A 60,948-nucleotide genomic window follows, 5' to 3' on the forward strand; every position below is an offset into this window, starting at 1 on the left:
ATAATCCTTATGCTCCTCACCAACATCAAAAGTTGACTGAAATAAAAACACATACATTGTATATTGAATGAAAACACATGCATATACATACATTGCATGAAAATGTAACACATATACGTACATTGCATGAAAACACATATATGTACATCAGTACATTACATGAAAACACAAAAACTGAAAAATAAACTTATTGTTATTTCATTCCACATACGTTTCTTCACGGTATTCCATACATCACTCCATTTGTTTAATGTTAGCTTCACATTCTGCCTAACAATAACACCAATGTAGCTTACCAATGTGTTGTCACCCTTTGAGTTTAATGGTTGACCTTTAGAGTTCCATTGAAATTCTATCTTCACATCCTTACTTCTTGATCGAATGACATTCTTCATGGAAGTCATTCCACATGGAGGTCATTTTTTAGCAACAATTTGCTTGTCTTGTGGAGTCGGTGTAGCTTTGTCACCATTGTGAGAACCATGATCGCCACTTTGGGAAGTCATTCACGAAGGTTTTTGAGGTTTATGAGAGTATGAGAGTATGAGAGTTTATGAGAGTACGAGGGTTTGCTGAGAGTATGAGGATTTCTTTTCGATTAAGTTTGAGAGCGTAAAGGGAACGTTCATTTTTAGTGTTGTTGTATTGACATCTTCAATATCGCATATTGAGGATTGCATTGTTGTTGTATTAACAATTCAACGGCGCATATTAACAGTAGCGATGTTGTATTGACATCTTCAACAATGCATATTAAGGATTGTGTTGTTGTTGTTGTGTATCCAGCTATTTACTACTCATTTTCATGAACACATCAACAATACATATTAACAGTAGCGCTATTGTATTAACATCTCTTCAAAGCGCATATTAAAGATTGCACTACTGTTGTGTATCTAGCTATTTACTATTCATTTTCATGAACACATCAACAATGCTGCCTAGATGTAGCGTTGTTGAATAGAATCTAATTGACAGCGCAATCGTAAATATGTGTTGTTATACTGAACTCATTTTTCAAATTAACAGCATATTTATAATTATGTGTTGTTATATACCAACGGACGTTGGTTCAAGTGGTACATGCTTAATTCCCCTTAAGCAAGAACCTGGGTTCGAGTCTTGTGGATGGAAAAAATGTCCGTTGGGAGAGTTAGCCCCACTTACCTGTGGATGTTCCTTATCGGTCTAGTGCGAGGATACCTGTGGGAAACAAAAAAAAATTAACATTTTATATAACATGAAAATATATACAACATAATTTACGTTAATTAACATGAAGTTGTCATGAATTAAATTATTATATAATTGTGTTTATTAATACGAAACTAGCAAAATATTAAACATTACGTTTTGTTAATTTGTTTTTGTATTTATTAAGTATTGTTAATTTGTTTATTGTGTTTATTAATATGGAACAACAAAAGTATTAAAGAAAATAATCATTCAAATAATTAACAAAAATAGAAATCTTGTATAACAGTCATTTTCCTTCTGAAATCTGGGTCATTTTTAAAAATCAAAAGATTTCAATGAAGGAAATAAATGAACTGAAAAAATTGAAACAAATCAATGAACTCAATAATTTACAAATTAATTCTTCATCATCTAACACAAATCTTGTATAACAACCACTTTCCTTCTTAAATCTGAATGTTTTTGCCAAATCAAAAGATGTTAAAGACCTCATTGACATGATTTTGAAGCAAAAACACAAGTTTAGAACTTTTAACATTTTGAACATATGCCTATAGAAACATATACTCTCACTGATGAAATATAACTTGAAGTGAACCACGATATTTATAGATGAGCAACCATTAATATTTCAACAAACGAAGAGACGCATAACCACTCAACCATTAATATTTAACAAAAGAATAGACGCATAGTCACTCAACCATTAATATTTCAACAAAGAAGAGACGCATAACTATTCAACCATTAATATCTCTAACACTTAGAATGTCGTATAAAATCAACATCGCATAATTAAGAAATCGTTGTTACGTTGTAATCTTTAACAAAGCTTTCTTATTTATGCGTTGTGAAATTTATTAACATTACCATCACTTTCTATCAAATACGTTGTTAAACATAACTCATTCAAGTCAGTGCTAACCTTCCTGACGTTCAACAATGTTGTGTCAAGAATGTGCTATTGAAGTTACATACATTGACACCGCGTGCTTTAGTATGCTCTATCAATGTTCTTTTGCCTCGTTTTCAACAGCGTCGTTCAAAATTGCGTTGTTGAATAACCGTTGTTTATTACGATATTTGGCGTAGTGATTAGAGTAGGAAATACTTGATGGATTAGTTGGTACATATGACTTGAGGACCATAACCCCTTATTTATAAGAAGTGGATACCCGTTCATGAAGGGTGATACTACTTGATTTTTTTATTCCAATTTTGTCCATCATAAAATAGAAATAAGACTTTAGATACCTATACAATAATTTTTATGACAATTATATCTATAGCAATATACATTACTTAATTTAGCTACATAATATAATAACTCTATAATAGACCCAAAATTTCTTACATTGAATACTAATTAAATGATGATCTGGTATTGGAATGCTTGTATTTGATACAATCTTAACACAATAAATAAATAAGTTAAGGAAAGTTAAGCGAATATTTCATAACGTAAAGCTTTAAGCTCTATCTACTATATGAAATCAGTGATATATAGGATTATGCAGCAATGTCTTTCATACCACATATGATTATGCAGATAGGAAAAATAAGTTAACATGTGTGATTACACAGCAGCAATGTCTTCCTTTGACATCCTAGTTTGTACCTTAGCTTCACGTGCAAGCTAAAAATATATTAATTATAGAGAAATCAAATGGTTTGAATTAGTTAGTATATATAAATCATTAGATTTTCCTAGAATTGACAACTAAGATCTGGAGTAAGTTTTTTAAACTTACTATTGGAGTCGGTGGATCATCTGATCTCTCATATAAAAAATGGAAATCTTTATAAGACATCCATACATGATTTTGTTAAATAAAAATTGAAAAGCAATATAGCCTCAAATTAAAAATAGTAACTGGACAGATAAAAAATGACAAACAATAAGCTAAGACCTTTTCCATTTCATTTACTATATATTAGAGCAATATTATGAACCAACTAAGAAATATATAAATGAATTGAGTAATTTATCAAGAACCAACTCAAAACATAACTTGATAAGAATCAAGTACAATAAGGGCAGACAAAAGAGTGAGAATGTGGGTTTTATGGTTCAAAACTTCAAACCAACGAGAGACTAATGTGGGTCTAATAAATTTATTTAGTGACTAAAATGAGTTTTTAATATTTTAACGGACTAAAGTGGTACAGATATAAACTTTAAGAGATTAACACAAATCTTCACTAAAAATAAATGAAAACCCTCCTAACTTTGTAATTTAGTCAATATTCACAAAATACATGTGAAATTGTGGTAAATATTTTTGTTTTCATTGCATCCAGGTTTTATCTAATTTCAAAATGGTGGGCGCTTATCAATGTCATGAGAACATTGATTAAAAACCAAAAAATAATAATAAAATAAGAAAATCATAACTTTTAAATTCTTAATAAAATTAAATTTATTCGGTCAAATTTTCACAACGACTAAAAGCCAAAAAATATCTGTTTTTCACTTTCAAAATACTTCAGTAAAAAAAATGTTGCAGAACATGTCTATAAGAATCTTTTTTAATACTACCAAAAATATCTCCTCACATTTTAGATAAAGAACTAATCTCTTTCAGGATACATGGTTGCACATCCCAATATATAATAAATAAGAATCTGAAGTCGCAACATATAAATAACCTCTCAGGTTTACACCAAGAACTTATAATACAATAATTTCAAGATATTAATCCCTATATATAATCAAATAATCACATAGTCAATTACCAAGAGATGTCACATATACATCTCAAGCAGTGTTTTCTGTTTAGTGCATGCATCTTACAATGAAATTCACCAACCTTTCTTCAAAGTATCAGTTGCATTTTCTTTCTACCAATTGCCATTGCCATATACACTGAGAAAGCAAGTTCATTTCAGAATTATAATGTCTATAAAGATTGACAACATAGTAGAAGTATTTTGGTCATGATAAATAAACTTTTGATGTCTCTAGTTTCAGTTAGGATATGTACAAAATTCCATTGAACCCTTTTCTTTACCCAAAGAAGTGCTTGCTGTTATAACTGTAATAAGTACCACTCTTAAGTCAGCATTTGCTTCCTACACTGTTTTATGAGTTTGATGAAAAAGAAAAACCCAATATTTCAGCATGCTTAAGCTTCATCTTTGTTCAAGATCCGGTTACCACTATTAGAAAGAAGAAGGTCTCTCATTTCTTTGTAACTCCGGAGCTCTTCAAGTGCATCGGCTGCCTTTCGTGGCAAAAACAATCCAGAAGCAGTAACAATTCCTCCTTCATGTTCAGTCTTCATGGAATAAGATGAATAACAACTTGAATCTTGGCGCAAAGGAGGCGCTGTTCTAAGCATGTGCACAAGAACACCAACAGCAGCATCTTGTGATTTTTTGCCTATTGGCAGTGATGTTGAGGTGATCTCAGGAGCAATCTTCCCAAACACATTATGTCTATTTACCCAGAAAAACAACAAAAAGGGAAAATAATAATATTGTTAGATATTAAAGTAAAAGTTGGAAATGTTTACAAGAGCGGCAAGTCAAAATCGAAGCAGAAGATTAAATGAGAATAGTATGGTAAACCAGCACTTCCAAACATGTAATAAAAGCTTAAGTAGTGTTGTCAATTTCCTCATTCTATATAATTCCTTCTTCAAATTAAAACATACAAACAAAGAACCTATGAAAACAGCCATAGATGATAGAACAGCAAAATATAATTCAAAAAGTTATCATCACACATCAGCCCCGAAAGGATCAGCCAATAGTCTCAGGCTTTCAAAGAAAGGAACTCTAGGAGCATGTAGTGCCAGACAAATGATATACAATTACATGTTCACAAAGTAACCATCACTCTGTAAGTTCCAAAAGTAGAATCCATCATGCTAGATTTCAAGTGTAGCCTGTGCCAAGCAGAGGCACGTGATTGGTGACTCACCTGCCTCCAAGTTCTAATACATGAAAAAACTAAAGGAACCAAGAGATATGGACCAGCATTGAGCAATCATAAGTTAACAAATTATAGGTCCTTGTTCATGGTTTTACCTGTAGTTTGTTTGGGTCACCCTCTACCTTTACCCACTGGTATATCCTCCACATTGATCTATACTTTTTACAGGGTCTTATACTATCTTCTTATATGCCCAAACCACCTAAGACGAGTTTCCCCTAGTTGTCCATAATAGGTGCTACCCCTACTTTCCATATATTGCATTTATTCCTAATTATATCTTGCCTTCGATGTCCACTCATCCAACATAATATCCTCATATATGCAACATTGCGCTTATGCTCTTGTTTACTTTTTACCACCCGACATTTGATACCATACAACATTATGGGTCTTATGGTTGTGCTGTAAAATGTTCCTTCAAACTTTAGAGGCAGTTCTCTATCACAAATAACACCCAAAATACTCATCCATTTCGTCCACCCAGATTGTCACCCACATGGAAGCCAACAAGAAAGATATATCTCATGAAAGATGATGATTATATTTAATTAAAATCAGATGGCCCCATAGTAAAAATCAAGTGGTGTTCACCTAATTTGAAGAGCTGTATAGAGAGGACAACATTTTAGTTCTTAAGACGACGGCATGAGGTACAAACTCTATGCACGGGAGGATAACCAATTTTGGGTGCAATGGATGGGCCAATGGGAAGAAAAGGCATACCCATCCATGTAACACTATAGATAACAATCACCAACTACTATGGTCAAACTTTTTCTGCTACAAAAATTATCAGATGATAAATAGGAGGTTCGTTAAGTGGCTATAAGACAAACTTGGCTCTTGGGATGAAATAGGCCATAAAAATATGGTTTTCAAAAAATTGTGGAACATCTATGCTTAGAGTAAATTTTCTCATTTTCCTAAGATAAATAAGCTGAAAAACACCATAGCCTTACATGAAGCAAGGAGTTACAAGAGCTTTACTCAGATTACGTATGATTCTGAACATAGTTATATTAAATAAAGCAGTGGGAGTTATTAGAACAGCAATGAGAACCTTCATTATTTATTTTTACTTCTGATATTGGAATTATGACCCTTTTATCATCTTAATGTCTTCTTGGTCTCTTAATTATTTTGATACAAAGAAGTAGAACAGAGGCTAATATGAACCAGCTGTTAAATCCAATAGAAGTATACCAGGAAGTAAACTTATAAATATTTTTATTACCTTGGACCTAGTTGCTTTGGTTAGAAGGAAAAAAACATCACATGTTCAAAATAAGGATTATAGTCATATAAAAAAATGGATGATGATCAAATAAACTCCAGATTCCAGAGATTACTTATTTGTATAAAACCTTGAGACATGACTTCAAAACCTATAAAAATCTCATAAGTAACACCTAGAAAATATGAAGTTCCAGAAAAACAAATCTACAGTGTTGAATAATCTTCTGGTCTTTTTCTTTTTTCATTAGAACAACATTGAATATACATATGTTCTTTCTCCTTTTGAAGGCATGTAACTAGAACTTGGTCAATGTTCAAGAAACAAATCCAGAAAAGGCAGATTTAGATCCTGACTTTTCCTCTACCATTCCAATCATGTAATTATGTTAAAGTAATTTCTAATTTAGGGTAATAACTATGCTGACCACCCTTCAAAGTTTGGTGCATCTAGTGAAGTTCATCTCTAGATTTGGAAGAACTTCTTAGCTTGTTGCCATTATTGCTAGTGGACTCTATGAAGAGATTTATTTATTGCTTCATAGTTAGTTTTTCCTACAGACTACCAAACAAGAACTATTTCTAATTTGGACAAGTTAAGATCCAATACAATCTTCAATTATCCAGAAATGGTTTTAAAATGAATTCATTGAGGAGCTCCACCAAAAACACTAATTAACAGTAAGCATAAAATGCTCATGAGTTTAGTTGTTAATGACAAAGTATATCAAAGTACCTGGGTTGAACATCTGGAATATCAACATCATCAACATCAAAGGGACATGAAAAATCACCATCTTCCAAGTCATCCTGAAAAGATAATCTGCTTGAGCTTCTAGAAAATCCAATCCGTGGTGAGTCACTCGAAGATAACAATCCGGAGAACCGCCCTGAATCATCCTTGTTATCTCTGGCAATCTACGAAGCATATAAAAGGCTTATTAAATGGCAAAAACATATTTAATTTAAACTTCAGATATATAAGTCCAGCACCAAGTTACCTTCAGACCAGCATAATTTGTCATCCCATGATGTGCCTCTCCAATCCTTGAAGCTTCTACTTTCCTGAATGACCTGACTCCAGATGGAGACTCTTGCGGTGAAGAATCAATCTTTCTGGGGGATAAAGGGGGTAGAGAATTTTTACTAGGATCTGAAAAATTGGGAGAGAGGTTCCTAGAACTTCTGCTCATCATTGGAAGAGGTATAGTTACAGGGGCTGTTTCAGATCGCATACGAGTTTGCATTGGAATGCCACTAGATAAGTATGCAGGTGGTGATGGAGAAGGTGAGGACGAAAATGGAGGAGAAAGTTGATGCTCATCGTAGCCTGTAAACCGTTGCCAATTTTGTATTTGGTAGTTGTGAACTCGGACACCATAATTACCAGCAGTTGGAGATGGAAAATCATATGGTTTGGGGGAACCGCGATATACAGGCGGGGATCCAAGATACGGTTGATTCTGTACAAAAGGTGCTGCCTTATGGAAGCCACTTGTCCAGGTATGAGGGCGTTCGAGTGGCGCGGAAGATGGAGGTGCTACCCCTCTCAGTGGAAAGGAAGTGGGATGAAAACCCTTCTCCGAGGTAGGGAAAGACCTCAAAGGGTCAGTATTGGGACTTCCTACATAATCAGTAATTATTTTTGGTAGCAATGCTGGTGAACACTGAAGGTTGTATTCCGATAGTGTGGCACGGTAGGTCACGGATATAATAAGGCGGCCTGGAGGGGCCTCGACCGGAGGGAAATTGTATTCTTCCAAGTTGCCCCCCTCTGCCAATGAGAATGGATCACTAAAGGAAGAGACCTTGTAAATAATATCAAAATTACAAGTATAACTTGATGTACCTAGCTGCCTAAATATCCTATAAGCTGGAAGAAGCCTCATTTGAGAATAAAGAGAGCGGAACAATACTATCGACTTCTTATACGTCTTCTTATAAGAGCCAGTAATGTCACCAGTTTGAGGAGCCGTTACTCGAGGACACTCATACTGAACAACCCACCTCTCTATAACTGTCTCAACAGAAGTGCCAGTCCCTTCATGAACTAATATAATGTCAATTATCATTGGATCCATCAAATTTCTGTGCCAGAAGTTCAAATTATCTAGAGCAGAAGGTCTATCACCTAATGCCAAGTTAAACCATTTGTCACTCCTCCTCGCACGAGACCCGGTTGACAATTCACCACTTCTATCAGACGGACGTAACGAAGGAACCCTTGAGTCCAAAATGATGTGTAAGCTCTTCAAAAGAAATTGATAAACAATTTGTTCCAATTTGCCAGATTCATGCTGCATATTATTACTCTGCAGATCCATCCAGACCCAGGAAGAACAAAATAATAACTTCGAGCTTAGAATATATGTTTACCACAAAAAGATCCTAACCCAGAAAAATTCACTTTTTGTAAAACTCATGCAAGACTATCAAATTAGGAAACTCTAAAAACACATGAGATGAACAAATCTCATAGCCTCACAGCATCACCTCAGTGATCATCAGTCAATGTAAAACCTCAGCAGCATCAAGAAAACCCACAATCATGGATCACTCTGATAATTCAAAAATAAAAATAACCATCCATAAGTACATTTATAGAGCAACATGCAACACCATCAAATTTCAAGTACAATGAAGATTTTACAAATGCCCGTGAAAAGAAAAACCAAGTGGGAACACAGATCAGGACAACTATTAAGTAATCAGAAACAAAGTTACAATTTTTTTAATCTTCAAAAGAAGAAAAAATCATTATCATGGGGATCTAAGATTAAAAAACGAAACTTTTATCAAATGGGTAGTGACAGTGAATCTCTAGAGAGAGAAGGGGAAGTACTACTCACATGGTAGAAAAAAGGAAGAAGGAGATAATGGGTATGGTAGCGTTGAAAGAGAGAAGCCATGGCCTAACATATTGTCCAATGCAACAAAAAAGTTGCGTAGAAACACACTTTGCCGTAGCGTTATCTCTCCTCAACTCAAAACGAGTTTTTTTTTATAAAACTTAAAACTTTTTTTTTTTTTTTTTTTATGATAAATAATTTAATGTTTTTTTATACGTATGATTCAATGCTTATTTTAGGAGGAAAAAAATTTATACTAATAATGTAAAAGAGTTTGTTACGCTATATTTCACCATTCATTTTCAATATTATTGATTTCATGAAATGATAATTATATAATAGTTTAAAAGAGAAATAAATATTTGAGTAGTATATACTTTTATTGTATCGTTCATGTTTAAAATTATTTACTCTTCTAACAAAATTAATACAAATAAAATGTGAACTGAATAAATAAAATTGATACTTATAGTGCCTAGGATAAATATTACAATTTAATAAATACATGTGTTGATGATTAAATTTGTTGAGAAATTGCAAGCCAGAGTGAAATTCAATCTGCACCAACCCTGCCAATTTTAATGTCGGGCATCAATGCTCTCTCTCTGATTGGTGTTTCTCTCTGATTGATTCTAATTGGTGAAGTGATCGTGTACCCTTGTAGATTACAAGAAAAATGATTTTTAATTAAACATGACATGATGACATGTAATTAGTTTTTTTGTCAAGCTATTGTTGGTGAAAATATTGAAATTGTGAAGCGTGATCTATTTGAACCAGTAGCGTGCACTGCAAGGTTTTGATTAGATGTTAGGCCTAGTGCGCTCTGGGGTAGATCCAACTGCGAAGGGGTTGTTGCCTTTCTTGTACATATGTCACTCTTAGGTATAAATATCTCATGTACAAGGTTTTGATTGTTTGATTACACACAAAAACATTACCTGGTAGTAAATTTCTCATCCCTAAATTTTGTACTAAGTGCATGTGCTTTTTTTTAGCTAGACTAACCGGAGAAGGATCTGTTGTCCCAAACTCTGTCCCAGATCAATCATATTATGTCACGTCAGTTAAAAAAATTAAATAATCATAACTTTATCAGTTTTATTTCATTGTGATTAGGCAAGGACGTGGTTCAGGACATGGTTTGGAACAACAGATCCCCATCCAAACTAACCAACATTTTGTAGTTAAAAAATTAATTCCTTTCGGAATATATAATTATTCATCTTAATAAATATCATTATTAAAAATCAAATATTAGTATTTGTTCTTTTATAGCAATTAAATATTTAATAAAGTTTTACACTACTCTACATTTTTTTTTTTTTTGTAGATTATTTAGTGAACAATGTGGGAGAAACATTAAATCTCATCTCTCTAAATATAATTGAAAATGCGTCAAATAGGATATTAATTAAGAAGGGATATGGAGAAAGTTTAGCTCAAATATTTTCTTAGCTAATCTATGACAAACCCCTCACAAAATAAAAAAAAAATACAATTGTAAATGTGTAAGCAAGGAGTAGAAATTCATGCAATTATAAGTTTGTGAGAGAATAAGTTGCTCAAAATCTCATTACTAAATTGAAAGTTATGTTGTGAGATTGGAAATCTCTCAAAATCCCTAGCCAATAGGGAATAATAAATAAATAAAAAGATTATTGGGGATTTTAGCACAACATATTATTTGTTGTTAGAGGAAATTTTGAATTATGATTAACATAAATCTGTTTATAATTAAAAAATGGTTTTATTTTAATTTGCACCTAATATGATATAATATAGTTGTGTTGTGTCTTAATGTTTAAAATTTTGATGTAGTATTGTGATTCGATGTCAAATTACAACCTCAATATTAAAGCAATATGAGGTAATGTGGTTCAAAATTTTACCAAACCCCATCGTCATAGTAAACCACCACTAGAGCGTTGCCATCCTTCTTCCATGGCCATTGTGGCAGTGGTGTGTCCAACAACTCATAAAGCTAAGTATTTTACAGCAATGGAAGCACAAAGGAGGGTTGTATTGGTAACTACATGATCTTCTGTTCACCACTTCACAATTTTCTTAGAACTGAGATCACTTGAATTGCTTCATATCACGTTTAATAAAAAAATATCATATAGTTAAAAAGAAAAATCCTAAAAATTAATATTTTTATATTAGTGAGTGAAATTTAATTAGTAAAAAACATAGAGACACGTTTTTGTAGGATATGCATGATATATCTTAATCATTTCTTATACCTATTGTTCCAACTCTAGTTGAGCTAACCAAATAATTTTTGTTCCAGATGTTTCCTAATTTTACCATGTCAAGTTGGAAGTTTTGTTCATAAGTATTGGTAGTGGTACACACTCGTGAAAAGGTCAAAACTTCATGGAAGTAGATCTTCTCATAGTCATATGGTTTTTGTTTGCTGGTTTTCAATCATAGGATATGTGCTTCAAAGCTGAAGGCAACTAATTGTGCTTCAAAGCTGAAGGCAACTAATTGTGCTTCAAAGTTCAAAGAGAGTTCGATGTATGTTAAAATATTAGTACAATTTTGCTCATATCATATATTAGTAAAACTTTTGTTCAGTTTAATATCTATCTATTAGTAGTGTAAAAATTTATATATTATTAGTATATCATTTATTATTTATTGTATTATTTTTTTGAAGAGACAATGACGATTAAATATAAATGATAAATGATATAATAATAATATATAAAACTAATTCATTAACTAGCAGGACGTAAATTTTTTTCTCATTTTTATTATCGCACATTTGATCCGACCTCTTTTTTATCCACATTATTTTGACTCTGACACAAGCATACATACGTGAAATATGTTAGGACCCTTGTAGTGAAGGAAGACCCAATGAAGCAAAACATGGGCCGGGAGTAAACCAAGTCACCTAAGGAGCCCTGGTTTCTTCTATAATGTTTTGTAAGTTTTTTTGTATTTCCAAGAGTATCTTCACTTTTTAGTAATGAATTAATCTTTTTTAAAGTATGTAATTGTCTCTCCTAATAATTATCACTTTTACGTAAGAAGACCTGGTTTGTTCTATAATATTTTGTAAGTTTTCTGTCTATGGATATGATTTTTTTATGTACTGCATGTTTTATCCCTTTACCTTATCTATATTTATTTCTACTTAGAAAAGTAATTAATTGTACTTATTTTTAATAAGGATTATAATGTGACTTATGGAGCATAAAACTTTTTGAGATCCTTTTCTATTAATATTGTTTGAAGTTTAAACTTTAAAATAACCAATCTTCATAAAAAAAATTAAAAGTATAGTTCATTATTAAATGTTAGTTGTTAAATCCCAGAATTTGTTCATGTACTATTACTCCAACGACAATTGTACCTAAAAAAAATTCCAAGTTCATATGTATACTCTTGATAGTATCCCATATGGATTGTTACTAGTACGATAAGAACCAAATAATATACACTTTTATAAAATAACTGGCATTTTTTCTCTCCAAGGTAATGGTGTCCTTTTGAAAATATCTAAATAACCACCTAATATTTATATATTGATAATATAAAGATTTATACACAATCAATGTATTATCTATATTCATTAATAAATGGTGTTAACGAATGGTAATGATGCACTGATTGTATTAAAACGGTTATGTGTATACATATTTTTCTCTACACTAAGCCATTATGCATCTTATTAGTAAGTTTTCGTTCTCTCTCCCTCTATCTCTCTCTATATATATTTGTGGGGTCAATCATGCTCTCCATATACATCCCTCATACCTTCTTACAATGATTTTATTTAATCCCCTTCAAGTGGTTTGCAAAATAATTTTTTCACAAGGTTACATGAAGTTCACTATAGTGTCCTTTTTAACTATATGAATAACTTACATTTTTTATGTGTATCAATATAATTATGTGTTCTGACTTTTCACGTCATGTATATTTAAAGAACTAAAACTATCTATCAACTTTATCGAGTCTTATCAGTAGATACAGTAGATACATACAAATTTTATTCGATTATTGACATGCCAATCCTACAAACAAATCTCAAACGTGAAATAAAAAAAATAAAAATTTGAGGCTATGGTTTGATGAAAGACCACCGCTAAATTCAATAAGAATCTATAAGTTACAAATTATGTAGCAGCTAAAGATCCCTCGAACCAAATCTAGATAATTAAGTGTCATGACAAACAAATTGGATTATCTACAAATAAGACTAGCGTGAGTGTGAGACAGACTCACCCGTCCTGATGAGTCAATTTTTGAACTTGAATCTGTTCCTAATTAGGATGAGATGCGTGAGAGACGGATCCAAAATAAGACGGGTCAAGATATGGACGGGTCCGGGTTGAAAAATGACAAAATGACAAATATAGATTTTTTTTCTCAAATCTTTAAGCATGTACAAACAAAATTATCACAATCTATATATAAATTCAACTAAAATCTGCATCCCTCGGTATATAAACTACAAACCGCAAATTGCATCATTCAAATTAAAAACTATCATAATCATGTGACTGAAAATTATAGATGACATTGAAAATTTTAGAACAATTTAAACCGTCAAGTGTTAACCTAAGCTGAAGTGTTCTTATAAATGATAAAAAGCAAAATGACAATAACAATTCAATACTCAAAAATTAATACAAAAATGAATACAATAACTGTCATCTAAAAAAAGCTAGCTATTAACTGAAAAATGAAACTTAAATTGGAATTCATACAAAATACACAAAACTAAAAATTAAGTGGTTTTTATCAATCAATATTCATGGTTGCATGTTAAGGAAAAGGGTAAGGAATAAGGATCATATCTTAAATGGTGTGAATATGTTGTGTGAACTTGTAGGTATTTGAGTTGTGTGGCCTAAACATAATGGGTATTGATAGATATTTATTCAACTATTCTTGATATATAACTATAAGGGATGAGTCGAGTGACCCGAACATAGACCCGAACCCGTCCATTTTTTACGACGGGTATGTCCCTTTTTGTTAGATCTGTCCTTTTTTATTTATTTGGATGAGTCAGACTCGTTCCCTAGTCATCGGGTTAAGACAGATCTACAGGTCAAATCGGGTCTTGCTCACCCATAAATAAGACATTAGTCTAAATTGCTTGATCTTCAAAAGAGTAAAAAAATCAAAATTTTAATTCATGTGAAACGTAAGAAAGAATAACTATACACTCAAATTAATTAATTCGTTATGGTAAAGGGATAAATTGGTAATAAAATAAATAAATTCATGTGAGTTATTAAGTAGGAGGGAAGGTCTTTGAGTAACAACAAAATATCGTTTTCCACTGCCATCCATTTCATTTTAAATATCATCCAGACAATAAACTACATTAGCTTTCAATTTCAATTGCCGGTTTCCTAGTTAATTAACCATCATTGACTGAAATTTTCAATCAATGACATTTGATTCTATGTCCATTTATTTAACCATAACTTATTTATTTGATGGTGGCTTCTCCAATGTTTATTGTTTTTTACATTTAGAGGTCGTTCATACATTGTTATCTTCCATCATCCTCAACCACCCATTGTCCTAAATATTTATTTTATCCGGTTTTTAAATACTCGTGTTAGTTGTGTATACCCCAAAGCCATCATTAGGCAACACGTATCCTCATTAAAGATTAAAGAATATTAATTTAAAAATATCTTAGATGACTGTTAATATAGTAATGCTAAGGTCATTATGTCATGGAAGAGATATTTTGAATTCTTTATTCATCATTGCATCCACAGTCATTAAGCATTATCAAATTTAATAATATGCCCACTTGCCATTATTTGTATTTCTTATACAACAGCAACCTCACATGCATCGAAAGACCTAACTTGATTCAAACGAATATCTTCCATACCATTCCTTTATATAATTTTATGTATCATTATGAGAAACTAACAAACCTCGTGTGTTTAATGTTAAACATAGTTAATTTTAAGCTTGGATAAAAGGTGAAAGTTGTACCATACAGATTATAATCAATATAAAATTTTATCAAAACTGTATTATATGAATATATGATAATGAAAAACTAACACCTTGTTTACAATTGACATATCACATTTTAACCTAAAACTAACTCAGTTAGTTCTCATTCTAATCTATGATCCCTTCAGCCACAACATTCTATGATATATGAGTTACTGCTGGATTTGTTTTAGAGGGGGTGGCGTAGAAGAATTTCGCTCTCTTAATTCTACTATGCACGACGTGATACAATTTTTACACGTGCTTATGTGCATGTTGAAAATTAATGAACTACTGTAGTTTTCTGATAAGATTTTAATGAATTATTTATTGTTTATAGTCTTTCATTCTAGGGTCCCTATGATATATTGATTGTTTTCCTTGGGTGTAGTTGAAGATGGATTTACGGCTTCTAGGAGAAGCCCTCACGTAACTCTTCACTTCAATCATTTATTTATATTATCTCCTAATCATAAATTCCGTTTAACTATGCTATGACTGGTAAACACCGGATCTTTATATGCTTTAAAATGTAGCAACACGGTTTTCCTAATTTACCAAAATGCGCATGCTGGAAACTAGTTTATATATTAATCGACTTTTTATATACACCTGCAAAAGTTCCCTGCTAGAAGTGTGATGATTTTCATTGTTTAGCACATAATAAATCGTTTTTTATACACATGACATATGACTGGGTGGAGATTCTTAAATCTTAGTATAATTATGTTAAGCACAGGAGCAAGTAAATTAAAAACGAAAACAAGTGTCCATGATATATATATCATGTTTGATTTATTTTTCATTTTTATTGGATAAAATCATTTTCCGGAATCAAAATAAAAATAATTTTAAATTAAAAATAAAATTGATACCAAATTTCCTCATCAAAAATGTATTGTACTTAGAATTCATTAAATGTATATTTTGAGACTCTATAACTATTTTTTATTAGGTTTATTTAACATGTTTAATCCTTTAAAGTTTTAGTAGGTTGAAAATGACTTTAAATTCCAAATAATAATTTAGAATAATTAAAAATGTTGTTATTTTGTTCAACAAATCTCAGTTTGATTTTGAAATACTATTATTTATATAATACTATCAAAAAATTATTAACCCCATTCTACTTATAAAAAATGTTATTCTTCACTACTTTGATATAAAATTATAGAGGTGTAGATTCAAATAATTTTAGGTACACTTTGCTTTTTTATTTGGAAATTTAATTTTTTGGAATGAGAATAGAAATAATTTCAAATAAAACTTAAATTTGGTGCCAAATTTCCTCATTGAAAATGTTATTATACTTAGCAATCATCAAAAGTATATTTTGAGACTCTAAAAGAATTTTTTAAGTTTATTTAGCATGTTTTACATTGTCAAAGTTCAATCATTTGAAATTGACTTTAAGTTCAAAAAAATAGGTATTTTTCAAAAATATTCTCAATTTGATTTCAAATATAACTATCTATATAATGAAACTGCAAAGCGTCAAGGATTGCATTAGCAATGTTTTGCCTATGTTTTGTTTTGATGAAGACAATGAGTTAATTAAAGCTTGAAGATGGCTCAATAATCAACATGCCTAAGGCTCAAGTGGTGACTTATTAGACTTAGGTTATAATTCTTTATTATCTTTTTAGAAGTCTAAGATGTTTGCCATAGATATTGAGTCTAGGTGAGATAAACCTATGTGAGTCTCACAAGACTTAATAAAGTAATTAATCTACTAAAATGAGACATCATCTAGAAATATAGGCTAATTAGGTTCATGCATTTGAATACATTGATTTTGTGCATTAAAGGTATTATATTTTGGAAATCATGTATCGCATGAACATATATCATATATATAGTTTACCATGCATTAACAAACTAATTTTACACTGTTTAATTGATTATGAATAGTGTTAATCGATTAATAGAATTGCACAAAATTGCAGTTTCAACAGAAAACTGAAAACATGTATTTTTAACAACCCGTTAATCGATTAAATGGGTACTTAATGGATTAACTGAGACTTTAAACAGTTTTCTATTTAAATTGAAATCTCAGCATATGTGGCACAAGAATCCATACATTTTTATATCATTCTCTCTGCATATTTTTGAGTCACTCAATGTTATATCTAGGAGAAAATATTGCATGTTGAATTAGGAGAAAAATTAGATCATGCTAAGGCTTTAGTTTCCATATTCATATTGCATGTTCTCTAAAAACTTTCTTGCATTATTCTTGTGTTTCTTGAAAAGAAAAAGAGATAGTTTTTTTATGATTGTATATTTTCAGAAACTCATGCATGAACATTCATATTAGACTAGGACGTCTTGTGAGTTCTTGCTTAGGTTTTAGGTTTTGATCTTTATTATAATATTCGAGTATTAAGTATTCATTCATAACTCAAAGCATTGTTAATTCAAGGATTGGGAAAATCCTAGCTGCGGTTAGGTAAGGTGTTCTTCACACAAAGACTTAGAGGTCTTGGGATAAAGAGCGATACCTTGGCTGGGGCCGAATCGCGGTAAGAAAGGTTTTCTTGGAGGCGGTTTTGGGAAAGGTCAAATCAAGGGTGACGAAGTTCTTTGGGTTCCAAGAAATGAGTGTTCGAGTCTTGTAATTGGAAGCGTTTATGTAACGTACATTGTGTTCTATAGTGAAGAAGGAAAATCTCCCAGATCAGATGGGATGACTGAATGTAGTTTTGCGGTGGACAGCAAAACAAACCAAGATAAAATCTCTCAGCAATATTTTCTATCATTTTCTCTTTTATATTTCAAGATGTTTTAATGCAAGTTTGGAGCTGATATTTTGCATGTTTATACCTTGCTATGTTCTTGTTAATCTTGCATAAAAATATATGTTGTATATCTATTTGTGTGTTGGTTAATAACTGTACAAGTTGTTGATCTGATCATTCTATTTCTGGTGTGATTTAATCGATTAAGCTCACTGATTAATCGATTAACTGGTATTTTTCAGCAAGTGTATAAGAACCAGAAAAGTGGAACTTGAGCTCTGCCATACTTATTTAACCCCCCTCTTTCTAGGTGTATTCTACCACTGATACCTAACATATAAAACCTTCAAATACTAATGATTATTAATATCCTAAAAATATGAACTCTCATGTCTCTTACTTTATTTAATATTATGAATAACATATTATTATTGTTCGTCACTTTAATATAAAATTATAGAGTTTGAGATTCAAATAATATTTGGGTTAATTTCATTTTTCATTTGGAAATTCATTTTTTGAATTAATATAGTAATAATTTTAAATAATATTATACTTAAGAAGCATCAAAAGTATATTTTTGTATACCAAAATAATTTTCATGTTTATTTGGCATGTTTAATCTTTTCAAAATTCTAAAAAGCTGCTTGAGATATAATTAAAAAATTCGTATTAAAAAATTGGTCATTTTTGTATAACTATTATTTATACAATACCATAAGTAACTATCAACTATACTATATTATCACCTATCATCATTACCATTACTAATAATATATTATTATATTTCACCACTTTGAAAAATATTATAGAGATGAAGATTCAAATTATCTTTGTTTTATTTTTGTTCTTCATTTGAAAAATTAATTTTGGGGAATAAAGTAGTAGTAAGTTGAAATAAAAATATAAAATGTATATCATTTTTCCTCATCTAAAATAGTATTATACTTAGATAGTATAAAAATTAATTTTGAGACTGCAAAATCAATTCCTTTTCAGTTTTATTTAGCATGATTCACATGTTTTAAATTCCATCTGTTTAAACTTGTTTTATGTTTAAAAAATAGTTTGAGAATAAAATAAAATAATTCTCCATTTAAAAAACTTAAATTTATTTTCAAATGCTACTATTTATATAATATCCTAAAAATATATATCACCTACTTTATTTACTATTATTAATAATATATTACTATTCATCATCATTTCGATTTAAAGTTACTGCGATGGTATCAATTTTTCTCATTAGAAATTTTATTATACTTGGGAAGAGTAAAAAGTATATTTTGAGATTCCAAACGCAATTTTTTTCAACATTTTTTAGCATGTTTAGCAATTTTATATTTCATCACTTGGAATTAATTATAAGTTAAAACAAAATTCGAGGTTTCATTTTTAAAATATGTCTCAATTTTATTTTCAAATAATAATATTTAAATAATATTCACAAACATATCAAATATATTCTACTATGTCTACTTTATTTACTATTACTAATAAAATATTAATTTTTATCATGCTTCGATTTAAAATTACAGTGATATAGACTCAAATGATCTTTGCTTTAATTTCCTTTTTCATTAGAAAAATTAATTTTCAAGAATGAAAATAGTAATAATTTTAAATAAAAATAAAAATAATATTAATTTTCCTCATTGAAAATTGTAGTAACATAGAATGTGTCAAAATTACAATTTCAGAAAGTATATTTCACATTTTCAACCCATTCGTAGAAAATAATTTTAAATTTCAAACAAAAGTTTGAGAAATAATTAAAAAAAGTGCTCATCGTTTATTTAAAATATATCAATATGATTTTTAAATACTAATATCCTCAAAATATATTGACTCTACTCTATTATTACATATTTATTAACTATTATTAATTATTAATAATATAATATTATTCTTCATCGAAGTTATAGTGATGGAGATGATTGCCAACTTACTTAAATAATCTTTTGTTTACTTTCCTTTACATGTTAAAATTTAATAAACGGAAACCAAAATAGTAGTAATTTTAAATAAACACATTGATATCAATTTTCTTCATTAAAATTTATTATACTTAGAAAACCTTAAAAGTATATTTTAAGACTATATAATTTTTATTTTTCAAGTTTATTTAACATGTTTAACAATTTCAAAATTCTTTCGATTGAAAAAGACTTTAAATTTCAAACAACCGTTTGAGAAATAAATGAAACTTATTCATTTTTTATTTTAAATATATCAATCCATTTTCAAATATTACTATTTATAAATATTACCCTTAAAATAAATATCAAATCTACTCTACTATGATCATCTACTTGATTTATTATTCTTATTGTTTTTCATCATTTCGATTTATCAGATAGAGATTAAATTATATTTTGTTTATTTTCTTTATTCATTTGAAATTTAATTCCCCTCTGAAAAAATAAATTAATCTTAAATGAAAATAAAATGGGTACAAATTTTCTAATTTTTTTTTATATTTAGGAAGCGTGAAAAGTATACTTTGGAACTTTATAACTATTTACTTCTTATTAATTTATCATATTTGTCATTTTCAAAATTTCAATGGGTTGCAAATGAATTTAAATTCCAAACAATAGTTTTATAAATAATTACAAATATATTATTTTTGTTTAACAAAACTTAATTTGATTCTTAAATACTTTTATTTATATAATACCCTAAAAAGTAATAACTTGGCATTATTATAACCTAATTTGCTTATAATTATTAATAATATATTATTATTTTTTCTCGTTTCGATATAGAATTATAGTATTGAAGATTCAAATCATTTTTGCTTTATTTTTTATTTTCATAGGAAAATTTAGTTTTCAGGAATCAAAATAATAATTTTAAATAAAAATAAATTTTTTGAGTCACCAAAAGCATCTTTGTTTTCAAGTTTATTTCAAATGTATGGCATTTTAAAATTTTCATATGTGAAAATTATTTGTAAGTTCCAAAAAATAGTTTAATATATAAAGTTAACTATTATAAATTTTTATCAATAGTCTCAAAATACTATCAATAATAGTCTACAATCACCTAGTATATTTATTATTATGAATAACGTATTATTATTAATCGTAATTTTGATATAATATTATAGATATGTAGATTCAAATCATTTTTGATTTATTTTCCTTTTCCATATTTACTATTATGAATAAAGTATTTTTTTTCAAGTTTATTGCATGTTTCACATTTTCAAAATTCCATAGGGTGAAAATAAATTTATGTTCAAAATAATATTATCATAATAATTAAAAATGTTATAACTTGTCTAACAAATCTCAAATTAATTTTCAAATTCTACTATATTATTTCATAATAACATAAAAAACTATGAACTCTACTCTACTATACAAACTTTATTTATTATACTAATAACATAATATTATTCTTCACAATATTAATATAAAATTATAAATGTGGTGATTTTAATCATCTTTGGTTAATTTCCCTTTTTCTATGGGAAACTTAAATTTTTTGGATGAATTTATTTTCCAAAAATAAAATTAGTAGCAAAATTCCTCTTCATAAATAGTTATTGAGCATGTTGAATATTTTCAAATTTCCTCTGTATCGTGTTCCAAACATTATTTCGGGAAAGACTTAAATATTTTTCATTTTTATTTCAAATCCCAATTCGAATTGAAAATACTATTATTTAAATAATATTATTTATTTAGCATGTTTGACATTTTCAAAATTTCAACGGTTGAAATTGACATTATATTCCAAAAAATAGTTGGAGAAATAATTTCAAATTCCATTTAAATTTTTTTTATTATACTACAATTTACATGATATCAAAACTTTCAACTCGGACTCTATCATAACCTACTTTATTTACCATTACTAATAGTATATTATTATTTCACTTCAATATAAAGGTATAGAGTCAAATCATATTTTGTTTACTTTCTTTTTTAATTGAGAAATTTATATGTGGGTACTCATGCGGTATTTACGATTCCCAATTATAATTATATTTTATAATATTCAATATATAAAAATAATTATTACTAAGTAATATAACATGTATATAATACTTTTATGATTATAGTCCAATCATTAAAATTTATTATGAAATAAAATAAAATAGAGAAAATATAATGTTAAAATAATAATAAGAAAATATAAAATATTTAATTAAAATATATATGTGAGTACTAGCAGGACAAATTTCATAATACACGTTCTCACCCACGACCTATTTTTATGGATACCTATTATAGGTTTTTTAACCGGATCCAGGATCGAATATTGTTGTCATCCCTAATATCAAATATACTGTACAATCACATACTTCATTTACTATTACTAATAACATAGTATTATTATCATCATTTCAATTTTAAGTTATAATGATAAAGATTCAAATTATCTTTTGATTTATTTTCCAACTTCAATGGTATATTTAATCTTTAGAAATCAAAAGAGTAAATATATAAATAAGAATAAAAATAATATCAAATTTCATAATTTAAAAATGTATTATACTTAGTAAGTGCCAAAATTATACTTTGGGACTCCATAATTATTTTGTTCAAGTTTATTTAGCATGACTTTAAATTTTAAATAATAGTTCGAGAAATAATTAAAAATCATTCATTTTTTATTTTAAGGATCTCATTTTTCTTAGATACAATTGATTATATAATATCCTAAAAAATGTCAGCTCCACACGTTTATCTCTTACTTTATTTACTATTTGGAATATCATAATATTATTCCTTATTACTTTAACATAAAACTATAGAGATGAACTTTCAAATAATATTTGGGTTATTTTTTATTTTATATTTAGAATTTCTTTTTAGAATTAAAATAGTAAAAATGAAGAATTTGAGAAATGGTATTGAAGTAGAAATGAGATTCCAAAATAATTGATTTCATGTTTAGCTAGTATATTTGACATTTTCAAAATTCTATCGGTTCATATTGACTTCAAGTCTCAAAAAAATAGTTTGAGAAAATATAAATAAAAAAATCATCATTTTTTGAACAAATCTTAATTTGAATTTGAAATACTACTACTTATATAATATCTTAAAAACTATAAGTTATATTCTATTATCACTTACTTTGTTTAATATTATGAGTAACGCGTTATTTTTCTTCACCACTACAATTTAAAAGTATTGAGATGAATATTCGAATCATATTTTATTTATTCTCCCTTTTCATTTTGAAAATTATTTTATGCAAAATAAATTATAGATATAAATATTCGAATCATCTTTCATTTATAAATTGTTTGAGTCACCCCTCATAGTCTTGTAGCATGCACGTAGGTGACTTATCATAGATTGTTCTCGGATGTTTATTTGATGGCTTCAACTGCAATGTGATGTTTTCTGAGCGTGGAAATGGATTCTTACACAAATATCTCTTTAATTGGTTGTTTGTTTTCCACTCTTCTCATCATTGGTTGTGAGTGAGCTACTGTAGAAGAATTAGGGCATCTCTTTTAAACTTGTTTCTCAAGAAAGCCAACCAAAGTGCTAAAGGAAAAGAATCATGTTCAAGACAAGTTCTTAGTTTTGCATTTACATTTAAGAATAAAGTGTTATATCATTATATTTAAAGGATAAAATGTTCTATCATTCTACTTTTTATATTATTTTCTAACTACTTGTCTCTCAAATAATAATCCAATGCTAAACTACTAATTTTAATTTTTGGGAAATGTCGCGGCATTTAGAAAGTTTTTAAAGTACATGTTCTAATCATGCACATTTCCTTCCTTTTCTTTTGGTCCATGGGATGCTTAAGAGTATAGTTTGCAAATTAGACTATTTAGTGTTAGTGTAGTGGTGTAAAGCTCCACTAGATTCCCAAGATATCTACAAGGTTAAGGGTTTGATTCCTGGGAATGACACTTGTTAAGAAGGGCAATCATATACCCAAAACTATTTAGTTGGGTTAAAAAAATGAAATTGACTTAAAGGACTTCACATGCTGAGGTAGTTTAAAGTTTTAGAATAAGTGAGTGAAGTGTAATTGTTGAAATATATTTTTATATCTTGGTTAATATTGTATTAGATTAGTAATTAGTTTAAAATTATTTATTTTTTAGTTGATTAATTAGTTCTAGTTGTTAGGTTAGTTTTTTTCCCTATTATATAAGATGTTATTCATTGTAACTTTGTGATCATTCTATTCATTGAATTCATAAAATGAAATTTACAATTTTTTTTTTGCTCTTTAATTTTTAATATGATATCTGAATGATGTAATTATGTCTTACATGATGTAGAGGAAGAGAGATATTCAAAAAGTTCAAGGAAAGAAGTGTTGAAAGAAGAAAGTACAATTGTTCAAAGGGATACTTATACTTTTGAGTTCAACCAGATTTTGAGCCAACATCATTAAAGAATCTTATTCATATTTTTGCTATATGATTTCTAATATGGTATTAGAGCATTGTTATTCTTGAATAAATATTGTTCATATTTCAACATATTCTAGATCTTTTTTATTATTTGGCCAACAAACCGAGATAATATTCTTGAGCAATGTTATTCTTGAACAAATATTGTTCATACTGTGGTACCCAGACTTGAGGGGTGATTGTTGGGTTTATTCAAGCGAGAATTCTCATATTGGATATACGATAAGGATAAAAGAGTTTATAAGTAGAAAATGTCCATAAAACTAATGCCTTAAGGTTTTGGTTCAAGATGTGGTGTCTCACTTGTATCTCCACTTCTCTCATTCCCCATAAAAATGGAACTCATCGGTGGTTAGAAGCTCCCCGATCGCAGTCTGGTCTAACAAGTAGTATTAGAGACAATGGTTCGCTTGGGACATGTGGACTTAAGGTGAAGCGGACCGGAAAGTGTGTGGTACCCACACTTGCGGGGGAAATATTGGGTTTATCATGTGTAAAGTCTCATATTGGATATGTGTGGATGAATTGAAGAGTTTATAAGTAGAAAATGCCCATAAAACTAATGTCTTAAGGTTTTGGTTCAAGACGTGTTGTCTCACTTGTGGTTCTTCACTCTTTCCATACTCTGGTAACAATGGAACTCCCCGGTGGTTGTAGGCGTCACAGTCTAGTCCAACACACATATTCTAGATTTCTCTTATTTTTTGGCCAATAAACCAAAATGGGCTTCTTGAGCAGTAATACTATTTGATTCCATTTAATCTTCTTTCTTTTGTTTTGGATGTTGATGAATAACATCATCAATTTCAATTTCACTAAAAAAAATTCTAAGAATTCTTTTATTTCTTCTTCTTTTCATTGAATATCTCATAATGATTCTTTTACTATTCTTTCTCCTCCTAAGTTCTAAGTTCATCCACTCTTTCTTTTTTTCATTTCTTGAAACTTTCTTGTCCCGCAAGAAAACACAAGGTATACTAAGTGGCACCAAGGGTCTCCTGAAATGAATGTGGGTAATGTTAGGGCTATTTAATTTTGTACATTCTATCATGTGGGAATCTACTATTTAAGGATAAAACTAATACTTTATGAGCACTTAAGTTCGAGAAAAAATCGCGACCTAGCATTTCAATACAGACGCTAAGGTGAAGTATGAAGAAGCAAGTTAAGTGGCAAAACTTCTAAACAAAGGCTTTGGAGTTTTTTACATTCAATCATATTTTGTCCAAAGTGAGAATTGTTAACATCTACTCTCCACCTTGAGGGAATGTTAAAATATATTTTGGTATTTTGAGTTAATATTGCATTGGACTAGTAATTAGTTTAAATTCACTTACTTTTTAGTTGATTAGTTAGTTTTGATTGTTAGGTTAGTTAGTTTTGATTGTTAGGTTAATTAGTTTTCTTCCCTTTTATATAAGACATTCATTCTAACTTTGTAATCAATTAATACTATTCAATTCATTCACTTAATGAAATATACAATTAGTTTCTTGCTTCTTAATTTCTAATAATGATTAAATTGGAATCAAATATCTTATTTAATAATTAGTTTCCCTGTTATTATTTTTAGGGAAATTTTAGTACTAGCATTTTGACAACCCACATTTTTATTTAATAATTTAATATTATAAATTAATGTTTTCATAAATAAAAGTTACCTAGAATAAAAATTCTAGACAATAAAATATATATAATTTATTATGAGTGATAATGACTTATTTAACTTTAATAAGATATGAATTAATTAAAAAGATTGAACTTCACTAAAGTACATCAAATTAAGAAAAAAAATCTATTTCACCGGTCTTCTTAGACACGTGTTATCTTCTCAGACAAAGTTTTCCTGTTGAAAAACACTCACATTAACTATAATACATGGTCACACATCATATCATAGTTTGCTTACACTCACATCACTATATATGATTTCACTTCTTTCTCTTCATTTTATTTATCTGCCCCTTTGTTCCTTAACATTTTATCCACATTCATTTCTTTCTCTTTATTTCTCTTTATTTATTTCTCTTCATTTTTGTGTATCTATCCCTAATATATTGATTCATTCTAGAGCATGTGTAGAATAATTTTTAAGTCTCTCCTACCATTACTTTTTCTTATTTGTTTAGGTTGATATTTAACAAATTTCTAATTTGTTTTGATGGATTTGTCATTAATGTGTTGGTTCATTGTGGAACATGTGTAGATTAATGTTCTAAATCTTTCCTATCATTATTATTTTTTCATTGTTTATGTTGTTGTATAACAAACCCATTTTCCTGATTTTTTTACTACTTTTTTATGTTTATTCTTTAATTTTTTCCATTATTTATAAACATATCTTTATACGAAATAAACTAATTAGATTTTGTTTATAATAATTTGGCTTTGAACAACCAATATGATACAATCATTTATCTCCACGTGATATAGGAAGCTTTTCAGGTTTTTTTTTTTTAATTTTATTGTTCAAAAACATTGATATCGCCCCATATGAATGCGGGAGCACATCTGCTGTCCCACAAAGTATGTCACTTCATGTGTCACTGCTTGTAATTGATTGAAAAAATATATTTAAATTAAAACTTTAATAATTAATTATTTTCCTGACCAATCATAAACAGTGACACATTGAGTGATACATTTTTATGGGACAATAGATGTCCACCCATATGAATGCACGGGTAACCTCTATTGTCAAAGCAGTTAGAGACACATGTTAGCACCTCATGCAATGTTTTCACTCTAAAAGTTCTATACTCTTAGTGTGTAGCCTCCCACATAAGATGAAAAACTTTCTTTATCATCTGTTTCAATTGAACATAATAACTCATTATTAAATAATAAAGTACCAAGATAGAAGATTCCTGAAATCACTCTTCATGGTCCATGTTTTCTTTATAACTCCACCATTATAGACATGATTATGTCATTTGTGGGTAACGTGTCTGATCAAATATTCATGTGGAAGTTGATGTTAGGTTTTGTTAATTTTGTGGATGTATAGAGAATTGTTTATAATTATTTGAGTAACTATTATTCTTTGTGTTTATGATAGAGTTAGATTTTTTTTTTCTGCTGGTTTATAACATACTGTTTAGTCTAACTAATATTTATATTTTCCCGCGTAAGATATAGTAGTATATGTGTTTTAATTAAATATATTTCACTAAAATTTAGATTATCTAATATATTTTTTATCTATGCAAAACTTTAATAAGAGAAATTGTGAACCATAAAGTACTAAAATTAGTATTGTTAAACTTGGTCCTTCGAAATCATTTATGGTATAAGATACTCATATTAGATTAATATTCAAAGATATGATAAGGAAATAAAATAGTATTAATTTTTAAAAATGTATAAAGAAATTAAATTATTAGTTTGTAACCGTATTTGATAATTATAATAATTATTTGATTCCTCTTTCTTAAATGAGATTTGATGAATTTAATTTAATTTGAAATAATGATACATCATATTTTATAATAATTTGCGTAACTATTATTCCTTGTATTCATGTTTAGGATATATGAGATTTTTTTTGCTTGTTTACAACATAATACTCCTTAGTCTAGCTAATATCTAAGTTTTCCTATGTAAGAGTAGTATATGTTTACTATGTGTGTTTTAATTGAACATATTTCACTAAAATTTAGAGCATCTAATATATTTTTTATCTACGTAAAACTATAACAAGATATTGAAGTTGTGAAACCATAAAGTACTAAAATTAATATCATAAAACTTGATCCTTCAAAATCATTTATGGTATAAGATACTTATACCAGATTAATTTTCAAATATATGATAAGGAAATAATTGGTATTAATTTAAAAAAATGTATAAGAAAATTAAATGAATAGTCCTTCAAAATTATTTATGGTGTAAGATATTCATGTCTCATTAATGTTCAAAGATATGATAAGGAAACAAATTTGTATTAATTTTAAAAAACATATAAGTAAACTAAATAAATAGTCTGTAACAATATTTGATAATTACAACAATTATTTGATTCCCTTTTATTAAATGAGATTTGATGGATTTTAAACTAATTTGAAGTAATAACACATCATACTAAATGTGATTTGATTCTCTTTTATTACTTTCCGATTTCGTTTCCATATCATTTCATCTCTTCCTTTCCTTTTTGGTTCTACTAAGGGTATCCTTACCATTAGGTTAATGAACTAACATCTTTCGGAGTGCGTGACTCTCCCTACCAACAAGTGTTGCTCTTAGAAATCGAACTCTTAACCTTTTGGAATGAGTATCTAGCGGGGTCTTACACCATTAGATGAACATTTTGTTGATATCTCTCATTATTGTTTTAGTTATCTTCAAATGATACGGAAGATAAATGACTATTTATTATTAAAATTTCAAGTCATTTATTACTAAAATACATCATTCCTATTTCAATGTCATTTATCACTAAAATTTCATTCTATCCTATTAAAATATTATTTTCAAGGTTGTCATACTAAATGATTAAACCTGTATTTATTTTGAAAATTTTAAATAACTAATTACAATGTCCTTTTTCATATACTTTTAAAAAATAGGAAATAATAAACTAACTATAATAAGGAAAAATAAATTAAAAATAAGCTACATTAAGAAATAATCAAAAGTAATATAATAAAAGAGGAGGAATTCACCTACTCCAAAATTAAGTTTTTTAAACTTACTGTTCATCATAGCCATCAATTCTAGGGAAATCTAATGATTTAGATCTACTCACTAATTCAAACCATTAGATTTCCCTAGAAGTGATGGTCAGGATGGGGAGTAAATTTAAAACGTTTACTCTTGGTCTAAGTGGGTCCCCACTCATAATAAAATTTAACATCTTATCAAATTGTATCATATTGACCAATTTATGATAAGATAGTGTTGTATGTTTGACAGTGAGAGATTGTGATTGGAGGAAGTGAATTCTTTTGTTATCTAGATTTCCTTTTGCTAGACATTAGATTATAGCTTGAATAAAAAACAATGTTATCATATTACAATATCATCATTTTTACCCAAATTTTTCATACATTTTAAGAAATGAATAAATGATATGAAAGAAAAATGTGTATATAATAATAGTGTAAAAGATTTTTAAATATGATAAAAATGTATGTCCTCATAGTGTAAAAATTTTATATACTGTAAATAATTTTAAAGTTTAACTTTTTTATCAAGGTCTTTAACAAATTTTGCTGACTAAGAGGAAATAATTCTTTAAATGAGCATAATTCTTAAAGTTAGTTGTTTATGTGAAGTTTGAGTAGATTATGAATATGGATTATAAATTTAAATATTTACCTATTTGAATTTTTTATTATAGGTTTACATATATATATATATATATAAGTATGATGTTCAGTTTAACTGACATGCGATTTAATTACTGAACCACTGGTTGAACCACTATATTGGTATCTTGACCAGTTTGATCACCGATATGGTTTAATAACATTGACCATTGTTTAAATTCTCACTCAAAACTTTTCAATTTACATAACTAATTAAATGATCAATTAATTGTTGTAAGGTAATAGCATTTTTCCATATACTTTTCTACATAGGTACACAACCATGTAGGAAAGTCACTGAAATTATTTTTGTTAATTACTATTGTGAGGGAAAGGTCAATTATTTTTGTTCAATTACTATTGTGGTTGTATTTGTATAAAATGTTCTTGCACCGGTGATGATGAGTTCTTAGTTATCAATTAATTATATATTAACCTGATAATATGAAATAAATGCATAATATTGAAAATATTTTAAGCACATAGATGATTCTCTTGACTTCACTGTAATTTATATTTGAGTAATGAATACATGTTTACTCTATATCAGATTGTGGTGAACTTCTAAATTTTGTAATTATGTTTGATGATACAAAAGTTGTGAAAACATTTTGCATTTGATAGATATATAGACGTCAGGTGGAGATTGAATGGTTACAACAGAAAACACAAATAATGAAAGTAGTTCATAATGTTTGTGTTTCTATATATTTTATCAAATTATTACACGATATTACTAATATATATATATATATATATATATATTACTTATGTGCTTCTAAACATACATTAAAATCAACCTATCTCATGTGAATGCATGGGTAATATGTGCCTTCTAAACTATATGAATGTACAGTAATATGTGTATTCTAAACTATGTTAATGCATGAGTAACATGCGTGTTCTTTACTATGGGAATACATGGATAACTTATGCGTTCTTAACAATGTGAATGCATGGATAACATGTGAGTTCTTAACAATACGAATGCACGAGTAACATGTTTATTCTTAACCATATGAATGCATTAGTAACATGTGTGTTCTTAACTATGTGAATACACGAGTAGCATATGTGTTCTTAATCATGCTTCAAAATAAGGTTTATTAAGATAAATGTTAGTCAATGAACCAACATAAGAATTCGGTCTAAATTCATATATATTAGATTCTATAGTATAAGTTGCATATTACGCCAGCTTTTCTTAAGTTGGAAATATAAATTATTAAAGAAAACATATAATAGCATACCAATGTGTATGAGAGATACCAAATGTGTCCAATATATATATATATAAACCAATATTAAAAGGGAAAATGCATTTATGTAGAAAATCTATATTTCTATACTTCTATATCTATATCTATACTATATATCTATATATCATATATCTATACTTCTATCTATACTATTAATAAAGGGAAAACACAAAATAACCACCCATCATGGTGTAATTTGTGTTTTCCTATTTTGCCCTCAATATCTTTTTATTTCTACCAAAAAACCATATAATATTTTTATTTTATTTTATCCTTATTATCTTCTTATTTTAAAAGTGTATTTAAAAAATTGAATATTAGACCAATTGAATAAATTCAACCGTAAATTTAGCGCAAAAAATTATATTTGAATTTATAAAATACAAACCATACATTACAAATGATAGGAAAGCGAGTTGACAGGCACGACAGTGCATGTCAACGCGCTAGTTATATATAAAGGCAAAACTACAAATAACTATCATGACATAATTTTCCATATTCCAAAATTACCTTCTTGTAATTCCTCCAATAATAATCATCATAAACTTTCAAATATTACTTTTAATTTATTTTTTCACAATACATCATTATTTTTTCACACATTTTTTTAAATTTTTATCTTTTATTCTTCAATTCTATATTTGATTAATCTTCTCACATCTTTATGGTTAGTTTGGGAGTTGGATTTTGGATGAGAATGGATGAAAATGGGAGGTTTTGGAGCAATAAATGAGATGACTCTCAAAACTTCCATTTCTCTTTTTCACCTCCAAAATTCACCCCTCAAACTAACCATTAGTGTCTATTGAATTTCGATGTAATATTTCTTATATTAAATCATATTTCTTTAAAGAATGTAACACAAAAATGATACATATAAAAATAAGAATGCAGGTCAATAGACATGAAGTGTCAATCAACATGCTAATTATTATAAACCTTAATCTAATGCCAAAAACAATTTATCATTGTTATAGCTTTGTTATTGACTACAGGTCAGCTCCCTTTTTTAATTGAACAAAATTATTATTATAGAGTAATAGTAAGATAAGTAAACATTTTACAAGTATAGACTAAAATTTGAATATATATATATATATATATAACGCTCAATTTAAGTTATATTAGTTATATTCAATCTCATACATTGACTTTTTAAATCTAATAGATAAAATGGGTAGTGAAAAAAGTGATGATATATAAAAATGAATCTTAGATAATCTTTAAGTTTGGCCTATTTAGTCCGTTGGATTTAAAAAATATGACTCAGTGAGAATCGGTTCAACTCGATCAATTTTAAGCATAAAACATATGACTCGGGTTGTTAGATCAATTTGACTCGGTTTATTAAATCATTTTGTAGATATTTTAAAGACTTGAATATATAAAAAAAATGATAATCATTGACTTTATTCTAGATAAATATTATGATTATGAATTTAAGATATAAAATATAAATTCTTAATAAAGTAATATAAAATATTGTGTCTTTCATTTGAGGGAGTATATTTGTTGTTTTATAATGAGTGTTACATCATATTTTTTTGGTTTCCCAGGTATTCTCGTACTGGAGACAATCTTGTCCGAGCTGGGAACATTCACATGTATGTGGGGCTAACTCTCTCAACAAGACTCGAACCCAAGACCTTACTTAAGAAGAATCAAGCATGTATAATTTAATTTTTAACTATTTTTCTGACCAATCACAAAGTCATAACATATAAAGTGATACTTATTGTGGGACAATAGATATACACCCTCATTTTGATAAGTTATAAGAAATGAAATCAAATGCCCATGGCAGGTTCATTGAATCGTGGACACACCCGAATTTAACTATCTTTATATTATTTCTATAAACCTCTCTTGAGTATGATGTGAGATAAGGGTAAGCATAGTCTATGAGTTGGAATGGTTAATATTCATTCTCTGTCTTGACCCTAAATGGTTAAATCATTTTTTGAATTCGAACATGATTCTAGACTTGGAATTAACCTGATCTTAAATATCGATCGAATCACCATGTAAATTTGAACCTGACATTAGACTCAATTAAATATAATGTATACTCATTTTAAACATTTTCAATATTATTTATTATTAGGAATATTTAATTTCACACACACATATATATATCATTAATCATGTATATATGATCACAAATTAGAGAATAAATTACTTTTCGACCAAAAAGGTAATTATTGTGTATACATTTAAATAGAGATACATACAAATATGATGAGTGAGTAACCATCAGTAAAGGTCATGTTCGGTCTCTACCCAATCCTAAATATTGATTGAGTCTAATTTTTAACATAATTCCTAGACCCAATGAGACCTGGTGTTATTCGAGCCCAAACAAATCATGACTGTGTCATACCGGATTGCGATATTCATTTTGATAACAGATGCCCACGGCAGATTCAATGAACCTGGACACACCCGATTTTAACTCTCTATATTATTTTTATAAACCTCTCTCCAGCATTTATACCCCTTCCGTGTTACTGCATTCCAAAAACACAAACTTCTCAAACCAAAACAACATCCTCTCTTTGTTAACTTCTTTCTACCACACCCACAATGATGGCGTTGATCGGAATCGTTGAGAACCGCAACACGAAGAACAAGATGATTAAAACGACGGAGGCTGATAAAACGGCGTCGTTAGAGCTGAAAAGGAGAAACGAGGAACTGGAAGAGGAATTGAGGAAGAGCAGGGCAAGGGAGGAGCAAATACAACGCCAGCTCCACGCCGTATGGGAGCGGCTGCGAGTGGCGGAGGAAGCGGAGGAGAGGCTGTGCACTCAGCTTGGGGATCTAGAAGCAGAGGGAGTTCATCAAGCGCGTCAATACCATGCTCGGATCGTGTCCCTCATGGAACAACTCTCCCATACTAACTCTCTTCTCAACAACAACAACATCAATGCTTCTTCCATTTCCGTTCCTTTATCATTGTGATATCTTGCTTTTCTAGCTCTTTCGTTTTTATACTATATATTTTATAACCAACAACATGTTGAGTCTAGTAATGTAAGACCTCTGTAGATAAATCAATATTCCTTTCTTGTAAAGGATATAAGCAGATTCATATTAGGAAGAGAAAAAAAGAGTGTTTTTTGTAAATTAACTTAAATATACAAATAAGTTTTTACTTACAGTCTAGCCTATTAATTTTTGTGTCATTAATTATACTCTAACTTTTTATTTTAATGATTTAAAGTATTGGCTACCTCCAATATGCCTAACTAATAAATAAAATAGAAGATACAAATACTTATAGGTTTAAAGTCATGATTAATCGGTCTAAAATTGTTGTAATAACAACCACATTCAACGGCAATGTGAGAGCTTCTCAATGAGCTATTAGAGTTTTTCTGCAAAACAAAAATTAAAGGAATTTATAATTTTTAAAATGGAAATTGTTACCTTTAAAAAGTAGTTTTTCAGAAAACAAATTAAACTAAAATTCAGAAAATGAAATGCTACATTATCTTTAGCAAGGAGGGATTTAATATGTATATACTGATAATATAAGTATTTTTACATTGTCAGCAAATCTCTACCATTCATGTCAACTATCATTGACTTTCAAATAAATTATTATAAATTAATGATGTACTGAAAGTATAAAAAACTTTATTTATCACATTTTTTATTAGCTTTTAAGTTTTAACATTATTATTATTATTATTATTATTATTATTATTATTATTATAATATGTAATTTAATTAATGAATTATTAGTTAAACCATAATATAATTACCTTCACTGATTTAATATGGTTGAACCAATATGGGTGTTTAATAGACAATGTAAATAAACATATGAGAATATTATTAGTGATACTATAATGTATAAACCATTGCGGGTAGAACATTCGCAAGATGGTTTGTTTAAAATACGGCTCAAAAGTCCTGTGGGTCACTATGACTTATGTTTGACACAAGTTTTTTTATATTTTGTCACTCACAAGTTATAATGGACCAACACAACTTAGAATAACACATAAATTTTGTTTAACCTACATAACTTCTAGATGATCCAATTTTACCATTTCTAGCCCAGAAGTCAAGTTGGATCATTACAACTTCTAAATGATGTATTTTAAATTTTAGATAAATATATTAAAACATCACAAGAATAATAGTATGAGTTTATCTAATTGATGGCTAGGATAATTAGTTTTTACCTAAGGAGATAGATTCAATTCTCAATTGATAATTTTTTTAATGTGATATTTTTATCCGAAAAAGTAGGAAATGAAACTTAAACATTTACTACGAAACCACTTTATCACTCATTATATCATTATTTGTTTAAATTTAATATTAATAGTGAAGTTATTGCTGAATATGACATTATTGTTACCTCAGTCATTATTGTTACCAAGTAATATGACATTTTCCATTTAAAAATTCATATTAATTTTTTTTATTTTTACTATCATTTATATTTACATGGTGAATGGGATAATAGGCGATAATTTATTGTTAATGATAATAAATTATGATTAGCACCATAAATAATAAATTAACTCTTCTTGGTAATTTTAGCATTTTTTGCAAGATTATAATTCATTCACGTGTCAGTTTTTGTGCTAAAATGTTTAACAAATAATAACAAGCAATTGTAGCTTTAGAAAAGCTACTATACAAATATTTTCAAAACTTATAAACTTATTACGGGATGACCATAATAAATTTTTCAAAAAGGATACCTTTACTCTAACAAAATATATATCATGTCCTTTCAGCCATTTTAGAGTGATATAAGTCAAAGTTTTATCTATCATTCCAATAATTGATGATCTCATAATAAAATTTTAATATTTATGTATTTTCGAGATCATATCTATTGGAGATAATTCTATTCAAGCCTAAATCATCCACATGATGATAAGATTAACTCTCTTAGTAGTGCTTTTACGTAGGTGATATTAGATCTAAGATTTTTGCTTATAAGGAAGTTTACTTAAAAGAATCATTCATTGGTAATATTTATATATTTTGATTCAAAATATTTTTTTAATCAATGGTTTGTCTTGATCTTATAACTAAAGAACTAATCTCTTTTAAAATGTGTAATTATTCCTATTAGATAGTGTCGTTCTCAAAAACCGAATATTGACTTTTAATCTTATAGGATATAAGAGGACCCAACAAAGTTTTACACCTTTAGTTAAATTATTGTGTCAATTACTTCAACTATTAAATTTTATCATTAAAAATTATTGTTAGGCAAGAATTCATTAACCCAATTTTTCCAAAAGATATTCAATTTAAGGGCATGTAGAATCAGGAAAGAATAACTGTATACTTTATTGGTGTTTTCCGCCTAAATCACCATTATATTGTTTCCTTTTAATAAAAATAGATGATAAAAATATCACAATTTTACTATATTTGTTCATAATTATTTGTTTCATTCTATGTTATAATTACTACCTTTATAATAAGAGAAAAAAAATTCTACTTTATTATCATATTTACTATTTAGATAGTAGTAAGAGGGGAAACAGCGACAAATTTCAAATTGAAAAAATGAGTTATTTTGTAATAATAATGGATGAATTGATCTTTATCAAAATATTAATATCAATATTAAAATACTCAATAACATCCTACTATAATATGAAATTGATTATTTTACAAAGCTATGTCTTTTATATTTTTTTAACATACAAAAATATCGACTTACAATTAATTTAAATTTTTTGTCTTCTTCATATCTAATTGTTTTTCTTACATTATATTACGAGTGAGGTGTCAATCTCCAATATTTCACCAAAAAAATATTAGTTCAAGTGATACATATTTGATTCCTCTTAAGCAAAGTCTCAGGTTTTCGAGTCTTGTGGATAGAAAAATATTCGCTGAGAAAGTTAGCCCTCATACTTACAGATGTTCCCGGCTCGGACATGATTGCCTCTAGTGTAAGAGTACACGTGAGAAACTAAAAAATTTCCAATATTTTGGACATTGAGAGCTTCATATATTATGGTGTAGTGGGCCCTTGCTAGTACAAGAAGAAGAAATGTGTCGAGTTTAGCTTAACCTAAATCCTAGATATAGTTTGATAAGAGCTATTTGCTTGGACCCAAATATGCTCTAATTAATTTGATATTGGTTAATAATAATACATGGGGCAGAACTAGGTTCACATATATTAGCATTATGGATAAATTTAAACATTTTTATCCATATAATGATGTAGAAAACTAAAACTAAGTATATTTTACTATATATTCCAAAATAAATAACATAAATATAAACTTATTACAAAAGGCTAACAATTTTAGTAATGAGGTTTTCCTACTTATACCTAATTTTAGAAAGAAATATATTTTAAGAGAATATATAAATGAAAATTGTTCCAAGTCCAACACACTAGATCAAATTTCTAGGACCTGGATTGTCAAGATGTACTTTATGTCGGGACAACTGCATGGGAGGGAATGGATCTTGCACGTCCCTAAATTTAGTCCTATTTTTTTTTGTATATTTATTAATTTATTGATTAAAATACTTATTTCTAAAGAATGTACCTTGTGGTATAACAATAGGTCAGGCTCGGATATGTTGTGCAACTATGTTAATTTTGTCTACATTTCAGACACTCAGCTCCAAGTCAAGGATATTTGGAACAAAGACAATTGGGATTTCTCTACTCTATACACTATGGTTCCCTCAGAGGTAATTAATTTCATTTGTAGCAACTCTTTGCCAGGGGCTACTATTGAGGATGATGGTTGGGTTTGGGATGGTAGTGCATCGAAAAACTATACTACAAAATTTGGGTATTGGTGGCTTAAGCATCTAGCAGGTGACGAAGATTATTCCACTGATGTTTGGAGACTAATATAGCGTCTTAGAATTCTAGAGAAGGTGAAACTCATGTTGTGGTTAGGGTTCCATGAGGCGTTACCATCCAATGATCTTCGACACAAAAGAAATATAACCACCAGTTCTATTTGTATGAGATGTTAGACAAGTACTGAAGATCTTATGCATATATTCAGAGACTGTACAGACTCCTCCTTATTATCGTTGAGACTTGGATGGACTTCTTCGTCCTTTTGGGTGACTCAGTCCTTTAAAAGCTGAATTTTGGAGAACTATAAGAGTAGCAATGAAATTCTCTTCTTGGCTAGTATCTGGTGGGCTTGGAGATGGAGGAATAATTCCATTCTTGGCGATTATCCTTGAGATATTAATCTGATCTCTCGTTACGTGCACCGATACTTTTGGGAGTGACGTCAGTTGGGGAGGAATGTAGATATGGAGGTTAACACACCCTTGGTTCATTGGTGTTGCCCCAGGGTTAGTCAGATTTAGCTTAATGTTGATGGTAGTTGTATTACTGGTTCCAATATTATGGGAGAGGTGGTGTTCTTCGAGATCATAATGGGAGGTGACTTTCAGGGTTTTCAGCAAACTTCGGACTCTATATTAGCAAAGTTGTTGGTCATGGAGCGTGGTCTAGAAAAGGCTTGGAATTTGGGTTTCAAGGACGTAATTCTGGAAAGTGACTGTCTTGAAGTTGTGCATCTTGTCTCTGAGAGAGTTTGCATTCACACTCATCATATACATGTTGTCTCTAATGTGTGCACTTGGCTATCTCGCGACTGGATGGTGGAGATTAAGTTTATTGTTAAAGAGGCCAACAAAGTTGCAAATTTCATGGCTAAGCTTGATTCATACTCCTTTGCTCAAGACCAAGTCTGGATTTTAGTCCCCGCTGACTGTCGACTTTATTTTGCTTTAGATCTCTCTCCTTTGTCTTAGTTGTTATTTTTTTCTTCCAATGTACCAAAAAAAAGTCATTAAAGTTGCATAATTCAAAGTCGTTGAATTATTTTGTGTAGTCCCTTCTCTTTTTGGTGACTTTACTCACTTATTAGTATTCGGTAATACCTTAATCCAACCTATAGATAATATTTTTCATGACATAACTTTTTATTAAAGATTTCAATTGTTAGGATTTAAGCACAAAAAAGAGTTTAATCCAAAAGATTAATCTATTAGGTAGGAGAACTTTGTGATCTAAGTATTACATTTAATTTCTTATATTAATGAACTTGAGACTCCTAACACAGTGTCACGAGTTCTCCTAGTTAATACCAATTTTATGTCCTTAATACTTTATTAGCTCTCTTAATTTTCCACAATCATCTTCACGACTTTCTATTTTATTTTTATCCTTCTTATTTCATAAATAATTTAATCAACCTTCATGAGGATTGTAAAATACAACTTGTTTAACTAACAGTGTGCTATTTATAAATTCTTTATGAGTTGCTTTAGCAAGTGGAATGGTACCTTTGTTCATTCAAATTTAGCATAAATGTACTTGAAGATATAACATGCATAAAATAGCCTCGATGATTCTTATATTTCTGATTATAATGCAAATGACTAATTGTTTCCTTTCAAATAATTATTCTTGCAGGATTTACAAGTTTCTTGAGAAGATAGTGAATAAACTGGAATTGTGACTAGGTGCTATTTAGAGTTTTGGAAGACTAATTTCTGCATTTAAGTTATTTCCTAAAGATTCTTGATGTGTAATATTTTTGCTGCTCATCATTTCCAACAGCACTTACTTGTATGGTCCTTTTGTTGTTTCTCCTCTTCTAGCATTGTTTCACATCAGTGGCCATGTCTTTGCCACAAACGCAGACACAATGGCAACAAAGAGAAATATTGTCACTTGAGAGGGCAAAAGAATATTTGATGAAGAACTGATCTGCTGAAACTTCCCATAGGGTTGTCTAATTGGTGCTGTTGGAGGAGAAAATGTAACATTTGAATTTGCATTCCTGTGTTACAATGCAAAACGTTAGTTGAGTGTTAGGATCATTTTTCCAATTATGTGGCAATAAATCTTAAGATAATGGAAAAGTAATCATAATTTAGAGAGAAAATGTTATGTGCACCTATTGCTGTTAGGACAGAAAATAATGTCATATTCATAAGCTTTGCAAGTGAAAGTGCTGGTGCCATCATCAAATGCATAGCTATAAGCTCTTGGACAAGCCCTCTTGAAAATGGATGAATAATATGAAGGTTGACATATAGTTGGGTTGGCAAATTGTCCACTGCAGCAATATTGATCAGACCCAAATGCCTCACAAGCACTCTTACATCCAACCACACCAGTATCACCTTGGTATCCATCTCCACCAACTACTTGAAGTTCTTTGGGACAACCTACAACATTGTGTTTTTTAATGTAAAAACTACTAGTCATTTAAGACAGATCTATTGCCTCGGATCCTATACCGTGTGTTGTATCAGACCAATGAAAACATATTATGTCAATTAAAAAATTTAAACATTCATCATTATTGTTGTGTTTGTTTCGTTATCATTGGTCCAGGACAACATATGAGACAAGATCTGGGACATCAGATCTCTATTCCATATCATTCCAACCAAATGAACCATATGGTATAAGTATAATTTATTGTTTGACCTCTAAATCAAACTCTTACCTATGTTGATATCATTCACACAACCTGTGGCATTACAGGGACTATCACCATAAACACCTCTTGGAAGAGCAAGTAATGGTAGATTGTAGCCATCTACCATGCTAACATCATAATAGTCTTGTTCATTGCCTTCACCAAGTGTTATCTCAAAAAGAGAGGTAGGAGGAGCAGCACCATTGCCATCACATTCCAGCCTTCCACCACAGTCACCTGTTTGACATTTGCCAATTCCTGTTGCATCAAATGTGCAACCAGTCCTTGCCCATATCCTACCTGACCATCCCGGAACGCTTGTAAGTTTGACACTTTGGCCTGGCTCAAGCTGGAATCCGGTTGTCGGGAGTGAAGGTGTGCCTGCACCGGAGAGTGTCCCGGGCCATATGGTCTGGTGGCAGTTGTTGGTTATGGTGAATATGGAAGAAAAAGAACAAGTGAAAGATATAAGGAGAATGAAAATGGAGAAATTCCAGGATGCAACCAATGGCATTTTCAATTATTGTAGTTGATGTTAATAGCTGTGTCCTTAGGGGGTTGATGAGGAAGTGAATTATGGTTAAGCCTACCAATATTTGTAATTTAAAGATTTGTGTGCTTTGACTTAGGAGTTATGAATTGCAATTGCAAAACCAAAATGTGAAGTTGCTTTGATGAAATTCTCAGCCACAAGACAAGCTTTATGGGTTTAGTATTTCTTTAAATGTGGATGGCCTAATTTAGAAGCAATTCTTTGCCTATGTTGTTTCATGGGAAATGGTACAAATGATGAAATCTAAGATTTGGATTCCACCGTGTAGAAAATTGCATAGGATTATCCTATTAAGAAGTGACCTAGGATTCCTTCTACATGTCACATATAACAACTAAAAACCTTTGATCCGAGGAAAGCAACTTTTCATCAGTGATATTGATTACAACTTCCTTCATACATATGCAAATTATTTGAGACTTTAGACTGACTCCTTAATAGCATCGATAACGAAAGTCAAATTTGAACAGTTTGAAAATCTAAGCATTAATTTATAGGGGTGAAAACTTACTCAGATATAAATCAAAATAACTAATATGCTTGCAAAAATTGAGTATTTTTTATTTTTTTATTAAATAGATTTCCCACAAAATTCATCATTAAATTAAAAACTTGTAGCATGCAAGTGATATGAATATTAATCCAACATTATTTAATATTTATTTATGTCAATATTAACTTCTAACAAAAAAATTTACTTCTGTGAATTCCATATTTTGGAGAAAGGAGAAAGGAAACAGATTTCTCTCTAAAGTTATTGTAAATTTAAAAATACTTGGACATTACCAAGAAATTGTTGAAACCTATTTTACACAGTACTCGTAAATTCGTGAAACAGGCTTCAAATGGGACTGCCTATTAAAACCGGAAAAAGTATTTGGCATTAAAAAATAAAATAAATAAAGAATTTACTAAAATTAGGAACTACATGAAAGTAAACAATTCTGAATTTCATTGATTGGATACCACAAGCCATAAAAGGTAAGGGATAAGGATGTCAAATGTTACATTGCAAAATACAGATTTCAAACACCCTGGCTTCATAATATCACAAAAAATTAAATTTGCATGTGTACCAGGAAAGCTAATTACATCTGCTTATGTACCAGAAAAGCTAATTACATCTGCTTATGTACCAGAAAAGCTAATTACATCTGCTTATGTACCAGAAAAGCTAATTACATCTGCTTATGTACCAGAAAAGCTAATTACATCTGCTTATGTACCAGAAAAGCTAATTACATCTGCTTATGTACCAGAAAAGCTAATTACATCTGCTTATGTACCAGAAAAGCTAATTACATCTGCTTATGTACCAGAAAAGCTAATTACATCTGCTTATGTACCACAAAAGCTAATTACATCTGCTTATGTACCATAAAAGCTAATTACATTTGCTTAGAACAATCAAAAGTACAAAAAATGAGCAGAAAACGTCAAATGGCAATTTGGAGGAGACTTTACTTTCAAACCCAGGCTTATTACTACTTTCAATCCTCTAATACATAGAGGAACAATAAGCAAGTTTGACAGATAGATGGTAGTTAATGATCATGATGATAAGCATCCCCCGTAAAGTCACATTTATCAGCTCAACCATCTACGAGAAATCAATGAATTAATAAGTTAAACACAGTTCAGAAATTTCGATGTAAACTAAGATTTGGTATGCCTACTTTATCAGCTTTCCTTTTTTTGTCTGTATATACTCTATGAACATTGTCATAACTGTTCTTACCTGCCTAGTCTTTTGACATTCTGTAGTGTCATGAAAACCCGCCTAGTCTCGAACACTTCACAGCTCCATCATTGTCTTCTTCTCCAAACTTCAGCAAAGAAGACAGAGACACTCAGGCAAAAGTACTGAAGTAGCCAATGCATGTGCCTACATCAAGAAAATAAGACATTTATCAACACTTCATGTTATAACATAGAACACTTAAATTTATTCAGTATTACAACACAAATGTTTTGAATGCTCCTTCATGGCACATGCTTCAAGACCTGCACAAGTTACATTAACCTCAGACACCCAGCTGTCAATAAAATCATGGTAGGAAAACATAATAGAAGAATAACTAAGACAAATGAAAATGTAAACTAACTCATCTCCCTTCAACCTGTAACAGAAACAGGAAGAATAAGAAAAAATCCAAAACCAGTTTTCAGCAGATAACATACCAATAATTTTTTCATATGAAGAACTGGACAGAACATGAGCATAAAGAAGTCAAGGTTATCAATATAACAATATATATAACCCTGAATAGATCAGCCAAAAGCTGTTCTAAAAGAAGGAGAACACACAGTGAAAGAATATAACACAAGACAGTAGTATTACTACTAGAAGAGAGCTGTGTTGTGATTACAGATGTCAGACACAAGAAAGTGATAGGCAGCTAGAAAAAGGTTACAGTTAAATGCATTGCACATATACACATCATTCAGGTCCAAATCAAACTCAAGCATTGTAATGGCCAAACTACATCCTGTAGTCAGCCATGATAGTCTGATTCACACAAGGTTAGCAAGAAACTGAAGTCGATTCGAGTGTCAGCAGTGTGCACAGAGCCTGCTCAAATCACCACACAACAGTAAAGCTACTTTAAACGCCAAATTACATTAATACTAATATAAGGTCTTCCTACTACAGATGGGGACACATCATGTCCACCAATAAGTAATCCATAATTGTTCAAGGATCCATTATTGATACTCATGGTAGAAAAAGTAAATAAATAAAAACTCCAAAGTGACAAGAAATAAAAGGAGTCTTTTTAGTTGTATAACGTATATCTAGCTCATATCCATGCCATCTCCAACTTGGCTGCAGATAGGACTGACAGCAGAGAAAGATTTCTCGAAAGGAGAAGGATGTAATTGTGCATCCCGTCTACGCTTAAAACCACAGCCATCTGTGGTCGAATTTTCCACATCAAGCTTTCGGCGAACGCCTCTCACAGCTTGCTCCTCTGCTTGTGTAAGGGGAAACATTTGACCACTTGCTAGGCAAAGGGAGGTATGGTTATCATAAAGAATTCTCTGGTTACAGTTTTTGTCACAGATGTGAGTCAGCCCTGTTAACTTGCAGCGATACATGTTTCCACAAACATGTTCGTTTTCACATTTCCAGTTGCATTTGTGAACAGGAATTGGACCATCATGGCCCAAAATACTTGACAGATAAATAACATTTGCAGGACCTGCAACCAAAGATTTACCATATACCTCCATTTCTTCAGTCCAAGTAGTAGAAACTTCTAAGATTTCAACCTAAAATGCTCAAACTTCAAGGCCTCGCTCGAATTGTCTGCAGGGCCCACAACAATAATACAGAATTCAATCAAACTCAACAAAAACTGACCTACTTGGCACTAAAGAGATATACATCAACTAAAAACTCTTCTATGACCAGCCAATCTTATTTCAAACTAATTTCACTTCACCTTTGTTGTAAACAAAAGACTAATTTCACGCACTACAATAACTAATTCCCTTTTCAGGAAAAGTTCCAATATTTGTGAAGAAAATTGCTTCCATAAATTAGATCTAATTCCTTGAATAAAAGACTACAAAAATTAACAAGCTCTGGACAAACCACATCCAAAAAAATGGAATTTTGATGAGCAAAAGCAAATGGATTCTCATAAAATATCAAATTCAGAAAACATAAACATAAACTACACATATTTAGTTTACTATATTTCCTTTTCAGACTAATAAGACAAACAACGTTTGTTCTATGCCCGTACAGACATCCACATGCGGCAGATCTAAACCAAAGGTCAATCAAAATTCCAAAACAACACATGACCTAACAATTAACACAAACATTATTTTCAAATGAATAAATTAACCATAAATTCAACACCTTAAATTAACCACACAAAAATATGTAATAGGAACAGTTATCCTCATCAGTTACCACAAAATCTTTCATACTAGCCACTTAACCATGATAAATCTGAATAATAATATCCATAATATACATTAAAAATATGATATTATGATTATAATTGCAGCAAACAAAGAAGAGAAATGAACTTACAAACTCGTGAAGCTGCGGAATCTTTCTCCGAGTACCTACAAAATGAAACAAAAACAAATAAAATAAGCAAGGAAAATGAAGCACCATGGGTTGATATTTATAGAAAATCAAACCTTTTTGGTCACTGTGAACTTGTGGGGCTCACAAAACTAATCCATAAATATGATAATAATAACAAACACAAATACACGTCAAATTTCGGGTAAATTGCGACCCATGTGTAATTTCACCCACTATCCTTTTCGGGTCGGGTTATGTCACGTGCAAACTGTGGCATCCACTCATTATAAGTATTTTTCTCATGAATGGAACTCTTCTAAATCGTCACACTGTTTAAAATAAAAAAAGAACTTAATTAAAATGAATCGTTTTTTTCTTATTTTAAAAAATTAAATTAGTTTTGGAATTTTCTATGCACGTGTCCCGCGACTTAGTTTGTCCGATTTCAAATTTTTATTACATGGAACGGATTAGAAGGAGAGTTAAAGAAGGTCCTGCAGTGAAGACTTTATACTAACTCGACACGTGTGAGATTCAGCTTTCTTCTCGCCATAAATACAGTATTAATTTGCAACTTTGCCACTGGGCCCGAGAACTTAATTGGCCCGTGACCCGAGATCGTCCAATCTCTCGTAATGGTTGGGCTTAAAGCCCATTACAGTCTGACAGGAATGACAGCATATATGCATGCCTCCATGTTTCACCTAACAGACATATAAGTTTGATAGGTTATATAAATATTTCATTGTTAAAATTTTAATTTTAAATATTATTTCGGTCAATTAAGATAAGTGACAAATTAAGTGATATATTTTTTCCCCTCTTCTCGATGTAACTCTTCAGTCTTCATCGTTGTTCCTGATAGGAATCAAAGGAATGAGCAAGGAATAGTTTTACATATTCCCATACACAATGCCAGTGTTTAAATCAAAAGCTAAAAGTATTAGTATTATTAACACACAGTCAAACTATCAGAATTATAAGTCTCAAATAGACTAACAAGATATTGTCCAGTATAAAGGATCACTAGATCCTAATATGTCAAAAAATCAAGCGTTTAATTTTTTGGAGTAACACTTGTTTGGAGGGATAGTCACGTACCCAAATGTTAAGAAATACCCTTGTACAAAAAAATAAGTCTCAAATAATATTGGGTATTCTAAATATGAATGAAGAAGTCTCACATTGAGCAAAAATAGATGAGTTATAGAACATATAAGGGGATAGATCCATAGACCTAATGCTTTAAGGTTTTTGGTCAAGATGTGGTGTCAAACTCACTTACATGTTTCTTTTACTTAGTCCATGGAAGAATGATATATCCCATGAATGATGATCTCCTAACAAATTCCAAGTGTGAATGAATAAGTTCCACATTGAGCAAAAATGGATGAATTAAAAAGCATACAAGTGGATGGATCCATAGACCTAATGTCTTAAGGTTTTGGGTCAAGATGTGGTCTCAAGTCCACTTCCATGCTTCTTTCACTTAGCTCATGGAGAAATGTTGTAACACATGGATGAAGATCTCCCAACAAGTGGTATCAGAACCGATGGTTCACGGCTCAACGGAGTATTGAAGCGACAAGTGGTCGATAGATCCATGAGGGATCCTTGTGTGGAAAGTCTTCCTGGCTAGAGGTCAAAGCGGCGTGTTCTATTGATGAAAGGATAAGTCAACAACGGTGCAAGTAGGGATGGCTAGAGGTCAAAGCTCTAGTGTATCCAATACTCGAAGGGGAACTCACACTTGGGGATGGCAAAAAACCGTACCTGCAGGTAAAACTCATACGGGCACGGGTACGGGTCACAAATGGGTACCTGCGGGTATTATAAACGGATTTTTAAAAATACTCGTAGTATATACGGGCGGGTACAGGTATTATAAATGGATTTTAAAAATACTTGTAGTACATACTGGCAGGTACGTATATTATGGTACCCATGCTCGCAGGTACCCGTTATTTATATGATTAATATATTATATTTAATTAAAATAAAAATATATTTTTCTAACATTCATTACACTATGTACATTTTTTTCCTTTTAGTTTGTATATATATTTTACTGAGTTTAGTGGTGAAACACCCTACAAATATTATTACATGTGTAGAAACAACATGTTTTACAAATAAAATATATACTTTTTGTTAAGGAAACAAGAACAAAAAATCACACAAATAGAAAACACCAATAAATTTAGCATTTTTGTCAAATATTCAATCAAAAAATACAAAAATAATTAAGTTTCATCTCATTTGAAACATGATAGAAGTAAAAAATTAAAAATTCATTTATAATATAGTAAACTCGCAGGTACCTGTTGTACCCGTAGGTACCCAGAAATTCATTTATAATATAGTAAACTCGCATCACTCACTCTTCATTTGGATTACTTTTCTTAAAAAGTCAATCATAATTGAAAATGAATAGTGAATTATACACTGGTAGTGTAAAAAACTCTTACACTGACAAACCAACGTGTGTTGTTGGATTCAAATGTACATGTTTGATTCCCTTTAAGTAAAGTTTCGGGTGGAGTCTTGTAAATGAAAAAAATACTCGTTGGGAGAGTTAATTCCACATAGCTGTAAATGTCTCCAAGAGATGAAATGTGAGAAAACAAAAAAAATCAAAACAAAATACAACAGACACAAACAGCTCTAAAGATGCAGCTCCAAATTAAACACCAGCAGTTCAATCCTAAAAAAAACCATAGCATATACTATGCTCATATTCTAATTTTGTCACGTCAATAAATATAAGATATGCGAACTAAAATGTGACGGGAAAAAACATTATTCTAACATTAACCACGTACCCCAACTCGGCTTTTATGTTCCTTCATCCAAAATTTTAATTAACACCCTTTTTTGAGAAAATGTCAGCAAAATCGAATGAGACATCAATTTGATGTTTGAAATTAACTGTATCGGTTAATTTGGTATCTCATATTATGAAAAGACAACCTTAATTTTTTATTTTGACATTAATCAATTTAGTCCTTAATATTAGTACAAGTCAATTAAATATAATAGAGCGTCTTACCATGACACATACATAACAAAGCTTCATTAAGATAATGTTTTTTTTTTGGATCAGCAATTCATTAAGATAATATTATTTGACTTTATTTGAACTTTGGAGTAAGACATGGATATATTTGTCGAATGCAAATAATTAATATCAGTAGTTAGATTTCATTATTGTAATGTGACCCAGTGGGGCTTTCTCTGTGAAAGAAGTGGAGGAATGAAAAAGGATGAAATTTCCAATGACATTTATTAGTTTCAGACTTTCAGACAATTAGTTTCAAGTTTTCGATAAGAGGGAGGATCATTCCAGTAAAAACTATAATTGTTAGGACCGAAAGACCAAACTAAATTGAAAAAAGAATATAGGAAAATATTCAGCAATCTCAATCTTGTGAATGAGGTACAAAATAAAATCTAATTAATTATATAGGTGCTAATATTGCAACTAAAATAGTGAAGTAAATGCACAACTTAATTAATGAAATAGTAATACTCTTAACTCATCATTAGAAAATGAAAAAAAATCTTATAAAATTATTTTAAAAACTCTCCTACATATATGAAGGTGACACGTGCCATAAAATAGTTTTACTTATTAATGATTGTTTATCAATAACATCCCACTTTATTATGATTGTACATTTTTAGTTGTGAAAAAGTACAATTCAAGCTAAGAGTTTAAGCTTTGTGGAAGAACAGTGGTATAATTTTACTCAAATAAAAATAAAATGTATTCCTTGTAGTAGTGGACGTAGATCTTGACATGTCCATAGAAAAAGAATAAACAGTCCATATTTAATTATTTTTAAATAAAATAAAATTAAAAATTTCAAATAATTAACAATTCGGGTAAAGTCCATGTGACTCATTCGTATGTACTTATTGGGCGGACATGCACTACAAAACAAAAGACATTTGGGGACATACTGTTTGCCACACTTACTAACATCATGGCAAATTCAAAAAAATAAGGCCCAAAATTAATATTGTGTAGCCCATGGTAAATAATATTAATGTTCATCTTTCACTATCACACTTTAACATTCATCACTTTCACGTTCATCACTCTATTCTCTTTTCCAAAAATCACTTCTTCACTTTACCACTTTCACACAATCACACCACACCATGACTCTAATATAAAAGCTTAAAAATTAATTATCCAGAAATTACTTCTTCACTTCATCACTATCTAGAAATCACTTCTTCACTTCATCACTATCCAAAAATCACTTCATCTTTGTTGAATTCCAAGATCGTTCATATATCTGTAAGAAATCACTTTATCTCCTTTTTTAATTCTATAATTTTGTTTCAAATCACTTCATCAGCTCTAATCCCTAATTTTTGAGTTTCTCAAATCCCTAATTTTTGAGTTTCTCAAATCCCTAATTTTTGAGTTTCTCAAATCCCTAATTTTGAGCTTCTCTAATCTATAATATTATCAGATATAGAAATATGAGAAATTATAATCCCTAATTTTCAGTGAATGTCAGTTTAATAGAACCAAACAAGCCTAAGAGGCCTCCAATCACTTTCTTCTTTTTTCATGTACAGTTTAGTTCTCTTCAAATTATTGAATCATTTTCTTCTTATTGCGATGATTATTGATTTCTGATTTTTACTTTGTAAGTTGTTGTTGATGCAAGGCTGAGTTCAGAGAAAAGTTAAAAAAGGAGAATCCAAACAACAAATCTGTCGCCACTGTGAGTGATTTGGTTTTGTGTTACTTTACATTTTTTCCCTGAAATTTAGAAGTTTATTTTCAAATGTAGTTACATTTTTACTAGTGTTCACATAGTATTGTTGTAATAAGGAGATAGCCAAACAATTTGAGTGGTAATTTTAACATGAGGAGTATATAACATTTCACCAAGAACCTGCTGGTGGTGTTGATAAGCCCAATGGCACGTGCTTTTAAAGTGTTTGAAGATTCAAATTTGTTTTCCGCCGATGTTAAATTTTCTAGATAATCCCTTTATAGACATGGTTTTTTAATTGCTCTGTCGGGAGGGCTGAAGAAGAGGAGAAAGTATTGAAGTTAGGATTGACTGCAGAGCAGATTAGTAATCCTCAATCAGCTTGTGGCAGTGTATGTCCTTTTCCATGTTTCTTTTTGCAATATAAATTTTGTTATATCATCTTGCATTTTACATCTTACGTGGCACGTTCTAAAGTTTGAGAAATGTGGATGCACACACACCAGACACAAAAACAGTTCAATAGGTTTACAGTGGTTTGATTAGATGGCTAGCTTTGTTACAGAGCTTGTGCTGCATCATAAATCCTTGCCTTATGTAGTTCTATTACATATAGTTTAGTACTATGGATTTAGAGGCTTAGGGCCCTTTTGGCATGCCGTATAAGACATTATAGTATAAGCTAATGCAATACATTGTTTGGTGTGACCAATGTATTGTATAAGCTTATATGTCATACCCTCCAAAAACCATTGAACAATCAGTCCCATGACCATTTGCTTGCTCACTAACCACCATCTAGGTAAATAGGAAGAAGCATATACTCAACTTGATTTGGCTTATTGAAGCCAAATGTTTTTCATGGGCACAGACAGAACAAGTTCATTGAACACCAACATTAATGGGCTATGTCATTTGCTTGAGGCGTCATGCTTGAAAGTTACTCTGATGTTCCTCAACTCTAAAAATATATTTGATTCCAATACATAAATTGTGGGAATGTGTTTTCAGTTTGTTATAAATTCAACCTGAATAAGTTTTTAAAATAATAATAATAATTTTTATAACTTGATTTTGGGATTAGGTTTCATATATACATGTTAATTTTGGGATTAGGGTTCATATATATTTCTTTTACATGCACAAAAGAAAAGGTGTTTTTGTAATAAAAAATTGTATCCTATCCAGTATTATAAATCATATCACATGAAATTTCCATTCCTTCCAATTCATCTATTGAAGCTTTGCAGAATTAGTAATTTTAAATATTCTTCTAAATTCATTTAGCCAACCACACCTAATGCAAAAATTGTGAATAATACCCTCCATTGCATCACTCTATCCTCTAATGCTGCTTCAGACTTGGCACCTATTTTTGGCATTACTCTCAGAAGTTGTTTTTGGTCTACAGTGTGGGCTAGGGGATGCTTTCAGGTGCAGTACATGCCCTTACAAAGGTCTCCCTCCCTTCAAATTGGGCGAGAAGGTAGTTAGTTTCCATGAGCTGTTTGGTGCCATTTCCATGGTAGGGCCTAGAACATTTCTTTAAAGAAAAAGTAATTGATTATTCTTTTATGCAGGTAGCACTATCCACTAATTTCCTTGCTGCAGACATATGATGGAAAAGGATACATCACACTTTGTTTCTGGTATGATAAATGTAATTAACCACATCATTATATGATATGTGGTTATTAGTTCCCTAATTATATTGATTAAGATTTGGAATTACTCTGTCCTATAAAGAGACAGAATTACTCTTCTGTGTGATTTTATAATTCCTCTTCCAGCAAAAACCAAACTCTCACTGTTCCAAAGTGATCCATGGTATGATGATTATTTGATATAATTTAATTTTCTCATAAAACTTGCTTTCTCATAAATGGATGAAATTTTATTTTGCTTATTAGCTTAATGGTACTATCTGCTCCAGTTCCCCATGTATATGTTTCGCATGAAAAGATATAGAATGATGCAGTTGTTGCAACAAAGTTAACAGAGGCTGATGTTAATACTCATTCAGTTGTTGGAACACCATATTGGGTGGCCCCAAAGGTATTAATTGTGTGATTTTCTTCTGCAAACCTAATAATTTGGATTGTGGGTTATAGAAGTGGTCTCTAATTTGATGTTTTCGAGGGTGATCACAAATAACTGTGCTTTAATTTTCCAGGTTATAGAAATGTATGGTGTGTGTGCTGCTTCTGACATTTGGAGTCTTGACTGTACGGTTATTGAACTTCTTACATGTGTGCCTCTTTACTATGATTTGCAGCCTATGTCGGCTCTTTTACGTATTGTCAAAGTTTGCTTATGTTAATAATTTATTGTTTCTTCAATATATCATGGGTCATAGTATCTGGGTTTCTTATAGCAATTGGCTAGATGATGATATTGACCGTGGCTGGTGTATTTTGCCACGGTTTTTTGGTAAAATAGCCACGGTTATAACCGTGGCTAACAAGATATTTTTTTGTAGTGATGACATAAAAAATATGTTCGGTTACCACCCTAAAATGTCAGTCCAACACGACGAATTCGTTGGTGGGTATTTCAAACAGACAAAACGAGCAACACACAAATATTATTAGAGAATTTTGAAAATCAAATACGCAAAAGAATACGTATTTGTGGAATGGGAGAAAGTGTATTTCATTTATTATATATGCATTTGTATATCAAATGTAAGAAAATACTATTCCTTTTATATTTTGCATGTAAATTATATATTATGCATATTTTGTATTATATATATGCATTTACATTTTGTATGATTGTTTATTATGATAAATACATTTATATATTTGTATGTAAGTTATGTAATGTTTATTTTGTACGAAGTGTATATAAATTTTTAGATATATATTTTTATTTTTGGGTGACTCGTAAGTTCGCTCTACCTGTCCATGTTTGCGACAGACATGATATAATTTTTAATGCCTTATTTAAAAATGGATATGCTCATATTAACCTTAATTTATGCGGACATTATTTGACTACGGACAGATAAGACTGTCCTAATTGTCAATACTATATATGGAGAAGATGGAAGATAGAATTAAATATAATAAAATTCAAAGATTTTGACCAAAAATGTGTAAGTGACATTAAAAATATGAAATACCAGCTGCCAAAAACAACGACTTTGTATAATTGCATTTTAATTACTCGCTTCTCCTTTAACGTCCTTGTGTTTTTTTTCAACCACCCATCAGTGCATCGGATTGATGGCTCCGCTAGGGAGGTGAGAGTTATAAATTAAATTCAACAGATTTGGTATTGTCAAATGTTAATTAGATAGGTTTAAACATATTTTATGTCCTATAATATATGTAACTTCATATGGAATGAATTGTAATTAGTTTTGAAAAAATATATATAATTCAAAAATATAATAATTTGCTGATCAATTACAATTTATTATATATATATATATATATATATATATATGAAGTAATAACAGACATTACGGGAAAGAGAATGTGATCTCCTTTATAAAGTCGAATAGGTATTTGTTGCTCAAGTTGTCCATTTTCCTAACTTTTTTTTTACTCTTTAACTTTTTAAACCTCGAATCAAAGGCTGAAAGCTAATAGGTCTGCCACTATACCGTACCACATGCTTAAATACAAAAGTCATAAACACTGCTTTATTTAATATTACCCCTAAATAAATCTTAACTAAAGTAGTTAATGGGAGTAACACCACAACTTTGAGTTGAGTCAGTGCAGAACTGTGTTAAAGAAAGTTAGCAAATTTGATACATCAACGTGTATGGTGGCTTTCCACTTCATGTCATGCTTCCTTTTTAATACTTGTTTATTCTTTTGGAAGTGTGGAATTTGATAATGAATAAGATGTTGGTCTAGTGGTACAAGCAAAATCTTATTGGATTCTCAAGGTTGATAATTTGATTTTTAGTATCAACATTAGCTGAAAAAAATAGTCACAAACTCTGAAAGAAATTAATTCTTTACCAAAAAAGTACGATAATACATTTGGTAATACAAAAAAACAAGAATATGATATTTCGCTAAAAAGCCTACAATAATCAGTACAAACAAATTGGCTTAATTTAGTAATCATATGACTCTACAAGTGGACCAAAAATAAAGGGCACCACATATACCCTCTAAGGAGGGTGCAGGTCTCGATAAAGTGAAAGGAAATAAAGGGTGAAATTTCTTAACCTTTTATCAGTTAGCATGTTCTGATTTCTGAATACTTGTTATTGTTCATTCCACTAAGCAATCACCAATAGTTTTTTAGTACTCATATGAATGTTAATAGCCTTAACTTCAGGGCCATAGACAGGGTTATATATGGACTATCTATAAAACACCTATATTGATACGTGTGTCGAATACAATACGTATCTGGTACATCGACATATGTTTTTTCTAAAATACAGGATACGATATGTTTAATGATACACGTATAAAATAATAAAAACATATAAAATATGTAAAATTATAAGTGTAAATCAAAATATCCTAAGTAAAAAATATAATGGAAATTTAAAATCATTGTCCTCTATAACAAATCTATCTTATTCTATTTTAATGAAAACGAATCAATCTTATTCTATTTTATTGAAAACGAATCTATATATCCTATACTTTACTGAAAACAAATCAGTATATACTATATTTTATTGAAAACAAATCGGATATGTATCTTAATATTTATTTATTTTATTTTATTTTTAAATTTTTTGGATACTCTACGGATACATATCCTTCACGAATTCGAACGTATCCATATCGGATACGTGTCGAACACCGACACATGAGAGTGTTTGACGAATCTGTGCTTCAGAGTGGACTATACAATATAAAGCACCAAATTAAAATTCCATATCCAACATGGGATGTTAGATGATTAAGAGAGACAAACTATAGAATTACCGGTATAAGTCACGCTCCAACAAGTTCTAAAATCCCTATTCAACTTTAGGACATACCTAAAACAAAGAAAACATAACCAATAATATATGAGCATTATCATTTTACGAAACAATTTTTGTGTCACATAAAGGAATGAGATTCTCTATACCTTCAATTTCTTGTATATCTGTCTTGGATCAATAATTAGTGTTTACTGTTGGAAAATTGTGACTCAATATGCCATATTTTTGTTGTATTTATTCATAAGTCATTGACTTACTTATATACAAGAAGGTATGGTTGTTTGTAACGGAAACAACCTAACTAAAAGTGGTAACAACCCCAACTAACAAACTTTTCTAACTAACTTACAATGAAGACCCTTCTAGAATATATAAAGTGCCCATATAAAACGTATGAGCTAATTAATAGCCCATGTGCATAAATTCTGACCGAGCATGCTTTATAGCCCAGATAGGAATTTGGTGCCCTAAGGTTGGCCAGAGTCACGAGCCTGACCATGTAATGTTGATGCGCCCAGCAAGGCCTTTGATGCGCCAAGCTTGATATTTGGTGCACCAACCTAGTCAGACCTGATGCGCCATCCTGAGCAGCCTGACCGAGAGACATGCGCCTGGATCGAGCAACATGACCGAGGGACATGCGCCTTACTCGAGCAACCTGACCGAGGGGCATGCGCATGATGCTTGGCGTGGCTTGAGCTATTTTGACTATGTTGTCTCGGTTAGGGTCTTCAACCTGATGTGTTGTGGTGCATAGTATTCTGACCGTGCTGGTTGGGCCAATGACTCGTGTTGGATCATGAAATGAACATTGGGTGTTTTCTTTGTGACCATGTGATGAATTTCCATGTTGCTTGGTTGGCAAGTCATTATGCTCATGTTGCTTGGTTGGCAAGTCGCCATGCTCATTATGCTCCAATAGCCCCCCGCAAGCTAGAACATTGATGTTAATTGTGCCTGACTTGGATAGTAAGTGGTGGAAAGGTGTAGGATCCAAAGCTTTTGTAAGTATGTCGGCTATTTGCTGACTTGTTTGGATGAGAAGAAGATGGAAGAGCTTGTTTTGGAGTCGTTCTCGAACCACATGACAATCAATATCAATATGCTTAGTTCTCTCATGAAATACAGAATTTGCACTAATATATCTAGCTGAATCATTATCACAATATAGAAGGGCAGGTTGAGTGAATTGTAGCTGGAAATTTGTAAGCAAATAAGTGATCCATTGAATTTCACATGAGATGGATGCCAAAGCTCTATATTATGCTTTTAAGGAATAACAAGCTACTGTTGTTTGTTTCTTGGATTTCCAAGAAACCAGGGAGTTTCCAAGGAACACACATGAACATGTGATGGATTTTCGTGAGTCTAGGCAAGCTGCCCAGTCTGAATCGGTGAATGCTTTGAGTTGAAAATGTGGTGTTGAAGAATAGAATAGCCCTTGTCTAGGGCTCCCTTTGATGTATCTCAAGACACGAGTTAAAGCTTGCTGATGAGCGATGGTTGGTTGTGCCATAAACTAACTCAATTGTTGCACAACAAAATTGATATCAGGTCTTGTGTTGGTTAGATATAGGAGTCTTCCCACCAAACTTCTGTATGATGCTGGATCAAAGTGAGGAGTTGAGGTGTCTTGATGTAATTTTGTGGTCTTCACAATAGGTGTAGGTGTTGGTCTTGATGCCAGAAAACCAGTATTTGCAAGTATATCATACTTTCTTTGGCATATAGTGATGCCTTGTGTGGATCTAAAAATTTCCAGGCCTAGGAAGTATTTGATTGGGCCTAGATCTTTGATTTTAAAATGAGTGTCCAATCAAAGTTTAACTAAATCAATTTCCTTTTGGCTATTACTAGCCAAAACCAAATCATCAACATATATAAGTAGGGCAGTGAAAACAGAATCTAAGTCCTTAGTGAATAAAGAATGGTCATGATGAGATTATGTGTATCCAAGAGATAACAAGCATTTGGTTAACCTAGTGAACCATTGCCCTTTAGCCTGCTTTAAGCTATAGAGAGATTTGTGAAGTTTACAAACCTTGTTTGGGGTTGTGCAAATGACACCTTGAGGAATTGACATATAAACTTCCTCAAATAGATCACCATGTAAGAAGGCATTGTTAACATATAATTGATGCACAAGCCAATGTTGTGAGGCTACAATAGCCAACAAGAGTCTTATTATGGTAAGTTTAATAAATGGGGCAAAAATGTCAAACTAGTCAAGGCCCTATGTTTGGTTATATCCTTTAGCAACTAATCTTGCCTTATATCTATCAATTGTGCCATCAAACCTATACTTAATTTTATAAACCCATTTAGATCCTATAGGTGTTTTATTAGGTGGTAGGTCAACTATGCTCTAAGTTCTGTTAACCTCAAGGACATTCAATTCATTTTGCATAGCCTCTATCCAGTGTTGGTGCTTCACTGCTTGAAAATAATGTTTAGGTTCTATGTTGGTGTGGACAGATAAGATGTGATTAAAAAACGATTATTGTGCCTGATATTTTGGTCAATATAATGGTTCCATTAGGCAAATTTATAGTGATAGGCCTTATGTGCTTGAAAGTGTTAGAATTTGATAGAGAGGGGTACACATGGTCAGTGGCCCCTGTATCAAGTATCCAATGATCGTTCATACCTGAGGGTTCTTGATATTCTTGGGTAGGTTTGCTTTGAGTGCCACTGCTTGGTATGACACTGAGTTGATTCCTATTATGTCAATTGTTTGGTCCACTACTTGATCCAATGCTTTTGAAGAGTGATTCTAGTTGAGCATAGTGTTCTAGCCCAAAATTGAAGCCTATGTTTTTTGTCTCAGAGATTTGTGTCTGATCCTTCTCAATTTTCTCTAAGGTCCTTTCTTGAGTTGTTGTCATGTTGACTGGTCCATTGTCTTGTCTTGTTCTCCCTTGAGATGTGTTGGGAGGAAAGCCATACTTGAAATAACATGTCTCTATGTGTACTCGTTCCTTCCACAATAGGTACATACCTTTTGTCCACCATTCCTATGTCCACCAAAGCCTATATTGAAACCTCTACCAAAACTTCTTCCTCTTCCTTGCATAGTACTTCCTCTTTGTCCAAGAAATCTTGATTTCCATTGTTGTGTAGTCTCACACCTGATAGTGCCAGGTTTATCATTTGAGAAATTGAGTAGTGCTTTAGAATTTGTTGGATTGACTTCATCAAATCGCCTTTCTTGTTGATGCACTAGTGAGAATGCCTTGTTTATTTATGGTAGTGGCTCCATAAGAAGTATTTGTGCTCTTGTTGACTGAATTCATCATTTAATCCCTTCATAAAACAGATAACATGTTCCACTTCTCTTTGGTCTCTAACAGCTTTGGTTGATCCGCAATTGCATTTGAACTCGCAAACACATATGGGTATCATTTTCAAGGACTCTAGTTCTTCCCAGAGTGTCTTCAATTCTATGTGGTAAGATGATATGCTCCTATCTCCGTGCTTCATTGAGTGCAATTCTTGCAATACATCTGAAATCCTGAAATAACCCCCTTTTGAGAATCTATCCTTTACATATGCCCATAAATCCTGTGCATTTTCAATGTATATAGTGTTTTGTGCAATCTCTATTGAAAGAGATCTTGTGATCCAAGATATGACCATATTGTTGCATCTATTCCACATATCATATTCGAGTGATGATTGTGGTGGAGGTGTAATAGAGCCATCAACAAACTTCAGTTTGTTCTTAGTCTTTAGTGCTCTCCTCATGGATGTCATCCATGAGTGATAATTGGTTCCCTCTAGTGCTGGTGTGACCAATACATCCTCTGGATTCTCTCCTGGATTGAGGAAATATGGGCTTTGCACCTCACTGGTGCTCAATGTTGTTAGCATGCTTCTTTCTTGCTCCATTGTTAATCAATTCTTAGCTCTTTTTCTTCCTTTGCTAGGATTCTTGGCTAGATCTTTCTTTGGGTGAGGTGAGTAAAGCTTATCTGCAACTTGGGTAAACAGAGCCTTCTCTAATAAGGCTATGATACCATATTGCAAAATTGTGACTCAATATACCTCATAATGTTATTATATTTCCGTTGTGTTTATTCATAAGTCATTGGCTTACTTATATACAAGAAGGTATGGTTGCTTGTAACAGAAGCAACCTAACTAAAAGTGGTGAAAACCCTAGCTAACAATCTAACAAACTTTCCAAACTAACTTATAATGAAGACCCTTCTAGAATATATAAAGTGTGCTCATATAAAACACATGTGCCAATTAATAGCCCATGTGCCAATTAATAGCCCATGTGCATAAATTCTGACTGAGCATGCTTCATGACCTGGGTAGGAATTTGGTGCGCCAAGAGTTTGACCTGTAATGTTGATGCGTCCAACAAGGCATCTGACGCGCCAAGCGTGATATTTGGTGTGCCAACCTAGTCAGACCTGATGTGTCATCCTAAGCAGCTTGACCGATGGACATGCGCCTGACTCTAGCAACCTGGCCGAGGGACATGTGCCAGACTTGAGCAACCTGACCGAGGGGCATGCGCCTTTTACTTGGCATGGCTTGAGCTATTCTGATTGTGTTGTCTCGGTCAGGGTCTTGAACCTGATGTGTCGTGGTGCATAGTATTCCGACCGTGCTGGTTAGGCCAATGACTCGTGTTGGATCATGAGATGAACCTTGAGTGTTTTTTATGTGACCATGTGATGCATTTCCATGTTGCTTGGTTGACAAATCACCATGCTCATGTTGCTTGGTTGGCAAGTCACCATGCTCATGTTGCTTGGTTGGCAAGTCATCATGCTCATTATGCTCCAATATTTACCAACAAATAAAAAATTACACTTTATTTAAATTTATTTTACAAAAATAATATATTAAATCCACATATTTAAATTACACCAAGTTAGAGCTTTTACAATGGAGAACAACATTTCTCATACATTATTTTATAATTGATTACAACTCCTCATAAAATAAGAACATTTATTTTTTCCCAAAATAGCCAACATTATTCATATTCTTATTTGTGTCTCACAATCTATCATACACTTATATATTTTTTTTAATAAATATATCAAAATATTAAGAATAATTACTTAATTATTAATAAATTAAAAAATGTTATAATTTATTATAAATATTAGAAATCAATTATAAATAAAAATATAATTTTTTTGATATACATGCAATTAGTGGAATTTTTGTTTAAGGAAAACAAGTTTGGGTTTTTCGATTTTTTTCTAAATTTTCATTTTTGCAAAATTGAAATTTTTTGTAATGATTTTGGATTTTTTGATGTTTATTCTCTTCAATAAGGAGTGTTTTTATTTAGTCACTTTTATTTTTATTTAAGAACAAAACACAAGGTATAAGAATGCCACAATGTAAAATAGAATAAGAACATTCTTATTCTATTAAGAACAATTTTAAAGACAATTACTGTGGATGTTATTAGGACATGTGATTTTCATCATCCGAGTCTCTCTGACGCCATAGTGAAGTGTTTGACCTCTCAACAACACTAGAACATAACCTATATGACTTTTTAGAGTTGTGGGCATGTCGACAATGAAGCATATCGCAATTATGCACACATTCTAAACAATAACATGATATAAGCTTATTGAGCACGTAGGTGCAGAGAGTTTTGTCTTCAACACAGCAAGACCCAAAGGTCAGAACCCTATAATGGAGATTATCTGTCTCATTTTTTGTGTCTCATTTATGTACTAAGCTAATTAAAAAGTGACATCTAATTAAAAATAAAAACATAAAATATATTTTTTATATCATATAGATGAATGTAATTGATCTAATATATGAAGACATGAACTTTTTGGGACATGCGATCCTATTTCCATAACCCTAACCTTTAAAAATAAAAATTAATTGATTACAATAACATGAATTGAATTAGGACAATGCCAATCATTTTGGACCCATAGGAATTACTAAGATATTAACATGATGCCAAGGAACACAATTAGTAAGAAATCTAATGATCGAGATTATTCCAACACAAATTTTATATAGATTGACATTATTTTTTCCAATAAAACATTTAAATTTTCATAAAAATTCTTTGAAACAAATCTAGTATTTATATATGGGGTTTCTTTACATGACTAAACCTCATTTTATAAAAGAACATGTTAACATCATATGTTCATTCAATTTTGACATAAGCACCCTCCTTAACTTTATTCACATAACTGTGTTAACAGGATTATTTTACTAAGTCACTATTATTTTAAAAAATGAAAACAAATTTTCTATAAACTCATTTTAGGCCTTCATCAAATGCATAGTTGATGCTAATTAACAT

General features: G+C 30.6%; 3 protein-coding genes and 2 long non-coding RNA genes across 9 annotated transcripts; 2 read left to right on the forward strand and 3 right to left on the reverse strand.

Annotated features, from left to right (window-relative positions):
- Positions 4,009-9,374, reverse strand: LOC109338662 (autophagy-related protein 13a-like). Of its 4 annotated transcripts, none has more exons than XM_019575960.1 (4): positions 9,220-9,372; positions 7,372-8,928; positions 7,107-7,180; positions 4,009-4,635 (listed from the first exon to the last, which is right to left on the reverse strand). In XM_019575960.1, the coding sequence occupies exons 2-4, from the start codon at positions 8,692-8,694 to the stop codon at positions 4,323-4,325; spliced, it is 1,710 nt and encodes a 569-aa protein (XP_019431505.1). In that variant the 5' UTR covers positions 8,695-8,928; positions 9,220-9,372; the 3' UTR covers positions 4,009-4,322. The 4 variants fall into 4 exon arrangements, with proteins under 4 accessions (XP_019431505.1, XP_019431494.1, XP_019431500.1 ...); XM_019575949.1 differs by having other exon boundaries at positions 7,107-7,288; positions 9,220-9,370; XM_019575965.1 differs by having other exon boundaries at positions 4,472-4,635; positions 7,364-8,928; positions 9,220-9,374.
- Positions 33,396-33,937, forward strand: LOC109329215 (protein RESPONSE TO LOW SULFUR 3-like). Its single transcript, XM_019562885.1, has one exon. It carries the CDS (start codon positions 33,506-33,508, stop codon positions 33,881-33,883), a length of 378 nt encoding a protein of 125 aa, XP_019418430.1. The 5' UTR covers positions 33,396-33,505; the 3' UTR covers positions 33,884-33,937.
- LOC109338684 (thaumatin-like protein 1) lies at positions 39,428-41,375 on the reverse strand. Its single transcript, XM_019575974.1, has 3 exons — positions 40,420-41,375; positions 39,862-40,135; positions 39,428-39,744 (listed from the first exon to the last, which is right to left on the reverse strand). Exons 1-3 carry the CDS (start codon positions 40,904-40,906, stop codon positions 39,570-39,572), a joined length of 936 nt encoding a protein of 311 aa, XP_019431519.1. The 5' UTR covers positions 40,907-41,375; the 3' UTR covers positions 39,428-39,569.
- On the reverse strand, positions 41,871-45,103 carry LOC109338692. 2 transcript variants are annotated; one of them, XR_002106578.1, is made up of 4 exons: positions 44,994-45,103; positions 44,174-44,255; positions 42,684-42,830; positions 41,871-42,545 (listed from the first exon to the last, which is right to left on the reverse strand). It is a non-coding gene; the product is annotated as an uncharacterized LOC109338692 (long non-coding RNA). The 2 variants fall into 2 exon arrangements; XR_002106574.1 differs by lacking the exons at positions 44,174-44,255; positions 44,994-45,103 and having other exon boundaries at positions 42,684-43,746.
- LOC109329220 lies at positions 50,039-51,856 on the forward strand. Its single transcript, XR_002105529.1, has 3 exons — positions 50,039-50,121; positions 51,141-51,215; positions 51,310-51,856. It is a non-coding gene; the product is annotated as an uncharacterized LOC109329220 (long non-coding RNA).

The sequence above is a fragment of the Lupinus angustifolius genome, chromosome LG02 (assembly GCF_001865875.1).
Source record: "Lupinus angustifolius cultivar Tanjil chromosome LG02, LupAngTanjil_v1.0, whole genome shotgun sequence".
NCBI classification, from domain to species: Eukaryota; Viridiplantae; Streptophyta; class Magnoliopsida; order Fabales; family Fabaceae; genus Lupinus; species Lupinus angustifolius.

Excerpts from the sequence above, each read along its gene's own strand:
- LOC109338684 (XM_019575974.1), bottom strand. The coding sequence starts at position 40,906 with ATGCCATTGGTTGCATCCTGGAATTTCTCCATTTTCATTCTCCTTATA. Across the intron at positions 40,136-40,419 it reads TGTGAATGATATCAACATAG|GTTGTCCCAAAGAACTTCAA; the intron begins GTAAGAGTTTGA and ends ACAATGTTGTAG. Across the intron at positions 39,745-39,861 it reads TTCTGTCCTAACAGCAATAG|GAATGCAAATTCAAATGTTA; the intron begins GTGCACATAACA and ends ATTGTAACACAG.
- LOC109338662 (XM_019575949.1), bottom strand. The coding sequence starts at position 8,694 with ATGGATCTGCAGAGTAATAATATGCAGCATGAATCTGGCAAATTGGAA. Across the intron at positions 7,289-7,371 it reads CAAATTATGCTGGTCTGAAG|ATTGCCAGAGATAACAAGGA; the intron begins GTAACTTGGTGC and ends TATGCTTCGTAG. Across the intron at positions 4,636-7,106 it reads ATTCCAGATGTTCAACCCAG|ACATAATGTGTTTGGGAAGA; the intron begins GTACTTTGATAT and ends CTGGGTAAATAG.
- LOC109329215 (XM_019562885.1), top strand. The coding sequence starts at position 33,506 with ATGATGGCGTTGATCGGAATCGTTGAGAACCGCAACACGAAGAACAAG.